At 52.2% G+C, this 64,992-nt stretch overlaps 1 protein-coding gene, 1 long non-coding RNA gene and 1 other non-coding gene across 4 annotated transcripts; 1 reads left to right on the top strand and 2 right to left on the bottom strand.

The window, feature by feature from the left end:
• Positions 1 to 4,315: 4,315 nt before the first annotated feature.
• On the bottom strand, positions 4,316 to 4,504 carry LOC114235078 (U2 spliceosomal RNA). The gene has a single exon (XR_003621256.2). It is a non-coding gene; the product is annotated as a U2 spliceosomal RNA (small nuclear RNA).
• A 7,895-nt stretch (positions 4,505 to 12,399) lies between these two features.
• On the bottom strand, positions 12,400 to 15,061 carry LOC103294881 (acylphosphatase-1-like). Its single transcript, XM_054720716.1, has 2 exons — positions 14,748 to 15,061; positions 12,400 to 12,406 (listed from the first exon to the last, which is right to left on the bottom strand). Exons 1-2 carry the CDS (start codon positions 15,059 to 15,061, stop codon positions 12,400 to 12,402), a joined length of 321 nt encoding a protein of 106 aa, XP_054576691.1.
• Positions 15,062 to 18,363: 3,302 nt separating this feature from the next.
• Positions 18,364 to 38,166, top strand: LOC114234974 (uncharacterized). Of its 2 annotated transcripts, none has more exons than XR_008557006.1 (4): positions 18,364 to 18,536; positions 24,859 to 25,054; positions 27,499 to 27,617; positions 37,700 to 38,166. It is a non-coding gene; the product is annotated as an uncharacterized LOC114234974 (long non-coding RNA). The 2 variants fall into 2 exon arrangements; XR_008557007.1 differs by lacking the exon at positions 18,364 to 18,536 and adding an exon at positions 22,812 to 22,881.
• Positions 38,167 to 64,992: the final 26,826 nt, after the last annotated feature.

The following is a 64,992-nucleotide window of genomic DNA, read 5'->3' as shown; positions in this document are numbered from 1 at the left end:
CTCAATGACTCTAAACTGCCCACCTCTCCATTACCCTTCCCCCCATCCACATAGCCTTTGGCTCCAGTGCCCACCTCGAAATACGCCTTGTAATCTCTTAGGTCAAATTCCCCCATATTGGACTGTGACCAGCTCCTAGGACGGCTGACAAGCCAATGAATGAATAGGCTGCCTTTGGGCCTGGCGTTCCCTTCTCAACAATTAGCTGGGCGGGGGGTGATGGGGTCACATGGTACAGAACGTGGCTGGTCCCCTTCAGTAGGGGCCATGGGGGGGGCAATAATGATGGATATCTTCAGTAAAGGAACAAAGGCCAATTGTTTTCTCCAAACCCCACCCAACCCAGCAGGGCACGTGCCTGGGTCCCTTCCCTTTCATACTCACGGGGACGGGATCTGTGACATTTAACGATTCTGTGCTCCCAACATAAAACGGGAGGAGAGCTGAGTAGCCAGCTGCCACTCAGAAGGATCAGGGCCCACGCCCAGAGCTCAGAAGGGGACATGAGGAGTCATTTGGGGAGACCCTGAGTGATATCACTGCTGCAGACAGGGCCTTCCTCGTAGGCTTGAGACTGTGGTCTTTCAGTGTCTATGCAGAAACCTGCAGAGGTTCAAGGCGTGGTTTAGTTCTGAAAACTGGAGCTGCCCACTGGGGGTCTGGCAGGAAAGGGCTGACTTCTGGAATGCAGTGTAAGAAAGTGGTGACTGACTTGCTGAGTGGGGTTGGGCTGAGAGTCAACGGCCCACCTGTATGTCCTCTTGCTGGCCTCTCCAGGAGTGGGGACCTGTGACATGAGGCAGAAATGATTCCCTACTGTATCCTCACTTTCTACCAACCATCGCCTCCCGCAGAGGGGCCATAGCAGGTCCAGCCCTGGGGCAGCTGAATGGGAACTCCAGGTTGGCTGGTGGAATAGGACCTCTAGTCTTTCTGCTGTAGAACTCACTTGGCTGTTAGGAGATATATATATATATATAAATATATATATATATATATTTATTTATAAATATTTTAAAAATAAATATTTTAATAAATAAATATTTTAAAATATTTATTAACAAATAAATATTTTAAAAATACTCCTTTACATTACATATATATATATATATATATATATATATATATATATATATATATATATATGTAATGTAAAGGAGTATTTTTAAAATATTTTATTGATTTTTTTACAGAGAGGAAGGGAGTGGGATAGAGAGTTAGAAACATCGATCAGCTGCCTCCTGCACACTCCCTACTGGGTATGTGCCTGCAACCAAGGTACATGCCCTTGACCAGAATCGAACATGGGACCCTTGAGTCCGCAGGCCAACGCTCTATCCACTGAGCCAAACTGGTTAGGGTTAGGATATAATTTAAAAAATATATATATTTTTATTGATTTCAGAGGAGAAGGGAGAGAGATAGAAACATGAATGATGACAGAGACTCATTGATCGGCTGCCTCCCGCATGCCCCGTACTGTGGATCAAGCCTGCAACCCGGGCATGTGCCCTGACCTGGAATCAAACCGTGACCTCCTGGTTCATAGGTCAATGCTCAACCACTGAGCCATGGCGGCTGGGCTGTTAGGATAATCTGTATATTTCTAACATGCTTGCAGAACATGACTAGTGTGTGCAGTGGAGAAAGCCTTGGTCTAAGCAACAGGGACATGGGTTCTGGTCCCAGATCTTCTAACTTGCTGTGTGCACTTGGGCAAGTCCCTTCCTCATGCTGGGCCTCCATTTCCCCATCTGTATAACGAGAGGGTTGGATGAGATAAACTGTAAGAATCTGGCTAGCTCTCAAGTAGTCATTGTTGTCACAAAACCACTTATGCTTAGTGAATGTTTCCATGTGTTTTACCTGCCTTCTCTCATTGAAACCTATAATTATTTGACAATCTTTTTCAGAGGAGGAAATGAAGGCTCAGAGATGCTAGTAACATGTCTGGGATCACACAGCCAGGAAATGGTGAGGCTTGTTTGATGCCAGAGCCTTGGCGGGCCCTTCTAGAAAAAGGAGGCTGCAGCCTGGGGGTGTCTCATTCTGGTAAGCGTTGTTAGCTTTCGAGGCTGCTCTCTGGACCCCGCCGCTGTCCTCGCTGCGGATAGTGGGATGGAATCAGTATGTTTAATAAAGCCTGGCAGGTTTTGAATCATCTTACCCTGTCTAAGGTAATGGATAGTCCTCAGCCCTGACCGTCAGACGTCACGCTGTCCCTGGGTTGCATTTATGTCCTTTAAATGCCAAAGCTGGATCAGGTCCTATTTTTTTTTCACGGGGGAGGCCCAGCATCTCAGAAACTGGAGTCAAATCAGAATTTTCCCAGGCAGCACTTTCTTCATGACACCTTCAACATACGAAATGGCTCTTCCACCGCACGCAGGCGCCGGGGATTTTTTCTTAAATTAAGAATTTGATCCATTCCTTCAGCTCCCCTCCAGGGGTTACAGAGAGCAGGGAAAGTGATGCCTTGTGCTAATGTGAGGTGTGGTTTTGCATTTTGAAGGAGAGCTTGACAATCTCCAGGAAAAAAAAGATGTCCCTGAATGACCCTCAGTTCTTGGTGAGAAATGCTTCAGGACTTGTGTAAGTCCTGAAGGGCCCCCTGTCCCCTGGATATCCAAAGTCTGTCTGTCTGGGGGTCAAATGACAAAGTGGAAGGGTGTGTGTGTGTGTGTGTGTGTGTGTGTGTGTGTGTATTGCGGGGGGGGGGGGGCGGGTAGGGGCACTGGGACTGCTCTATTCTGAGCGAGTGCTCTGCAGAGGAAGAGCACTGAACAGGGAGTCTGGAGGTGACCTTGGAGCCCCCTCACTGGGCTGTTGTGAGCTTCCATCAACATGGCTCACCTGGAAAGAAGCCTGGCACAGTGGTACCTGTAGGCCCTTCTGGGCTGGGGACCTGGCACCTGCCTTGGTGAGGGCAACTGTCCCTGGAAGGTAGAGGGAGCAGGTCTTGGGGAGGGAAGATGGTAGGAAGCCTAGTTTGTCTTGGCTCAGGCAAGTTGCTTGGCCTCTCTGTGCCTCACCTGAAAAACGGGGTAGTAACAGTACCTACATCATAGATTGGTGGGAAGATAAAACGAGTGCTAATGAAAGTGTATGGCGCATGGCAAATCTTATTAATTCTTTTCATACACGAGCTTTCTTTCTTTCTTTTTTTTTTTTTTTTTTGTTAATCTTCAACTGAGGATATTTTCCCATTGATTTTTAGGGAGAGTGGAAGAGAGAGGGAAAGACAGTGAGAAATATCAATGTGTGAGAGAGAAACACATCGGTTGGTTGCCTCCTGCATGCGCCCCAACCAGGGCCCGGGCCAGGGAGGAGCCCGCAACCAAAGTACATGCCTTTACCCAGAATCAAATCTGGGACACTTTGGTCTACAGGCTGACACTCTATCCACTGAGCCAAACTGGCTAGGGCTACATGAATTTCTCTTGAAGCTGTGTGTCTGTATAGGTGAGACTTTATTTTAGAGAAGTTTTAGGTTTATGGAAAAATAGATCAGAAAGTACAGAGGGTTCCCATATAGCTGCTCCCACAGTTTTCCCTATCATTACATTTGTGTGAATGAGTAGGGTACATTTATTACAGCTGATGAACCAAAACTGATACACTATCATTAACTAAAGTTCTTCGTGTGCATTAGGGTTCACTCTTGGTGTTGGACAATGTGTGGTTTTTGACAAATGTCATCATTACAGTATCATCCAGAGTAGTTTTATTGTCCTCAAAATCCTCTGTGCACCTCTTATGTGTCCCATCCTCCTCCCCCCTGGTCACCAGCCAACCACTGACTCTGGGTCCTGCCCTTTCCGGAATGTCCTATGCATAGGATCATACAGTATGTAGCCTTTGCAGGTTGGCATCTTCACTTAGTAACATGCATTTAAGGTTCCTCCATGTCTTTTCCTGGCTCGATAGCTCATTTCTCTTTATCACGGAATAGTATTCCATTGTCTGGATGTACCACAGTTTACTTATTCATTCACCTACTGAAGGACATCTTGGGCGCTCCGGGTTTTGGCATTTACTAACTTCATAATGCCTGGGAGGTGTCATGGTTTGAGGGCAGGGACTTTAGAATCAGCCTGAGTGGCTCCAGATTCTGCCACCAGCTGGGTGATCTTGCAAAGTTATTTAATCTCTTTCACTTTCCTTCTCCGAGAAATGGGGATTTGAAAGGCTACACTGCGATGGCTCAAATGGAATAGAAATTTCTCTCAGTAATAGTACAGGTGGGATGGGCTCCAAGTAAACTGCCACTCTGGGTAATTCAGGAACCTGAACACACCATTTCTTTTCTTTTCTTTTTTGGTGCACCCTTCCTGGAGGTACTGCAGTACCAGGTGGATGCGTGGAGTGGAGTGGACGGAGCAAGCTCCTTATTCCATCTCCTAATTCCAAAAATCCACTTAATATATTGTCCTCGACATATCAGATAGTAAACTGATAAGAACAGATACTACACTTGATCGTAGCCAAAAGGCTGAGAAGCGATCAAACCCACCATTTCAACACCAGGCTTCCAGTCACTCAGGGGCTTGATCCCTGCCAGAGGGCAGGAAGTAGAGAGTGAGGAGTTCACTCCCTCCCTTAACCTGGCCTGGAAGTGGCCCTCCTGGCCCTTGCTCACGTGCTATTGGACAGAACTTGGTCACATGACCTTACCTCACTGCAGGGAAGCTGGGAAATGTAGTTTAGTAATGCCCCTGGCTTCAATTCTAAGGAATTGAAGGAAAGGGAGAGTAGAGTTTGGTGGATAGCTGGCAGTCTCTGCCATGTAATAGAACATAATTCACAGGTTTGTGATGAGGATTAAATGAGAGGACTTGTGTAAAATCCATAGATTAGTGCCTGGTGCATTGTTAGTGCTCAATATGTGTTTGTTCTATGATTATTCACTTGGAATTGGAAGGTCAGAGCATTTCTGGGCTGGGGCCTTTGGAATGATCTGGATCAGTGGATTTCACACTGTGTTCAGCTGACCCCTCCTGACCTCTCAGGGACCCCTGGGGGTGGGGAGTTTCAACCAGAGGCACTCCTACCTTAGCCAGTTTACAGACTGGGTTCTAGATAAGATTCCATGGAAGAGAGGGGCCTGCAGCTTAAAAAACAAAAACGTAAGCACCATCGACCTAGGGCAATTCCCTGAAGTAACACAGTGGGTTCTTTCATGTCCCCAGGAGCCTCACCTTGTGTCAGCTTGTCTCTTGGTTGGGGTGGCTCAGGCCTGGGCTCTAGATTCATCTGAGACATCAGCGAAGACACCAGCAGGGATGGTGATAAGGACAGTAGAGACAGAGAGCCCAAGAGTCCCCTGAGACTATAGGCTGAAGTCAACCAACTGCTTTCTGCTTTGAATGGGATGAGGGCTTCTTAGCCTGACTCTGCTGGCCCAGGGTCCGGGTGGACAGGGACAGCCTCTGGGATCAGCAGGGTCAGACACACATTTCCCACCTGTCCTTGGGCAGGACTTTGCTCCCAAGTCCAGGACTTCACATCTGTGCCTGATACATAACATCCTGGCACACTGGCCCCCAGCCCAGGGTCCCAGCCCATCCAGATGGTTTGAAGCCAGCTCTATTGTCCCAAGTATTTGCTCTGTCTCCTGGCCTCAGGGCATCTGTGAACATGATGACCTTGCCTTCTTGTTATGTGTGTGCTATCAGGAGGCTGTGGAGTGGAGTGTTGGGAGTATGGACTTGGTGTCACCAGACTCACATTCAAATCCCAGCTCATCCGCCTGTTGTGTGACCTCTGGCTCACTCATTCATGTGACCTTCAGTGCTACTTCCTCTCCTAGGCCTTCAGTTTCTCATCTGGGAAATGCAGACAATAGTACCTTCTCTGAGGGTTGGCATTAGGATTAAGCAAGATAATGTGCTAAAACCCTAGAATAAGTCCTTAATAAATGGCAGCTATTGCCAATTATTTGTGATCCTAGCCAAGAGAGAAAGTTTAAAATACTAAGCAATGTATTGTAATACAGACTTGCTATAGAAAATCCTGAAGGATATAAAAGTCTCTTCCTCCTGTTGTAATCCGTTCTCCACCCACCTCCATATCTCACTCCAGAGGTTGCACTTCTTAAAATCATCTTTAATGAGCCATAAGCTCCAAGGTTACAGTCAAGAAACCTTGCTATGCTTTGCCTTATAAAGTCCCTCACCTGCTGGCCCTAGCCTACCTTTCCTCTTTCACTTCTTGCCAATCCTGCCCCTTCGTCCCCATCCTCCTTCAAGTTCCAGCTACACTGAACTGCTAATCCAGATGCCCTGTCTTTGCCAGTGCTATTTCCTCTGCTGGAAGTGCCTGTCCTCCCTTACTTCTCATCGAACTCCTACTCACTCTTCAAAACCCAGTCCATGTGTCTCCTCCTCTTTGTGAAACCCTCCTTGATTGCCCATGTTCCTTATGTGTCACATTACCTTGCTGGGAATAATCTGATATAGGCCCCCCCCCGCCCCTGGCCCCGGGCTCCACCAGGGCAGGGAGCTGGGTCTCAATCTCTTCTCTTCCCCAGGGCCCAGCAGGTGATCTGGGGCAGATTTTCTTGTGGTTTACATTTACATTCTAACCAAAACCCTTGCCCCAGGTCCAGCCCCGTGCTTCCAATTTCCCTTTTGTCGAAGGAACCATGGAGCTAAGGCCGGCCCTAGTCTGGTGGTTCTGATGGAGCCAGTGCTCCCTGGAGGAAGGCTGGGTGAGTTTAATGAAGTTAATGGCTGGGGAGGTATAAATGGGTTTGCTCTACAGAACAACCAGAGCGTGGACTCCATCTCTGGGACAAATGGAGAGAGAAAGGCAATGCTGGTATTTCTCCTCCCCTGGCTGTGTCCTGCGGAGACTTGATTGGCCAGGCTTCAGGCTCCTAAGGGCCCCTTACCCATGCACCTCTTAGAATGGGACTGGTGCTCGTGACTCTAGAGTTTAGAAGTAGTTTGAACTGGCCCTGGGACAGTTAAGTTGCCTTCTGTTGTCCTCTTCCCTTCCTGTCATTCTGCTGGTTTTGTACAGCCTGACCCAACTCAAATTTCAAGACTCATTCCAAACACTATCTCCTCCATGAAGAGTTCCTTGATCCTCCCCGTCCCTCTCCAAGCTAGGATGGATTTTCTCTTTTAATTCCCGTGGCACTTTTGGCATTGATTGTCTCATTTTAATATTTATTTAATTTTTAAGTTACCAAGCAAATACCTACTTATTTTAAAAAGTCAAACAAAAAAGGGATTTATTTAAAAAAATCAAGAATTTGCTTCTTCTACTTTTCCTCCCTCTGCAATCCTGCCCCTTTCCCAGTAAACCCTTTTAAGGGTTTGGAGTGTTCTTTTTATAGCTTTCTTCATGGTTGATGCGCGCGCGCGCACACACACACACACACACACACACACACACACACACACACACACTGTGGGAGACAGCTTCTGACATGGCTCCCAATGACCCCACTTTGTGTAGTCTTGCCCTGGTGTATTCCTCCCCTTGCGTGGGAGCTGGACCTAGTTACTTGTTTCTAATGAATAGAATACGACACAATTGATAGGATGTCACTTCCATGAATAAGTCACAAAAGATCGTAACTTTTGCCTTCTTGGTATTCTCTATAACTCTTCTCATGTGTTTGCTCTGACAGAGAGGGTCACCTGGTGAGGAACTGAGGGTGGCCCCTTGTGGGAAGCCACCACTTGCCAATACTGTCAGTGCACCAAGGAACGTGCAAGACTGATGGACCTTGGGTGTTAGCAGGGCTGACGCTAAGCACCGATTGTTCGTGTTGAGATAGTGGTGGTTCAAGGCAATTCCCTTACCTGATAATCCTTTTACTGTTTATCAAATTTTACCTTTGATATGCCTGTATGCATTGCTAAAGGGTGAATGTGTATTCAAGTGAATAAAAAACAAACAGTACTGAGAAGTCGGTGTGCCTTTTTAAGAAAGAGGTCTCCACCTGGCCCCCAATGCCTTCTAAATTCATATTTCTTGTATAGCATTTTCATTTGTGCGTCAGCCCCTCCTCCAGACCCTGAACCCTGCCTTGAAGGTTGTGGCAGCCCCTGGCCAATCACCACTGAGGAGTTGAGGACCTCTGTCCAAAAGCCCTGGAGGAACTTAATCCTTCCAACAACCACATAAGTGAGCTTGGACACAATCCTTCCACAGTCAAACCTTCGGATGACTGCAACCCCAGCAGACACCTTGATTACAGCCCCACAGGAGACCCTGAGCCTGAGGACCCAGCTAAGCAGTACCTGGGTTCCTGACCCACAGAAACTGGGTGTTGTTCCAACCTGCTGGGCTTTGGGGCAATTTGTTACATGGCAATAGATAACTAACACATCTTACATGCTGGCACTTTTATTTCTATAGGATAAATGTATAATAACATTATTAAAGAGCAAACAGGTGTACACATTTTAATTGTTAGCAGATGGAGCTATATTTCTAAAATATTGTAGCAATGCCCTTTCCATCAGCTCATGTTCTCACATCTTCATCAAAACTGATTATTATCAATCTTTTACAATTTTTGCTACTCCAGTAGGTGAAAATGGCATCTCATTATGTTTTTGTTACAGTTTGCATTTCCCTTACTAAAGAAGTTGAGCATTTTTTCTTATATTTATTGTGTATCTGTATTTCATTAGATAAATATTTACTGAACCCCTAATGTGTGCCAGGTGCTGTTATATTATCTATAATAATAAAAGCATAATATGCTAATTAGACTGATGTCCTTCTGGACGTCCTTCCAGATGACCTTCTGGATGAAGCCGCGGTGGTGGGGGCTGAGGCAGAGGTGGCCGCGGCAGCAGCAGGGGGCCGAGCCCCTTGCACAAATTTCATGCATCGGGCCTCTAGTTAAGACATAATAAGACATGGACCTTGCCCTTAAAGAGCACACAGCTTAGTGGGGAAGATGAACGTAAAAAAATAGATGATAAGTGCTGAAATAAACATTTGCATCCAGTATTCTGGAAACACAAACATAAAAGGGACCATAATTCCTGGGGTTGCTTGAGAAGACAGGTGGAGGAGTGAGCATTTGAACAAGATATTGAAGGAGGTGTAGAAGTTTGTCAAATGGAGAGGAGTAGAGCCTGGGCAAAGACCCAGAGGCATGGCCAAGTTGGCGTTCAGCAAGGCTGGAATAGAGGAGGCAGAGTGATGAGGGGATGAGGAGGAATGGGCTGGAGTTGAGAAGGAGCGGGTCAGTTATGGCTGATGGGGAGAGGATTCAGCTGCTAAGCTCAGGCCTTTGGACACTGTCATGCAGGCCACAGGGAGCCCCTGAAGACTTTCCAGCAGAAGAGTGACATGATGGATTGACACGACTTGGGTTTATTTGTGCATTTGCCACATCTCATTGACTAGAGGACATGAGGGTCTGTCTCAGTTTCATCCCTACGTCTCTCCCAGCACACAGCAGCATCCACACAGATTTGTGGACTGAATGAAAAAAAAAGGGGTGGGGGGAGGTTCTGCTTGAACCCATTGGGATGGGACTGGCTAATGTGGCTGAAAACATCCGTGTGGCTGTGAGTTGAGAGCCATAGACTGGGGCATATGGGGCTCAGGAAGGAAGAGCGCAGGTCCTGGTACCAAAAGATGGCCCAGGACCACAAAAGCCTCCCAGGTGTCCAGGACCCACGTGGGTTCCCTGCAGCTGACTCCTGTTGGGAGCGCTCCTGCTGCTTCCCACAGGCACGGGCTTCTCTCCAGGCAGCTCCTGCGAGACGTCCTGGGGCCTCGGCCCCAACAGACAGATGGCTTCCTTCCTTCTTCTATTTTGCCTTGGCGTCTTTTGCTTCCCAACTAGCCATGATGGAGGCTCCTCATTGTATTTTTAATAAGGCTAGATGGTCTCAAGGAGGAAAGAGGATGAGCTGAAAGAGCCCTTCATATTTCTCTTGTGCAACAATCCTCCCCCTGACAAATGTAGTTCTTTTTCTCGTGCATGAACCCCAATCGATTTTCCCTCTGTCAGAATCCCTCAGGCGTTGCGTCTCCTAATGGTAACCGATGAGGACACACTGGGCTCCTGTTGTTAGCGGAGCCGCCAGTGGCGCGGCATGTCTATGACCTACTCGCTGCAGGATTACAACGATTTGCCAACAGTAATAAAGGTACAATCTATTGAATGCCTACTGTGTGCCAGGCACTGTGCCAAGTGCTTTGCATATATAATCTGGTTCAGTCTTCTCACTAGTTCGGTGACATCTGTGTTATTATTATCCCCACTTTACAGGTGATGAAACAGGGGCACAGGGAAGTTAATGACCAGGTCAGTACAACACTGACACTGAGCAGAGGGGCCAGGACCTGCAGCCTCCGTATGGAAGCCCAGCGCCCTGCGGATTCACATCCAGGCTTCAGCCAACTCAAACTCTCCATGTGGGTTCCCATCATCTGCCTTAAAGGAATGTGTCTTCAGACGGCGCCAAGCTGGCCATTGGTGCAGCGTCTCTGCATGAGTCTCTTTTCATGGGCACTGGGGTAGGGCTTGGGTTCCTGCTCTGGTATTTTGTTCAGAGTAAGATGTACAAAAGGGGTTGAGCTCTCCAATCCCCGGGTCAAAGGCAGGATGGGGTTGTAATCTAGAGATGGAGCCGAGCATTAGACACCATAAGGAACCTGGTTGCTGGGGAAGTGGCTGGAGGGGGGATTAGGGTTCGGGGTGATTGAGGGAATCATGACCAGGTGTCTTTCCTGGGCATCTCACGTGAGTTGGGAGAAGCTCAGAGGGTCTTTTCTTCTTCTGTTTCTGATCTAGCTTTTCTCCCCCTTCTCTCCTCCTCTCTCTGCCCTCTTCCTTATCCTCTTCTATCAATATGGAAATAGCGTTATTGTTTTTTCTGAACATAAAAATTCATGCTCTTTGTAAAAATGTTAGTATAAATGTTTGAAGACAAATGTAAAAATGATCCCCATCATCTTTATCCCCCCGCCCCCCAATTCAGAAATAGACCCCATCACATTTGATGTGTAGCCACTCGCTTTTTCTGTTTGTTAGAATGGAGTCAGAGTATACAAACTGAGTTCCCCCGGAGCGTCTCACTATATGATAGACCATGGCCACCTCCCGGCACCATCTGTCGATCTGCCTTGCCATTTCATGTGTTGTGTGGGCTTTCACTTTTGGGTGGACCATTACTTACACAGATCTTGTTGGTTGTGCGTTCCTGAAACACGGATGTGCATGTCTCAAGGAACTGGTTATGGAAGCACCTAACCTCTTCCTACCATGCATCTTTCACTTGTTCGTCTCAGATTTGCCCCTGAACTGAAGACACGAGGGGTTCAAGGTTGACAAAAGAGAGGAGAGGCTCAATGTCCTCACAGACCAGGGGAAGGAACGATGAGAGAGAGAGAGAGCCCATTTTGGGCACCATGCTGGCAGGATGCCGGGACATGGGCAAAGGGGACACTGGGAGGCATTGCTTATGCAGGCAGCAGTGCTCTGGCTGATGGACAGAGCTTTCTTGGGTAACTTGACATTCTAGACGAAAACAAATCCCTGGCCCACGAGAGAATGAGATATCAAACTTCCACTCATCCATCAAATAGGCATCTACATCCATTCATATGTCAGGCTCGGTGCCAGGCACTGGAGATATGGAATCGAATAAATCATGGTCTGTACAAAGTGCCATGAAAAGATTCATGGGAGCAGAGAGAAGGGAAGGACTGCGACCTCTCTGGGCTGTTTGTGAGGAAGGCATTTGAGCCAGATCAGGGTAGGGAGTAGGGAGGAGAGGCGGGCTGGGGTCTCCAGGCTGGGAGACTAGGATATTGGCAGTTAGGTGGAAAGCAGAACGCATGCCTGACATGTAGGTGGGAGTGAGAAGGAGGAGAGTGGTGGATGGGAATTAATTGATTAGAACTGATTAGGACCAGGCCTTGAAAGTTATTTTATTAAAGAAAAAAATCTTTATTGTTGAAAGTATTACTTATGTCCCACTTTTTTTCCCATTGACCCCTTATAGCCTGTCCCCAACCCCCACCCCAGGCCTCCGCCACCCTAGTGTCCGTGTCCCTGGGTTATGCATATCTGCATACAAGTTCTTCGGTTGATCTCTTCCCACCCACTCACCCACCCACCCCTGCCTTCCCTCTGAGATTAGACAGACTGTTCCATGCTTCTATGTCTCTGGATCTATTTTGTTCAGTTTATTTTGTTCATTATATTCCATATATGAGTGAGATCATGTGATACGCGTCTTTCTCTGACTCTTGAAGGGTTTTGAAGGTCAAATGTCATGTTAGGGGATTTATCCTGTAGGCCTTTGGGAGCGATGGAAGCGTTTGGAGCGTGCAAAAGAGCTGATTCAACAAAGATCTCTCTGGCCACTCTCAGGGGAAAAACTGGGGCCCGAGGACCAGGCCCGATGTTCTTCATGGCCTGCGGGAGAGATGGAGAGGGTTCCAACTGAGGCACATGTCTTGGGGGTGCAGACGATGGGGCCTGTGAGGGAGGGTTAAGGAGACAGAGGGCACTGGGTTTGGCACAGAGCAGACATGGGGGCTGGGAAAGGTGAGGGAGGAGGCAAAGGTGAGGGCAGATCTCTGATTGTCCAGGCTGGGAGGCACGAAAGCTGGGAGGTGGCAGGTGAGGGTGAGAACAGGACACAGACATGACAGCAGGGATTGTGCTGTCCTCTCTCTTGTGCTGCCTAAGGCAGTGGGGAGGAGTCAGCAAAAGACCAGTCTTGCTCTGTTTTGCGTTTGGATTCTCAAAGGGTCATAGGCTTACTGTCAAGAGGGCCTTGGAGATGATCCCACCCACCTCCTCATTTTATGGATGAGAAAACTGAGACCCAGAGAGGGAAGGGATGGGCCCAGGGTCACACATGAAGTCACTGGAAAAGCTGGGGCTACATCCAGGCTCTGTGATTCCCAGGACAGGCTGGTCCCACCCTGCCAGGAGCCATGACCAGGTGTGGTAGCAGCTGTGGGCTGTGGAGCCAGACACACCTGGCTGGGAATCGGGGCTCTGCTACTAGCCATCGACCTTGGGCAGGTCCATCAGCCCCTCCGAGCTTCAGTTTCTTATCTTGAATATAGGACTAACAGTCCTTGTAGTGCAGAGTAATCACGAGGATTGAATGAGACATGTGCCTCAACAAACGCTGCTTCTCTACCCTCTGTCTCTCCTCCAAGCTTGGCCTCATCATTTCCAATCTCCCATCTCAGAGCAAATCTTTTCACTCTTAACTGAGGCCTTACAAATTTTCTGAATTGGCCATGATTCAGATTAATGGAAACTTCATACCTTTAGAAAGTTCCTTTCTTTTAAAAAATTTTATTTATTGAGAGAGAGAGAGAGAGAGAGAGAGAGAGAGAGAGAGAGAGAGAGAGAAACAGTGATTTGTTGCCCTACCCATTAATGTATTCATTGGTTGTTTCTTATATGTGCAATCTTGGCATATCGGGACGATACTTTAACCATCTGAGCAACTCAGCTAGGGCTTTGGCAAGTTTCTTAACTTCCCTAAGACTTGGTGTTTTTATCTGTAAAGTGGGGAAAATAACCCCACCTCCCAGGATGCTTTGGGAGTTAAAGGAAGTGATACAGGTAAGGCATCTAGCACTGTGCCCAGCCTGGGGCACATGCTTCATGCCATCTCAGCCATCTCTGAATAGTGATCACCTGGCTCCCAGGAGGCATTGAGAGCCTGTGGATGCCCTCGATGGAGCACCAGAAAGAAGCTGAGCCTGGCATTTCAGAGGCTCCTCGAGGGTGTCTCGAAGCATTTAGAAAAGGCTGATTTAGGTGGAACCATCTCCGCTTTGCTGTATCTCTTTTTAACTTATTTTGCTTTGATTTTTCCATTTGCTACTAAGCATGTATGCGTACCTGCCTCTGTGATCTGTGCATTAAACACGGCTAACTCTTCAGTGTGAGGAGGAGGCTGTGTTCATTCACGTTTTTTCTTTCTTTCTATTAATGAACACGGAGCTTTTGACATGCATTGGGATACTATGTAGTCTATTGTTGTTTTTGGTCTCAATACAATTAGAAAGGACTTTAGAACAGTGAGTCCCCTTGGACAAGGGGGGTGAACCCTCTGGATTCCTGGATTAGAACATTTGAATTTGAATTTAACAGGCATGATCCACATCTACTATTTTGTCTACTCTCAAGGGCAAGCTACCTTTTCACATCGAGAAAAAAAGCCAAGTCCTTAGCTGGTTCCATTCTCAGGGCCTTTGCACGTGCTGTTTCCTCTACCAGAAATGTTCTCCACTCAGCTAATTTTAGAGTTTGCTTCTTTACTTCTTAATACACATTGTTTCTAATATTACAATATTATAAATATTATTATTTTTTATATTTTATTGATTTTTTACAGAGAGGAAGGGAGAGGGATAGAGAGTTAGAAACATTGATGAGAGAGAAACATCGATCAGCTGCCTCCTGCACACCCCCTACTGGGGATGTGCCCGCCACCAAGGTACATGCCCTTGACCGGAATCGAACCTGGGACCTTTCAGTCCACAGGCCGATGCTCTATCCACTGAGCCAAACCAGTTAGGACTATAAATATTATTTTAAGGTTCTAAGGTGTTTTTATTGATTGGAATTGCATGCAGTTGTCATCCTTCCATGAACACATGAAATTACAGTAACATTCAAATATCTGGTCCTGTTAAATTCTAATCTTGAACACAGAACAGTTCTCTCTCTATTAACAGCAGAAAACAAAACCACTGAGTTTATCTTGGAAAATTTAAATTCGGGCCATTGTTGAACAATTTGGAAAGCTGAGCAATCCAGCTTAAAGATGATTTTCTCGTTGTTGATGGATTGTTTTTTTTCTTTTCTGTAGATGTGTGATTTGGGACTTCGTCTGGTCTCAAGTTGTTCCCACATAGGGCGCACCTCGGAGAAGGGACCTGGTAGTTGTCCTGGCACTGTGCCCCGGTCAGCACTCTGCACCCAGCCTGCCACTCCCAGCTGTCTCCCTTCAACCTGAGTGTCCTTGCAGGAAAACACCCCTAGAACCTTCCCCGACACTTCCCAACCCACTGAGAACAGGGTGGCCCCTTCTGCCATGCTCTGATCCTCATCTTCCTCACAGGCCTCCGGGATCCCATGGGTTTTAACCACACCAACAGTTCCCCGAGCCAGGAAAACCACCATGCTTAGAAGCTTAGAGTGGCCAAGCAGTGTTTACAAATGACACATTCTCCCCTCTCTTCTAGGCATACAGGGACCGTGTCTGATTTTACTCACTGTAGCATCCCCCATGCCCTGGCAAGGCCTGGCCCAGAGTAGGTGCTCAATGAATAGTTACTGAATAAATACCAGCCATGGGGACTCAGAGGCTGAGCATCTGGGGCATGATGGGAAAGGCAGACCTGGGAGGGGGCCTGCTGATTTCACAAAAGCATTGCCCACCCACGCCTTGGGTCCTGGAAAGGTGAGGAAGTGGCAGATGGCTCTCACTTGGCCATTGTGACCAAAGCACAGGGCCGCTGTTTCGTTCTGACATAGCAGGACACAGAAAAAGGGGTGGACTGTATGCTTCCTTTCCACCCGCCAATCAGACGTATCACTGCAAGGCTGGGGGGTCTTCGGAGTCCCCACGTGACCCTCACTTTCACACAATATCATCTCACCTTCAGTGAGCGCTGCTCTGGAGTGGGCTCTCTCCTAAGTGCCTGGCCTGAATAATTCATTTACTCCTCACAGCAATCCTGTGAGCAGGGCACAAATCGTATCCCCATTTACAGATGGGGAAACTGAGGCCTGGGCCTGGGAAATAACATGCCTAAGGCCACGCAACTAGACGATGGAAAAGCTGGGATTTGAACCCAGGACGCTTTGGCTCTAGAAGCCCCGGGTACTGGAGTGACCCCACGGCACTAGGACCAGCGTGGGGCAGGCATTGGCCCAAGTCATCCAGCTCCTTTTGGAGAAGCTGGGCTGGAGCTCAAGCCTGCTGACCCCAGGATGGGACTCCCTTCATAGCCTCAGGCAGTGTGGCATAGGGAAAGGGTGTGGGGTGGGAGTCAGTCCACCTGGACTTGAATCCTGCCCCCAAATGACCATTTAGTAGCTGACTCCAGAGTCCGGCTGGGCCCTGTGGCCTGGGAGCCGGAGCACCTGCCTTGACAGCACTGGGCACCGAGGAAGGGGCCACCACCATGTCCCCATGCGTCTGCCCCTTGTCTTTTGAGTCTTACCAGAAAGAACTGGGGGCACAACCCCAGCTCCTGCCCTCAGCCTCGGAGGCTGGGGATCCAGAGTTGACAGAGGCTCATCTGGGTGCCATCGGAATTGCGGCCCCCTGGTCTGGTCTGCCCAGGTCGAAGCACTTCCTTGCCTCTAAGCTTTGAAGCCAGCGGTTGTAGGTGAGGACTTTCTAGAATCACAGAACATCCTCCCCAGCCCTGGCCCCCACTGCCCGTCTCCAGGGCCTTTTGTCCTCAGTGGTTCAAGGCACCTGGCAGCATCTTAGTGTGGAATGAGCACTGGGCTTGGAGTCAGAAGACCTGACCAGCACTTAGACCCTGACGCCTGCTCGCCGGGTGACTTGGGGCGGGTGACTCAGCATCTCTGAGTCCCCGTTCCTCCATCTCTGAAACGGCTTTGCTTTTTAAAGGGTCGCTCTGAGGATTTCATGCAATAAAGTCAGTCAGGGCTCCTCAAACTTTTCTACCAAAGCAGAACCCGACGACGGGCACCCTGGGGGTTGGAGCGTGTAGCTTCAAGCAGCCGGCCACAAGCTCCCAATTTATTTGAAGTCTCACTGTCGCTTAAAAATTTATGTGCAGTTTGCATTCTGCTCCATAATATACGCACGTTGTTTCTTTTAACCCCCAAACAGTGTTTTAAGTTGTTTACCGTTGGGTGATTTTCATGCCGGCAAGTAGGGCCATGCTCGTCACGTGGCTCTGCAGGCTCCCTGGCCCGTGGCCGGGAGCCGCCAAGGGTGGGTGTACCCCAGCTTAAGAAGCATTCATGTAAGAGAAAGTGCTCTGGAAAGAGCAAAGCATGCCACATAAAGGTCAGAGGGTTTTTTTTTTTTTTTTTTTTTTTTTTTTTTTTTAAATATATTTTATTGATTTTCCACAGAGAGGAAGGGAGAGGGACAGAGAGCTAGAAACATCGATGAGAGAGAAACATCGACCAGCTGCCTCCTGCACACCCCTTACCGGGGATGTGCCCGCAAGCAAGGTACATGCCCTCGACCGGAATCGAACCTGGGACCTTTCAGTCTGCAGACCGACGCTCTATCCATTGAGCCAAACCGGTTTCGGCTGTCAGAGGGTTTTAATGTGACTGTTGGCAGTAATGGGAGGAGGAACAGTGAGCAAGACGGATGAAGGAAGGAGAGGAAAGGCAAGGCAGGTGGGGGTGGAGGGTAGAAATGGGGGTGGTGCTCAGGCTGCAGATGCAAGTCCCAGGTGAGCCAGGTTCCAGTCAGGTTACTAGACCAAGCAGGACGGACACCCCCAAAGCCTCTGTGGTCTGTAGGTTCCTGAGAGCTTATACAGAAACTGGGGTGGATTGCGCTCAGCCCCTGGGGCCTGGTCAGCAGGCACAGGGCCTGGACTCTGCCTGCCTGGGCACTGCTGGAGCCTTCTGTCCCCTCCTGCTGGTGACTAGGAATCTTGATGATGTGTGTTTTGCATTCTGCTCCATAATGTGCCTGTTTCTTTTGACACAAAGACAGTGTTTAAAGTTATTAACCTTTGGCTGAGCCGGCGTGGCTCAGGGGCTGAGTGTCAACCTATGAACCAGGAGGTCACAGTTCAATTCCCAGTTAGGGCACATGCCAGGGTTGTGGCCTTGATCCCCAGTGTGGGGTGTGCAGGAGGCAGCTGATCCATGATTCTCTCTCATCATTGATGTTTCTTTCTCTCCCTTCTTTGAAATCAATCAATCAATCAATCAATCAATCAATCAAGTTATTCACCTTTGGGTAATTTTAACACCAATTGAATGGGCCAAGTTGGTTACACAACTCTGCGAGCTCCCTGGCCCGTGGTTTGCAGAGGCGGCGGCTGCTGTCTGCTCGGTCACCACGAGCCATGCACTCATGGGCTGCTTTGGTGTAGGTGGCTTTCCGGCAATGCCCATCCTCCCTGGAGTGCCCTCTTGGCACTGGGCTCTCATATTCCCTTCATGGCTGTGGGGCGGAGTGTGTGAGATCCCTCTGGCAACCACTCCCGGTCTTCATTGCAGACCCTTCATATAAACGCTCACAGGAGAGCCATGGCGATGTTCCAGAATTCTTCAGGTCGCTATGCAAATTAGGCTCCATTGTGACGGGGCTATGGGTGCTCCTTTCTGCTCCTTTTAGTACCTTTTAAAAATGATAAAGCTCCCGGGCAGAAATATGCACACTCCACAATATTACAAAATGTCTGAAAGCAGATATTTCCAAAGAATTCTGGGAGCACAAGCAAACACCTTCCTTTCTCCTGCTTATGTCTGGGGGAAAGCGGATAATGAGTTATCCTTTTCACAATCACTGTTCAGTGGATTTTTGGCCACATTATTCGGAACAAATATAAACAGGGTAAGTTAAAGGCATGGATTATTGCAAAATAAAATTGGGATACATGAAGCTTAAAATTCTTAATTTTAAACGCCTCCTCACAATAGGCCAGAACTTGATCCTCTGTAATTCTTTGCAAACAGCGTTTGCATTTTATTATCGAACGGGTTTTAAAGTGGCATAGGATGAGATTTGGCTCATGTTTTTGCATAAATATAATAAAAGGAGGCTTCCCAGTGAACATAGATTTGGGAAATAGTGTTTACTTTTTCTCTCAATTCAAAAGAGTGTGAACTAAATTTTTTTTTTGTTTCAGTAATTTTTCTTTTAAACACAAAGGCTGTGTATTGTTTCTTTCCACAAAGAGCACAAACCAATCTGGGGACAATTACGGTTTTGTATTTCTCTCTGAGGAGCCCGGTCCCACACTGAGAACTTGCCAGTCAGCAAACAAGGCTCCGTGTTGCCCAGATGGGCTGTGGACTTGGTGGGGAGAGGACCAGGGCTGGGGCTCCAGGCTCAGGACTGGAAGCCAGCTTACCCTGGGGCACGCAGGGCCCAGGAAACCTATGGCGGGTGGGGCGTTGTGAAATAGAGGCCCAGGAGAAGGGGTATAAAGTGGGCAGGCTCAACACTTTTCTTTGAGCTTATCTACCTCCAGAGACCTGCTGAGACCACAGGGAGGGTAAATGCTTATTTCAGATGGGCTCTGAAATCTCAGAGAGGCCATTTGGGGTCTAGAGCAGTCAGGAGACTATAAAGAAATGGCAAAAGTCTGGGGTCAGCCAGGCCTAAGCCAGATATGAATCCTTTCTCTGCCACCCACCGGCTCTTTGACTATGGGCACGTGACTTCACCTCTTTGAGCCTCAGTTTTCTGATCTGCAGGATGGGATAATAATAGGATTTACTTCAAAAGATTGTTGTAAAGATTTACTGGAGATAAAATATAAAGAAGCACTTTGCCCGACGCATGGCTTATTTTATCAGCTGTTGTGATTAATTCAAGCTGAGCTGCAACACCCACAGTCAGGATTTGACAGGTCTGGACTCGGGTCTCAGTCAGCCTTGTGCTAGAATTATTTATGGCTGTCTTGATTATAGTTAAACTAGAGGCCCAGTGCACGAAATTAGTGCACTGGAGGTTGGGGGGGATGTCCCTCAGCCCAGCCTGCTCCTTCTCGCAGTCTGGGACCTCTCGGGGGATGTCTGACTGCTGGCTTAGGCCCAATCCCCCCGATGATTGGGCCTAAGCTGGCAGTCAGACATCCCTCTCACAATCCGGGATCCCTCGCTCCTTACCACCCACCTGCTCACTCCTTACTGCTCGGCTCGCTGCTCCTTAGCAGCAGACTCCTTACCGCTCAGCTCGCTGCTCCTTAGTGCTGCCACACATCATAGCGACCAGTCGTTCTGGTCATTCTGCTTAGGCTTTTTTTTTCTAAAAAATATATTTTTGTTGAATTCAGAGAGGAAGGGAGAGGGAGAGAGAGCAGGAACATCAATGATGAGGGAGAATCATTGATTGGCTGCCTCCTGCACGCCCCCCACTGGGGATCGAGCCCACAACCCAGGCATGTGCCCTTGATTGGAATCGAACCTGGGACCCTTCAGTCTGCAGTCCGATGCTCTATCCACTGAGCTATACCAGCCAAGGTTAGGCTTTTATTATATAGATGCTCCCAGAGGATTGGGGCTGGCTTTGCCTGACTTTGGTACCTTAAATACTCAGTAATTGTGATATGAATTACATTAAATTTAATTCCTCCTTTAAACCGGTTATTTCTGCCCTACTTTGTGTCTTCCCTTTGCCTAGGTTGTTTCTGCCTTGGGGGAAGAGATCCAGGTTCTTGACAATTTCTGTGCTGCTTCTGGCAGTGTTTTCCTTTTGGGATGCTCTTCCTGCAATTTATACTCATAACCACCAGGTGGCAGTAGTGTATCAGACTGCTTTTGGGAGCCAGGTCCCAGTAGAGAGGATTTCCATCCTTGGGAAATGTTGAAAGTGGATTTCTATTAAACCGTCTCAATAAGATGCACCTACTCACCATCCACAACTTTAAGCACGGCGAGCGTCACAGCAACTAATGAGACAAAATACAAAGCGTTTGGTACACTCAGTTATCTTTTCTTTATGAATCCCTAAAGAGTGTGAAATCCGGTGCTCCCGTTCCTTTAGGAAAGGCTATCTCTTCTTCTAACACCCAGGTTTGCTCCACGTGGTGTCACCACTGCCTGTGGCTTCCTTCTGCTCTGCCTTGTTTCCACTCGTTCAGCCACACCCACAGTTCCTGTGCTCCGTGTCAGGCCCCGTGCAGGGTGTGCTGACCTCACAAAGCTCACGCTCTGGGGTGGGGCTGGGCTATGGAGACAGAGCAGGAGGTCACGAACCCAAATGCCTAGAGTGTCAGGGCAGGTGAGGAGGAGAGTGAAGATGGGGTAAGGAGAACAGGGGTTTGGGAGAACAGGGGTGCTGATTGTTGCCAGGTGGGAAGGTGGCTTTGCATTCCAAGATCTTCCTATGCTTAAAGAGAAATGAATATATTGATTTTTAAAATATAAAGTTGTTTACTTTAAATCTCTTACTGGGCCAGATTCGGCTCTTGGGCTGTGAGTCTGAGACTGTGGAAGAGAGGCCACAGGCATAGTGTCCAGGGGATGTGGGAGCCCAGAGGAGGGCGCCCCAACTCTGCCGGGAACATTCACTCATTCACTCAGCAAATGTTGATTGCTTTCCTACTGCGTACAGAGTTCTGTGCTGAGTGCTGGGGACGCGTAGATGGATAGGTGAGTGCAGCCCCCCTTCGTGCAGCCTGGTGGGGGAGGCAAGTACCCGATGCTGCCTGGCACGATTACGGTTTGGTTGTAAATTGTGCTGAGTGATCTGAGGGACAGGTGTGAGGGCAAGGAGAGTCTGATGTAGGCCAGGGAGGGCCTCCCTGAGGAAGTGATGTTCGGTCTGAGAGCTGAAGGATAAATAGGGGTTGATTTTATCCACTAACCAGGCCAGCACTTCTTTCTGCCCCAGGGAACTACATGCCCAACTTGGAGGTCTAACTCGGGCTTCTAACTCAGGCAGGGTCGTGACCTGGAGAAGAGGCGCCTTCCCAGGAAGGAGTCCCACGTGACTGATGGTAGATGCTTTTCCTGCCGTGGAATGTGCCGAACAGGGCGGGAATCACTGGGGATGAGATGCGGGAGGGGAGAGGTTTTTCCTGCTCTGACCTAGGGCATGTGTCATGGGAGCAGTGCCATGGGGCCCAGGCTGGCAGAGGAGAAGCCTGGGGAGGGGCTAGGAGGAGAACCCAGTTCCTTCAGAGATCAGACAGAGGGTCCCATGCCAGTGTTTTGGGAAGGAGACCGGGGCAGAGAATGGAGGCTCAGGCCCCTGGCTCCTGGGGCACAGAGATTCCAGGTTCCATATCTGGTGCCTTAGAGTGAGCGCTGCTCATAGCGGAGCTGAGCTCGGAGGCCTTGGAGGGTGAGGATGCTCAGGGCCCACAGGTGCACCAAGAGGGCTCAGACGTGGGGTGCGGAGTTGCCCCATGTTGGATGTGTGGGGGGAAGGAACCCACTAGACCTGGCTCCACATCCTGCCTCCCCTCCGTGAGCTGTGCAATCTTGGGCAAATTGCTTGAACTCACTTGAAGGATAGACATGGTGTGTTCTGTGGTCTGGAGTGGGGTGGCTACCTGGGAGCATCAGTGTGTGGGCCCAGCACCGTGCCTGGCCCACAGTGGGGGCTCAGCACATCTGAGCTCTGCTGTCAGGAAACTCCTGCCTTCTGCTGTCCTCACACTCACCAGCCCAGAGTTTGTCCCCCTGCCCCAAGCCCTCAAGGTCACAGGAGGCATCTCAAGGTCAATGGTCCCCCTTCATGCTTGCACCTCCTCTCCATCCTCAGCCTCATCTGGCCCTTACTCTGACCACTACTTTTACACACATTTCTTTAAGAGGATAGACTAAACATTCAACAGAAGACACATGCACACACTTTCCAGTGTATCCTCTTCAGAGCTGAGAAAAATAACCCACGCTGTCCGCAGCCTGGGATCTCCGGGGCTGGGCAGTGGCAGGGGCCTTGGCCGCCTCCCGGCTCTGCCGTTCCCTTGCTGCGTGACCTTGGGCGGGATATACATATGAAAGGGAAGCGCTTTACAGATGCCACTGTTTGTCTTTTGTGGACTGTTTTATGATCAGGAGCTTTTCCTTGGCATTTTCCTATTTATTTCTGTCGAAGCGGAGGACGGAGCCCTTTCCACCCATCTGGCTGTCTAATGCATGCAGCACAGTCTCCATCAGTCAGCCAGCAGCGCCCCTGGGGCTTCACCTTCCGCTCGCTCGCTCGGCTGGTGTGAGGCGCCAGGGTGAGAGGAGGAAGGGACGCTCTTGCTGAACTCCTCCCTCAAGGAGGCTCCTGGAGGATGGGCCTCGTTCAGTGGTCGGCAAACTCATTAGTCAGCAGAGCCAAATAGCAACGGTACAACGATTGAAATTTCTTTTGAGAGCCAAATTTTTAAACTTAAACTATATAGGTAGGTACATTGTTATTAACTTAATTAGGGTCCTCCTAAGCTGGCCTTTGCTAAAAACTCAAGGGGCCAAAGAGCCGCATGTGGCTCGCGAGCCGCAGTTTGCCGACCACTGGCCTAGCTCAATGCCGGGTCCTGTGCTTGTCGGCGGTGGGACCTGGGGCCCGCGGCTGCCCGCCCTGCCCCTCACCTTCCTCAGGGAGGTCGTGATGCTGTAGGTGTAAGCCCATGCCCAGCACGTGGGAAGTTCACACTAGAAGTTCAATAGCATTGTTCTCTCTGTTTGTTGCTATTTACAAATGAAATCACGCATGGGAAGCACATATATGTCCTGATACAGAGTAGCTATGTACAATAAGTCATGCCCATAATCATAATCATGCCCATAAATAACCACACAACATGCTTGAGGGTACAGAGTCGGTCCTCAGAGAAGATGTTTTAGAATGTCCAGGGGTTCTGATTGGAAGCCAGAGTCCCAGGGCCTGCTGCGTGCTGAGGGCTGAGGCACAGTAGCATCAATACTGATGATGACGATGACCCGGCTGGCACAGGCCGGCACCTGCCGGACCATCAGTTCACGTTTCCTTCTGTCGCTGCCCTCCAGCATCCGGGGCTCGTTCCTTAGATCAGAAAACCGGAGCCCCACGCTGCTGGGCCCCTTTAGTAGCTCCCGGCATGAAGCTGCCCCCCCTCCCCCATCTGTGCTCCCTTCAGCCTGGCTCCTCTGAACGGGGTTCTGGCCCCAGCCTTGCCAGTGACCTCTCTGGGCTATTCTCAGAGCCTCCTTGCTCCTCCCACCCCCTGGCCATCCTTAGGTGGATGTGGTTTTGTGGTCTCTGGCTTCCTCCCAGAGCTGAGTGCCCCTTCTCAGATAGTCCCCACCCTGAGGCCCAGACTCTGTGCCCAGGATCTAGGCTGGGAGAGGGCACCTCTGGCCTCTGTGTCCCCCTCCACCCCTCTCCCCCAACCCCTGGCTCAGGGTGAATCCCCAGCCTCCCAGGGAGCTCCCCGGTGTCGGGACAACCTGGCAGGAATTATGAGGACCTCAGGGCCTGTGCTCAGGGCCCCCAGCAGTCTTCCCTGGAGGTCTGGGGAGGCTGGTTGTGCCATTAAACCCCGCTCTGCCCTCTTCAGGTACACACATGAATGCTCACACACTCATCATACACACATACGTTCTCCATGTGCACAAACATTCAAACATACACACACACACACACACACACACACACACACATACACACAGGTCTTTACCCAGACACACCCACTTACACCCAGGCCCTTAGGCAGGCCCTCACACAGGCACCCCCTCCCCCAGCCTTCTCATGCAGATGCATCCCTCAGGTCCTCATGCTCATAGACCTAGTGTGTACACACACAGGCACACACAGGCACACACCTATTGTTGCACACTTATGCAGACTCCAGGTACCCTGGATACCTGCTCCCCCACTCCTGGCACTCATCTGCCCTCACACGTTGCAGCTATTATACCCTCTCCTGCCTTCACTCACAGACACGCGTTCACACACTCACACAGGCACACACACAGGCACCCCATGCCCACCCAAGCACAGACGCATGAAGACACTTCCCATACACCCGTGTGGCACCCCCACTCACCCCGGGGCCCACACACTGCGGCAGACCCCTCCTGAACCTGGCTCTGGGCTCCTGAGTCCCCGTAAGTGCAAAGACCTGGGGACTCAGACTCGCGCTGCCCGCCCTCATTCGGGCGCTCACCAGCAGCTTCCACTAACATCCTTTCGTGATGGAGCGCTTCCTCTGGGCCTCTTCTGCTTGTAACAGATTAAAGGCGCGCAGGCATTTGTCACGGGGAAGTGTACCCGGCTGTGCTGGGAAATGGACTTTTCGATGAGCGCGGGAGCCTGAACTGTCGCAGAGGGGAGAGCCGGTGTTATTGCAGCCTGCCGGGCCGCGGTGGCCGTCACCTGTGTTATCGGCGGTGGCAGGCATCACCTCCCACTGAAAGCATCCCATTACGGTAAGTAATGGCTTCATCACAGCCAGTTTGTAATGGAGATGACCTCTCCGCACCCCGCTGGCCTCCCCCACGGAGGGCACCTCTCCACACTGTGGCTACGAGCGCTCTGTTCTGCACGCCTGCGGAAGGGCCACGGGCCAACTGGGATGGGAATCAGACAGCTCTGCTGAGGCCGCAGCTGGGGACCAAGGGCAAGGTCAGGGAGGGGAGGAAAGGCACCGAGCCGCTGGCTGACCCTCGGGTACCGGTGGGGAAACTGAGACCTGGAGAAGACGGCCTTGTCTTGACCTTGTCTGACCCCTGCCTTTCCCCAGAACCTACCATTTAAAGCAGAAGAGTAGTGACATAGAGCTTCCGTTTCCTGGGGGCCAGGGCCTGGCTTGGCACTCCCATGCTTCATCTCACTCCAGCCCTGGAAGGTAGAGAGTATCATTGTCCCCACTTTACAGATGAGGAAAGAACACGGGACAAGCCCCAGGTCTCGGGGCAAGTAAATGGCAGAACTGGGGCTGTGCGCCTGTCACCAGCATTCTTGGCCATGACGTCCAGAGATTTCCACCAGCCTTTGGGTGGCCTCATGCCTCTCGGGGTCCTCACCCATCCTCCTTTCTAAGGTGGGAGCTGAGTCTTCCTCCCCGCGTGTTCACGTGCCAGGAAATCTTCCGTCTTCTGCCTGAAGGCTGTGTGTGCCAGATGTTTGACTGCTCACCCACAGCCAGCCATGGTGGGAGCCTGAAGGTCACGCCAGCCTCAGCCCAAGGTCAGGAGGGCCCTGGCAAGCACAGGACGACTGTCTTTGCCACTGCCCGGACTGTGTGTCCCTGAGGCTGACTTGGGGGGATCCTGAGACTCAGGTTCCTGAGCGCCATCTCCTTGTCTCCTCCAGGTCCTGCTCAAGCCACTTGGCCAATTGCCCAGCAGGGCCTAGGACAGAGCACCTGGAGCCTCAAGTGGGAGAATGAAAGGACTCTTCCTTGCCTTTGCTTGTGTCTTCAGGGCCACATTTAGTGCCTGGGGAAGAGGTTGGAGCTTAGGAAGACTTGGGGTTGGGTTCTGGTTCCACCACTTGCCAGCAGTATGACCCTGGACAAGTCTCGCCCCTCCCGGAGTCTCTGTTTCCCCACCTGTGCAGTGCCTAACCCTACCCTTAGAGGTGCGAGGCTTAAGTAATGTGTGTGTGGAGTATCCCACAGCGAGCCTGCTACTTTGTAGGGACTGACGAAGACATGAAGTACCTCCAGGAAAGCTTCCTGGAGAGAGACCGAGCAGTGGCTGAGTCGGGCCCCGAGAGTGTGATCTAAGAAGTGTGGTCTCGCTAACCCACCACAGGATGTGATACAGTGGCAATGAACATTGTTGAGATCTTACTGTGTGGCAGGTACTGGTGGCTCCCATGGACTTCTTATTTAATTATCCCCAAATTCTAGGCCATCTATATACATAAAAGCTTAAGCGACCAAATGACCCAACAACAGGTCGACCGGTTGCTATGATGCACACTGACCACCAGGGGGCAGACACTCAATGCAGGAGCTGCCCCCTGGTGGTCATTGCACTCCCATAGCCAACCTCCCCTGGTCCCTCCCCCGCGGCCAGCCGGCCCCAATGGCCTGGATCGGGCCAGCGGGCCAACCTTCTGCGGTCCCTACCCCAGCAGGCCAACCTCCTGTGGCCCTGATCGCCCTGACCCCTGGCCAGGCCGAGGGACCCCACCCGTGCACAAATTCGTGCACTGGGCCTCTAGTAATTAATATATTGTTTCCACTTTACAGCGGAGGCAAATGAGGTTAGGGGCCTTGTCAGTGTCACACAGCTAGAAAATGTGCTCCTGGATCCAAACCTGGGCCATCTGGCTGAGCGTCTGTGCCTTCACGTCTGTGTTCTATTGCGTTGGGGACATTTGGAAATCCCCAAAGTCTGTTCTCTCTGCCTTTGGAATACAATGTGGACACCTCCCCATTGCCTTTAAGCGCCAGTGTCCTCAGTTCAGGGCAGGGGCAGGGGACAGCAGGCAGCTGGGGGCAGGCAAGGGCTGACCTTGAGCCATGTTCAGAAAGGCTCTGGGGCTGCGGAGGGGAGGGGACATGAGTGGGAGGCCGTGACTCTGAGGAGCTAGCTGAGGAGGCAGCAAAAGAGCCAGGCTGGGAGAGCCCAGAAACAGGCCTGTGGAGGGTGCACGTTTTGGCAGACTGACCTCGGTCAGAGTGAGTGTCTGCAAGGCTACCAGAGACAAGGCTGCTGCCATGGGACGGGAGGGAAGCAGCCACCGAGTTTCATTGACTTCGCAACATCGATTCAAGGGATATTTATGAAGTGCCTACTGTGTACCAGGCACTGGGCTGAGCAGCCAGTGAGTTTCACTTGCTTAGCAGCATTTCTTCAGGAACTATTTATTAAGTGCCCACTATGTCCCGACTGACGCGATTCCTTCTTTCCGGGCGCAGAGCCAATGCAGCGCAGAGAGATGCCAGCTCATCACGCTCAGAAGGGGTCGCTGAGGATGTGCTCTGTGCCAGAGACCGAGGCACCCCGTCCTGCCATCCTCCTAACAATTCACGAAGAGGTACCGGGGTGATGCCCATTTTTTTTTTTCAAATGAGGATGCTAAGTCTCAGAGACCTTAAGTGACTTGCCTGAGGTTGCACAGCTGGTAAGTGATGGTGCTGAGCTGTGAGCCCAGACCTGCTGAAAGCCTGTGACTTTAACACCCTCCAGTGCAGTTCTGCTCTCTCGTCTGCTCACCTCCCTGTGAATCTGGGGCCACACGAAGAAGTGGAGTTGGGGTGGGGGCTGCCCTGTCCTTTCCACCTGGAGGGCTGCTTCCTTCTCTCCTCTCACAGCTCCCCCCCTCACCCCCGCCCCCATGCCTGGGCCTTGCCTTCTCTGCAGTTGGGGAGAGCTTATTCTCATGCTAATTGCAAAACTAATTGTTCTTATTGCAAAATCCATTATATAGTATATTTATATTGCAGATAATGAGCTGTTTGGATTAAATAGCTCACTAAAAGTCAATAAAAAGAAATTTGCTTCACTGTTCCTCCCCTCATTTTTCACCAGCACCATTAACACAGCCGTCCTTCTCCCGAAGGCTGAATTCATTAACAGGCCTGGAGCAGCAAGGGGTGGCGCTGTGTGGGTCTCCCCTTCCCCTTTGGAGAGGCTTTGGGAGGAGAAGGCTGGGAGACCAGACGCAGGTCCTTGGCCCAGTTTTAGTGATGCAGGGCTGACTAGCCAACGAAAGGCATCTTCCTTTCTAGCAGAACCAGAGAGCATGGTTTCTCTGGGGCTTGATGTGCTGGGGGTGAGGGTGGGGCCGGGGAATGAGCTGATGGCAGAGGGGAGGGGCGGGGGGAGGTAGCCAAAGACCTTAATCCAGGCTCTGCAGGGTGAAGGTAGGACCCAGGGGCCGAGGAGACAGCCCAGGTCATGATCTGGGGGAGCGAGTACCAGGTTTAGAGTCAAGGGTCTGGATGCCCAGGCTCTGGCCCCTGCCAGCACCACATCTCTGGTGGCTTCCAGGATTTTCCTGGTTTACCTGTTTTTCTGGCCTTGGTTCTGAACCTGCAGGTGGCTTGTTTAAGCCGAGCCCTACCGGGAGGAGGACTGGTCTGTGAAATTCAGGGGTTACTAGCTCAGGCCCTTCTGCAATCACTGTGTTTCATAAAGTGTGGGTTTCTTAGGAAGGGCTGGAGTCAAGGCTCGAACCCAGATCCATGCACTCAACATTCTGTGGCCCTGCTCCCAGCAATCAAAGTGTGGGCTGAGAGGAAGGGCCTGTTTTTATTTCTTTTCCTAGGAGCCAACCTCACATTTGGTCTGATGAAATGGCCCGATCTGAGTTGAGTTAGCATGGCTGGGGGCTGCTAGCTCCCTCAGACCCACAGCAATTAACCTCTTCTCCTTATTCATTTATTCATTCAGGCAGTCAATAAATATGTATTGCGTTAGGCCTTGACGATGACTTTGAATAAACACACACGAAGCCTTTATTCTCATGGAACTTACTGTCTAATGGGACTGCAGGGACAGGTATTAGTCACATAGCCACGCAGGTGAGTGGTGAGTTAAAACCAAGGCAAGTGCTTCCAAGGAAAGGAGAGCAATTGTAAGAAAGTAACTCAAGGAATGCCTCGCCTGGATGGTGGGGCCAGAGAGGACCTCCTGGAGGGTGCAACACAGGAGCCAAGCTCTGTAGGGTAAATGTGCTAGCCCAGTGGTCAGCAAACTCATTAGTCAACAGAGCCAAATATCAACAGTACAACGATTGAAATTTCTTTTGAGAGCCAAATTTTTTAAACTTAAACTTCTTCTAACACCACTTCTTCAAAATAGACTCGCCCAGGCCGTGGTATTTTATGGAAGAGCCACACTCAAGGGGCCAAAGAGCCGCATGTGGCTCGCGAGCAGCAGTTTGCCGACCACGGTGCTAGACAAAGAAGGGGAGGGGGCGGTCAGACAAAGGCCTTTCCCAGGGAGGGGGCAAAGGGCAGCAGTGGGACAGTGAAACAGCCAGTGGGATGAGGCTTTGGGATGGTGGGTTGAGCCTTGTATGTCAAGAAGCTAAGTTGTTAATCTTTCCTGTAGGTGCAATGTGAAGCCGCTGAGGGGTTTATAGCAGTGGGGTGACATGACTTGTGCTTTGAAAAGTTCACGCTGGCTGCCAGCCACAGAGGTGACATGAAAGGCTTGAGCTGCAGAGAAGGGAGGTGGAGCCAGTAGAGAGAGGAGAGAAAGAGAGAAGAGAGAGAGAGAGAGAGAGAGAGAGAGAGAGAGAGAAGCAGGATAGAAGATCGAACCTTGGAAAGGATGAGGGAGAGGCAATTTGCCCAAAGAAAATCAAAGTTGTATGAGCAAGAGAGGAGAGATGCGGACTATCTTCCCATTCAGTGTGGTGCTGAGGGTTCAGACCTTAATTTGGGGGGCTGGTGTGGGACCTGGATTCAGCACCACGGAGAGCTCCCCAAGCCATTCTTGAGGGCGTTGAGACCTAGGTTGGCATCCCCAGAGGTACCCAGCTCAGTGCTTGCAGGGCTAATAAAGTCACTGCAGAGACATCTCCTGGGAGCATGGCACACAAAGAGATGCCAGGTCACCACTGCACGACTGCCCAGGACCTGTGGGAGGGAGGAGCTCTGCCATCAGCTGGCCTAGAATGGGGGCTTCAGACCTACTGCCACACCCTCCAGTGACAGAGCAAACAGGCTAATAGCAAAGAGAAGGCAACCTGAGCAGGTCCCGCTGCAGGCGGCTGAAATGGCTGTAATCTACAGCGGTCTTTACTTAACAACTTCAAAGGGAGATGGAGAGACGGAGAGGCAGCCGGCTGTTGGAGAAACTTGAGTGTGACTGAGATCAAAGGCAACAGATGGGGTGCCACATGCCCCTTTCTGCACCCCAAGATCCACAGAGACGCCAGAGTGGAATGGCTCTCCAAGGAGGCCATAGAGACTCCAGGAGGCTGGGCCCAGCAGAATGGGCACCGGAAGCCCCTTGCAGCCCAGCACTGCCCAGCCCCTTCCAGGGTGGTCTAAGTCAGCGATCACCAACTTTTCAGACCTCACGGACCACCAGTGGTCCACAGACCAACGGTTGTTGGCTGCTGGTCTAAGGAGCTCAGGGTTCTTGCATTCTGATGTCTCCAACCCTCCCTCCACCACAGATGAGGAAATAGTGACCTCTTGAGGCCCCGTGGCACCCTCTGTGTGGCTTTGTGTGTGCCCTAGGCTCTCGTCCAGGTCGTCAGCAAGACCTGAGGCTGGCATGTGGTGTGTCCGTGGGGAACTAACAGACACAGTCAGGAAGGGCTGGTTCTTCCTGCTGCATCTCTGGAGTTGCCTAAGCGTTTGAGATCACCATGCTTGGGAGCGGGGCGTGGACAAGCTGGCCTTCTTGTGGCCAGCTCTTTTTCATAAGTCTCAGTGGGGACCCAGAGGCCATTGCTAGTTGACTCGTAGCCAGCAGTGTCCTGCTCCTGATTTGAGTGACCTCTCTGCCCTTGAATTTGGTTCTCTCTGAACATCTGGGTCTCCGTGGATGGCCGGCTCCATGGCAGCAGTTGCCTGGCAGAGGTACTGCCCATTCTTTTGGATGTAGCTCCGAGCCATCAGGAATAAGTGTTTGCTTGTTGAACAAATGAGTGGATGAATAATGACGGACATCCTTAGTGGGCTGTGACTGGTGCAAGGAAGGAGTGGCTGCCACTGGGAGTAGGCAGAGACCTGGGGGCCTAGGTTCCTGGGCTTTGGGGAAGGTGGGGCATTTATGGGGTTTACTAGTAGTTCTCAATAACCAGGAGTCACAATGGAGCTTGGAGAAGGGCCAGGGCTGTTTTCCTGGCAGCACAAGGTAAAAGCTCAGCATTTCCGCAGATGACCAGGGTAAAGAGAGTGGGGGTCCCTGTGGGTTAAGAGGGTCTCGGAGGGGGACAAGGGCATGGTTGAGGATCTCAAGTGCTACTGAGGCAGAGACACCCAAGGATGACCCCCCCAGACTTCAAGGAACACAGCATACTCGCATGGCTGGTGGGCCCGGAGACTGGAGGAGTGCGTGCATGCGTGTGTGTGTGTGTGTGTGTGTGTGTGTGTGTGTGCGCGCGCGCTCCCCTAGGTGGTAGGAAAGCTGCGAATTAAGAAATGGTGCAGAGTGTGTGTCTGCATTTGTGTGTTCGAGGGCTCTCGTGATGTGTACACTTGGGTGAAGTGCCTCTGAGTGTGTTTGTGTCGTTGTGTATGAGGGTTGTGAGTGTGTTTGCCCCTGTTGCATGGTCCAAGGGCAGCATGAGTTGTGCTGCTTCAGGGAAGAGGGGGGTCCGTGTAGGGCAGGAGTGTGTGTACGTGAGTGTGCCGAGTGGCAGGAATGACAAATGATTAATCTATAGGAATCTATATTCTATTCTTCCATGCGTCCACTCCGCCCTTCTCACGCTCCCATGCATCACCTCCGGAAATCCATCACCCAACTCCCCGCCAAGGACAGGCTGCGAGCAGCGAGTGCTTGCCTTATTGATGGACTTGTCCATGCTTTTTATACATTTGGACATACAGAGAAGGAGAGCCTCATCGTTCATTCTCTCATTCATTCATTCATTCATTCATTCAATCATTGGCCCAGCAAGTAGTTCTCGAGTGCCTACTGTGTGCCAGGAATGGCCCTGGGTGCTCAGGGTAGATGACAAATAAGGGAAATGTAGTCCTTACTTTCTTTAAGTTATGGGCCAATGGGGGTTTAAGCTAGCATGCTGGCCATCTCAGTGGGATGGGATGCAGGAGGTACAGGGGGCTTTGGAAGAATAGAAGGGGTGGGTGGAAAATATTAACCTGGGTGGGAGTCACAGAAGCTCCTGAAGGAGGTGACAGCTCAGGGGAGCCCTAAAGGGTGATAGAACCAAATGAGAGGGAGAGGAGTGGGTGCACCAGGCAGAGGGAACCGAATGTACAAAGGGCTGCAGCTGTGGTTTGGACGGCTAGGGCTGGAGTGCGAAGAAGGAAGTGGCACGAGATGAAGGCACAGAGCTGGGCAGGGATGGGGAGGAGCCTTGAGTGCCCTGTGAAAGAGGCTGATTTCGCCCTGAGGGCAATGGGGAGCCACTGAAGAGTTTAGGTGGGGGAATGTGAGGTTGTGTTTATAAGGCAATCTCTGGTTGGTGGGAGGAAGTCTAGGTTAGAGAGAGGGAGGCCAGCCAGGAGGCTGCTGTAAGGAGTTCCAGGAAGGTGTGGCGGTGGCATGGTTTAGGGCAGTGGTGGGGATGGAAAGATGTGGGCTAAGTCCAGCGATATTTTGGAGGTGGAAGCAAGCACTTGGTGATAGACTGGATCTTGGGGTGAGAGAGTGGCAAGCATGGCCCTAGTTTCCGGGCAAGGTATTCCACTCCTCTCAGCCTCAGTTTCCCCATCTCTAAAGTGGGATTATAATTCCTGCTTCAGAGGGTTGGTGTGAGGCTGTGTGACGCGGTCTCCATTTCTGACCACCACTGGCGGTCCCCTCTGCAATGGTCCATCTATTCTTCCTCTCCCACTGACCCAACGAGCCAGCTCCTGATCTGCTCTTTCCGAGGAGATTTTGGGTGGATCCACCCCCCCCACGGTGGGTGTTCCTCAACCTGCAGCCCAGGCAGCCCTGGGACTGTGATGCCTGTCCCAGAAGCCTGCTGCTCCGACCCTCTGAGGTCACTCAGGCCAGCCCCCTGTTCACAGCCGGACAGCCGGCACTCAGCGAGGACGGGACAGGACCATCCACCCTTGCAGGTGTCCAAGTGGCCACAGACACATCCTCAGGCAGCCTGACTTTCTGCAAGTCACCACATCCCACCCTCTGCCTTCAGGCCCAAGTACTTCCTTTCAGCTGGAGACTCTGTTCTTAGAGATGACCAGGGAGACCAGCCAAGACAGCAGGTTCTGGACTCTTCTGGGAGAAGGGGGCTGGCCAGCACCCCTCCCCGCAACCCCTGCTCAGAGGCTCCAGAGGCTGCTAATTTTCCAACTGGCCCTTGTGGGATGTGAGGAGACATTCAGAGATGAACTTTTACTCAGATTCCCCCGCCCCACAGCCTAACAATTTCTGATCATGAAGACCTTGCTTCAATTGATCGCTTCTCTACATTTGAATTATGTTCTGTTTTGCAAAACAACAGACATTTTAAGACACAGGCAGAGTAGACACATCACAACCAAACAATTTTTTTCCTTCTCCTCCCTCTCCCTTCAAGTGTGCAAGCTGTGAGGTCTGCGGTACAAGGCCTCTCCTGGGGGGTGTGGCGGCGAGAGGATCTGTGCCTGGGGGCCGGGCTGTGCGGGGAGGCGAGGTGCAGGGCTCCTGGCCGGCTTTTCTGCCCGGTCTCTGATGCATTGCTGCGTGTGCGGAGGAAATGAGACCGTGGACAAAAGAGGGTCAGGCTTCTCTCCGGAAGAGCCAACAAGTGCCAAGGAGAAGGCCCGGCACAGAGTACGTTCAGATTAAGGGACAGCGAGCCCAGCACGATGGGGGAGACGGCTTGTGTGTGCTTCTGGAGCGTTCAATCACAATTTGTCATTATCCACTCCTTTTCCCTTGGGTTTTCTCTCTCACACATATTTTATTCTGATCTGACAGCTAAATGAGGAATCACACTGCCTACGTTATCTGTTTTGTTCAGGAATTAATCCGATCGTCAAACACAGGCTGCCAAGTGGTTAGTGTGAGAGAGCCTGGCGGTGTTGATCCCGGACAGCCCCGGGGGCACGGACGGGCCCTTTCCAGCCGGCCAGCCTGGGATGGGGGGGGGGGAGGGGGGGGGGCGGGCCGCAGGAGGCACGCTCTGGAGGGCTCTTGGCCAGAAGAACTCTCCAGCCTGGTTCTGCCCGGTCCCGTGTCAAGTGCATGGGGTCATTAGATATGAAGTCAGTCACTGGAGCTCAGGCTGTCCCTCCCTTTGCCTCTGGACCCCTGGCCTCTGTGAAGGGGCTGGTTCAGCTGACAGTGTCCTCCCGGGAAATCCATGGAATAGCTGGTCCTGCATTACCACCTCAGCGAGTCTCTGGGAGCCGGTCAAACTTCCGCCCAGAATGAGAGGAAAGCCTAGGGCCTTTGGAGGGCATCTGGTCTTTCAAAGTGGCCCAAGTTTCTTCTCTGACTCCCTCCTCCTTCCCTTATTCCTCCCTTCTCCTCTTATTTCACCTTGTGCCCTGTCCTTTCTCCCTCCCTCTTTTTTTTTTAAAAAAATATTTTTATTGATTTCAGAGAGGAAGGGAGAGGAAGAGAGAGACAGAAACATCAATGATGAGAGGTAATCATTGATCGGCTGCCTCCTGCATGTTTGACCGAGCCCTCAACCCAGGCATGTGCCCTTGACCAGAATCGAACCTGGGACCCTTCGGTCCGCAGGCTGATGCTCTATCCACTGAGCCAAACCAGCCAGGGCTCTCCCTCCCTCTTTTCTCGGCCCTCAGTGTTTGTTCTCCATGACAGTGACAAACAAGATCCAATGGTGAGTCAGTCAGGCCTTGTCTCTACAAACAAATGACTGCAAATGGGGTGCGTTCTGGGTGGGAGAGGCACAGGGCCACCCCAGACCGAAGGCCCAGCTGCACGAGGCCCGCGACAGACGGCAGGGCTCTGGGATGGAGAGAGCCGGGCGGAGGCACGCTGTGTGCAGGCACACCTCCGACCAGCCTCGCTCGTAGGACTGAGTACAGAGCAGGCAGAGGTGTGCACAGGTGTGTTAGGCCAGAGTCCATGAAGGGATAGAGGAGAGAGGAGGTGGCTGGGAGCTGAGTCGGTAACCCCACTCACGGCCCCCAGATTCCTCCGTAGCTGGCAAATTCCTGCCCATAACCACTGCTCCCCAAATATTCTCGTCTCTAGATGTCACCTTTAGTGGCCCCCGGCTTGAGCAGAGGAGAGGACTGCGACACGAAGGAGGGAGGCAGGGTGCCGCGAACTGCGGTGTGCATAGACCCACAGTGTGCATCCTGGCCCCAAGCCAGGGCTGCTGTCTCCTCTTTGTGGGACCGCTGAGCCCCAGTTTCCACCGGGTTGAAAGCGGATGGTCAGAGCAGGCTGTGTCTCCTAGCGATGCGATGAGGGTGAGACGAGATGCCGTGTAGCTGGGGCCTGACGCACCTGCCCATTCCTGACCCGCCTGCTCTGCTGTGACCGGCGGCAGAGAAACTCATCCAGGCCCAGAGTGTCCTTGTCCTCGTCCTTCTCTGGCCAGCACGGTGACCTACAGGTGCACGTGACCTCTCCTTCCCTCCAGCTTGGCGAGGTGGGGATGCTGGTGAAGAAGCAGATGGCAGCTGGGGCCGAGTGTGACAGTGATTACGCCGTGAAAGGGTGATAATTTATTCTGCTCAGCCCTGACTCGGAGTTGGAAGGAGACATGTAGTCTGGAAGGCAAGGCTGAGGGCGACCTCCCCTCTCTGACCTCTAACAGGCAGCTGGCCCTGGTTCTCCTGGCCCTTAGCGGGAAGGGGTGGAAAGCAGGCCTGGAAGGACCCCAGGGAGCTTCCCTGCACAGGGACCTCCAGCAGGAATTGGGGGGAGGGGCGGGCTGCAGGGCTGGCCCCGGAGAGAGGAAGCTGGGGCACGGCAGGATGACCGGCACAGGCAGAAGGGACGGCCGCCCAGGAGTGGCCGTCTCAGTTTCTCTGACTTGGCCGGGCCTTTCCCTCATTAATCTACTCATCTTCCATGTGAGTGTTGGATGCCGTCTAAGCGGTGGGGAGAAAGATGTAAAACTAATCCCCACTCTAATAAAAACGGCCTCCCGATTAAATATGTATGAACACATATTGATTTGGGGATTAAACAGAAAAGAAAATTGAGCCTGTAATTGAGCCGGGGAACATGTACGGGGTGAGACGTGGGAGACACTTCTCCAAACACACCTGCCGGGCCTGGGCCTGGGCTGCCACGGCCGGGGAGCCGGGGAGCCGGGGCCAGAGGCGGGGAGCCATCCAGCGGCACCGCGGGGCTCCCAGGAGGGGCTAGGCCAGCCTCTATCCACTTTGGGAGGAGTCTCTGCTCTCTTCCTGAGTTGGGGAAATTCCAGGGGAGGGGTTGCTGTGTGGATAGATGTGTAAGCAGGAGGCTTTCGCTGGCGGGCAGCTGAAGGTTGCAGACATCCTTCTGGCCCTGAGGGAGAATGGCTTATTGTGCAACTGCTACGGGAAGGTTCTGAGAAAAGGGGAGAATGAGCTGGAATTCCGCCCACAGCCTTCTGACTCCGAGTCCAAGGTTGCGTGTGGTGCAGGCCAGGGCCGGGCAGTCTGATCACATGGAGCAGAATCATGGGACGTGCTTCCTCCAAGCTCGCAAGGCTGCGGCTTTGAGTCCAGCCTCACTCGCTGACACGTCATCTCTCTTCTCCTGGGATGCCTCCAGGCCTGGGGAGCTCAGTAACTTTCAAGGGGAGCTGAGAGCTCTCAGAAGGGACCAAAGCCTGCCTTCCTATCACGTCCACCGCAGGTTCCATTCCTTCTCACTGGGACAGAGAGGGAGCCAGGGGAGAAGGAACTGGTGATGGCTGAGCGCCTCCTGTGCCCCCGGCACTGTGCTGGGCGGTCTCCTGTGACGACCTTTCAGTTTCCCAAGGACACTGTGACATCGATCTGATTCTTTCCACTCGACAGCCTAGGAAACAGACTCGAAGTAATTTGCTAATCATCCCCATCATTATCATAATGGGAACCATTTATTAAACACCTACTATATGTCAGGCGGTTTATACACATGCCAGTCCTCACCACAGCCCTGAAATGTAGCTGCATTTCCTGGGCCACGCAGCGAGCAGACCAAGGCGCAGCGGCTAGGACGTGGCTGGTGCTGGCACAGCCAGCCACAGCCTGCCGACCCTGGCCATTTCTGGCTCGGTCCCAGAAGTGTGGCCTCCCAGTTTCTTGCTGTTAGCTCCTCAGGATGCCCCAACCCCAGCCCCAGCCCCATGCGGCCGACCAGATGCCCCCTATGTCCTTGAGCCTGACACCTGCGGGGACCCCTTCCCCCTTCCACAGCCCACATCCCCCCTCTGCTCCTGGCTGCTGCTCCCTCCCCGCCTGCCCTGACATCCTTCAGGTTCGCCTTTTCCCCACAGCTCTGGGCCCCCACTTCCTCAAGGGGCACGCACTCTACAGTTTCCAGAGCAATTTCACATTTGTCATCTCGCTCAAGGTCCCGATGCCCTGATATCCCACATGACGGATGGAGAACTTGAGGCACTTGTCTACGTGAGGCACTTCACCGCCGACCACAGAGCTAGCGAGGGACGTGGCTGGCTACCTCTGCCCGGTGATGTCGCACCTGTCCCAAGAACAGGTGCCTTTTCAGGCTCGGCCAGGACACAGGAGGCTGCGTGGTGGAGTGGACCGAGTAGATGGACCTGGGCTCAAGCCCCCGTGCTTCCTCCAGCTGGCTGTGTGACCCAGGAAATCACACACTCGCTCTGAGTCATAATTTTTTTCAGGCTTAGCTTGACCCCATCTCTGGGGCTGGAGCCAGCACCCATCAGGGCATACCTCCGAGGGGTGCCCCCGGGGCTCAGGGTTTGCCCACATGGCTAATTGTCAGAGGCACTGCCAGGGCAGCTGCCCCTCGGCGAGGCCCTGGGAGAGAGGAGGGAGGGAGGCATTGGCTGTGGAGTGGAAGGACAGGGGTGTCCCCGTGCCCCGTGGCCGTGCGCTGCTCACTAAGACCCGTGGGGACCGCTGAGAGCCCCCGGGGCCCCAGCGGCAGCTGCCTCCATCCTTGCTTATTAAAGCAATGACTTAATTTTAATAGGAGTCGGAAGAGTCCTTCAGGAAGCTGCTGCCACCACTCCATCCCTGATTAAAAGAATGAATCAGGCAGGATCCAGCTCCCACCTAGCAGGGCTGGGAGTGGGAGCATCAGGCCGTGCTCTCCGGAGACCCCAGCGTCTGCGGAGGGAACCCAGGCGGTGGGAGGACTAGTAGGTGACCCCCCTCAGAGGTCTGGTCCTGCCTCCTGGCTCCGTGCTGACCTGCCGCAGGAGCCCTCCTTCCCTCGCGCCCTCCCTTCCTGCAGGGTTTCCTGCGTGTGAGCCAGCGAGAACCGGGCTGCCAGGGAGCCTCGGATGCATCCCACGGGGCTCGGTCCCAGAGCACAGAGCAGATCAGGGGTGGGAAGCACAGAGCCGAGGTCGGGGAAGAAACAGAAAAGCCAGCACAGCTTTGTCGCACTTATCCCCGCCTGAAATATTCTTATTTCTCTGGTTGTCTGGAGGGTTGGCTTTCTACTCTCCCAGAGTGCCAGCTCCCCAGGGGAGGGGCCTCTCAGCTCGGGCACTGTGGCATCCCCAGCGCGGAGCACGGTGCCTGGCGCAGGGCAGGCCCTCCCTAACGCCATTGGATGGGAGAATTGGGAGAGGTGAGAATCTGCCTTAGGCTTGAGGCTCAGCCCAGCTGCCCTGTTGCTCAGGGCTCCTTGGGTCACCTTGGTTCTCCTTGGGTTCAGGCTCGGGGTGGGCACCCCAGGGTGGGGAGGGTGTGTGTGGATTCTGCCAGATTAGAGCCTGACGTTAGCCTCAGCAGGCTTCCTGGCTACGGGACCCCTGAGGGATTGGGTCTGGTGGGTGCGTGGGTGGGAGTCCAAAGCTCCACTTCCCACGTCCTGGGTGCTGAGCTCCTGCCCCCACTTTGAAAGGACAGTGGAGAATGGATGCCTGACTGTTGGGAGGCTCCAGCGTGGTGGGAGGGTCATGGCACGGACCAGGTGGCCTTCCTTTGTTTCCTTCCCAGCCACGAAGCCAGAGACTGACAGATGAAGAGAGAGAGCCGGATGGACACGGGGACGGTTCTTCCGTTTGGATCCGACGGCCCAGTTCCATCGCATCGGTGGTCCCTGGTGTCCTGGGCCGGCCCGGGGGCAGTGCTGGGAGGAGCCCTCAGCAAGGTGGGTCCTGTCGCTCAGTGCATCTGGGTACTCTGTTATTCGCTCAGTTCATCCATTTGTTTGCTTATCAACTATTCATTGAACACCTACTATGCGCTAAGCCCTGGAGATAACCATGAACACGGCCCGGGCCTGCCTGTCTGCACGTTGCCCACGTTTCCAGGGCCTTCAGTCCTGACACAGCGAGGTACTTGCTGAAACCTAACCTCCCTGAACAGTGGGCCCCGCCTGGGCGTCTTTCCACATTGCGGAGCCATAGCCGCTCCACGTGGAAACCCAACGGGCAGTGTCCGTGTTGCTCAGCGACCCCACCACCCACCGCGATGCTTGTACTCCCCGTGCACCCTCCCATGTGCTCTGGGTGCCCTCCCAGATGCACCTCTCACCCCTGCTCCACCGTGGCCGGGAGCGTCCCGCAGGACCGGGACGTGCACATTCTTCACACTATCCAGTCCACCAGGATAAAGGGGCTCAGGTCACTGAGACCTGGATCTCCCCAACTTACAGGACAATGACGTCTGTGGTTGCTGGTGGCAGTGGAAGGGGACAGGGGAAAGGCCAGTAGCTGGCTCAGAGAAGGCAGGCGGCAAAGCCCAAATGCTCTTGGAGCAGGAGGAGACGTTGCAAAGTGGCTGCAGCTCCTTGCAAATGAAGTATGAAATGCAGAGCATATGCTGCGAGCCGTTCGTGCCCAGGAGCTTGGCTTGGCTGCCCAGTCTCTCCTGGCTGTTTGCTGCGGCCCGGTGCTCCCGGCCCCACCACTCTGGAGCCCTCTGAGGCTGGGCTCCAGGCCCCTCGGCAGACCATGGCAACCCCACAGCCCCTCTCTCCTCCCAAGAGATGGTGCTGCACACAGTAGGTGCTCAACCCCTGGGGCAGGCTGATTGCTCCCGCCTGCCTGGTCCCCGGAAGCCTGAACAGGAGGAGTGAGAGTTGTAAGGTGTTGGGGAGATCATCAAGCCCAACGTTGGCATTGCCCAGATGGGGGAGGTGAGCATGGAGTGCGAGGTGAGCTCATCCCAGGCCACATGGGAAGCAAGTGCAGAGCCAGGCTGGACCCCAAGTCTCTTCACCTCCAGCCCAGGCTCATAATGACACTGAGGCGTGAAGGGCTTCATTTCCCCTGGGTGCCTCCCACACCTTTATTTCTAATTGTATGGTTTGGGGCAAGCCCCATGACTTCTCTGAGCCTCTGTTTTCTCATCTGTAAAATGGGGACAGATGTGCTGAGCTGACAGAGTTAGTTCTCAGCAAATAGTAACTTATTTATCTTCACCCCTGAGAAATCTCCAAGGTCCAACCACACACTTCCAGCAGTTCCTCAAGATCAATATGTTAAAGGGGAAAAGTCATACACTCGTTTGAGCCTGTGCATCCATGAGTGAGACTACCATACTCCTTAGCACCAGGGGTGGAGACCCCAGAGTCCTTTGTTCTGACACCCCCTTCTCCTGCTACATTTGAGCAGGCACCTTCCCTTGTCTCCCCATTTCTCCTCCTCTCCCTACCCTGCAACCTCTGGCCTGTTGGTCTGAATTAGTCAATATATATTTTTTAATTTCAAGTGATAAAACTCCAACTCACACGGGCTTATGCATATAAAGCATTTTATTGGTTCATGGCAACTCCTTGCTTCCGTTGCTCAGGACAGGATTCTTGGCATCATCTTTGACTCCTCTCTTCCTTATGCCCCACATTCGATCCCTTAGCAAATGCTGTTGGCTCCATCTTCGGAATACATCCGGAACCCATGTTCTTCCCACTCCATTGCCACTCTCCTAGTTCAAGGCTCCATCACTCTCAGCCACTTAAGGGCTTGCCCTACCCCTGCCCTCGACCCCTGCAGTTGTCTCCGCAGAGCACCTGGCGTGGCTCCCTCAGAGCTGAAGTCTGTTCACATCATTCCTGTGCTCATAACCCTCCACGGGCTCGCTGCTTCCCTGATCTTGGCATCCACTGCCCCCTCTCTCCCATCACATACCAGCCTCAGGGCACCCGCAGTTACCCCTCCTGAGGCATGGAATGCTGTGCCTTTAAGTATTTGTGTAGCTCCCTCCAGGCTCTGCTCACAGGTCACCTCCTCAAAGAGGGCTCCTGAATTTCAGATCTAAACTTAGTGCACGCTGTTCTGTTTTTCTCGTCGCATTCATCACCACCGTTCCTTTACTAGAGTGGAGCCTTCATGTGAGCAGGCATGCTCTCAGCGTCTGGCACGTAGTAGGTGCTCAATAAAAACGTCTGAATGAATGGGTGAGCAAATGTTGGGTATTGTGCTAGGTGCTGGGAATGCAAGGATAAACAAAGCAGAGTGGTCCCAGACCTTTATAGCTTGCTACCCCAGGGAGAGGATAGGTATTAAATAATAACACAAAGGTGATTTAATTACTTTTGAGAAATGTGCTACAGAGAAACAGCACAGGCTGATAGGTCAGTGAATTAGCCAAGTACTCCAAAGCAGAGGAGAGGGTGTAGGGAGAAGGTATATCTGGGAGGGCTTCCTTGGGGAGGTGGTATTTTGGGTGGGGATTGAAGGATGGGGAATTATCCCAGTGAACAGTGATGGGGAAAGCATTTCAGGGTGAAGGAAGAGAGAGTTTAAAATCTCAGATTGGGGGGAGGGGTGGAAATCAGTGCTTTCATGGAGCAATAGGAAGCCAGGGTTGTCAGAGTAGACTGGGAGGGAAAGGAGTGTAGGGAGGAAAAGCTCAGGATGCGAGCAAGGCTATGGGCTCCCTGAGGACAGGAATCCCTGCTCCTGCTCCATATGCCTCCAGCCCACGCTCGGTCCCGACACATCGCTGGTAATGAGGTGCAGTGCAAACAGCACTTGACAAGGAGTCCGATAGACCGGGAGTCTAACTCTTACTTGCTGTGTGTCCTTGTGCAAGTCCCACTGCTTCTCTGAGCCCATATGCCCCTCATCTGCTGATATAGGGACCAATGACAGCGCGGCTCCCCTCCAGGAACCGCCCGATAGCCTGTGGGGCCCATGCAGCTAGACAGGCGACCAGCTGTGAGAGGGTGAGGCTGGTTACGGAGGCGGCCATTGCAGCTGCAACCCTGGGATCTGAGGCTCCTGGAGGCCCTTGAACTCAGGAAACGTCCTTTCCCAGCCATCTGCTAGGACAGGAGCCACAATCCTTTCCCAGGGCTGGGCCCCCCCATCGCACACAGAATCAAAAAGAACAAAACACCTGGCTGGTGTGGCTCAGTGGTTGAACATTGACCTATGAACCAGAAGGTCACGGTTCAATTCCTGGTCAGGGCACACGCCCGGGTTGCGGGCTCACTCCCCAGTAGGGGCTGTGCAGGAGGCCGCCGATCAATGATTCTTTCTCATCATTGATGTTTCTATCTCTCTCTTTTCCTCTCTGAAATCAATTTAAAAATTATTTATAAAAAGAACAAAACACCCTTCAGCTCAAGTCACCTGGGGTTCTTCTCGTTCTCCGTGACGTAGACAGTCAGGGAACGGTGTCACACCTGGCCCCTTCCCGTCCTCCCCAGAGGGATCCGCCCAGGGGCGCAGCCTGTCTCGGACACGGTTTGCGTCTCCTGCCGAAAGCGCGACGCTTGCAGTGAAATGAGATGTTTGCCTCTTGCAAGGCTTGATCATAAAGGATGGCGATGACAGGCTCGAAGCAATAGGTCACGTTGATATTTTCGCATTAGTTTTCTATTCTTATTACATTTTGATGGATGGAGAGCGTGGGGGTTTCATCGTAATCTCATTCCTGTCTTAAACTGCTAATTCATGCCTGAGTTCCCGCTTCCATTTTGTTTCTACAGATGCAGCCAAGGGCCGATGGACCGAGATTTACTACGCGGCCGCAAGAAGCGCACGCCGGCAGGGACACGTTAGCTGGGGAGCAGCGGTTTGAAGAGAACAGTCTCATCAAGTCATTTTGTTATGAAAGTGCCCTGTCGCCCGGAGGCTGGGCTCCCGGTACAGACTAGTAGTAACGACGTGACAATAAGACAGTCTCTTACCTTCATAGGGCGCTTTTCGTTTTCCAAAATGATCCAGCCCAATGTTTTGTGTTTTTTATTTTTAATCCTCGCAGCAGCCCTGTGTGACTGGGAGGGTATGATTACTCCTATTTTACAGATGAGGCAACTGACACTCAGAGGAGGGACGTGACTTGGACCGGAGCCTCTCAACCTTGAATGACAGCCGCGCGGCCAGGCGGTCAGAGCCTGCACGTCCCCCAGCTCCCAGGTGACTTTGATGGCAGAGGTCTGCTGACACGTGTCGATGTGCATGTGTTGTTTTGGGCCTTTTCACGGATTCTGCGGCTTCCTTTTAACTGCCCTCCCCCCGACTCTGCACTTTGGCAGATGAAACCTCCCACTCACTCTTCCCCAGGATCCTAGGGCTTTCACAGGCTTCCCTCTCCCCGACGTCTCCCGGCATACCTCATTTTGTCTCACCCCCCTCCACCCCTTTGGTTTTTCTTTTCCCCAGGGGTGAGCCGGTGGGTGCCTCATCTCAGCCCCGCTGAGGAACCCCCACTGGCCCCGGACTCCCCTGCAGCCCCTCTGCTCAGCCCCCAAGAGCACCCAGAAGGGCCTCCTGCCCCACGCCTTAGCATTTGGGGCTGTGCGTGCCTGGGTGCCTGCAGGCTGGGGCTGGGGCTGGGGCTGGATCCCATGGTTGCAGGAAACCGAGGAGCTGTGTGGCCATGGAAGAAGCCCTTTAAATTAGGGAACCAGATAGAGACACCGATGCAGGCATCCTGGGGCCTGCAGGGCTTTCTGTGCCAGCACCTCCTATGGTTACAAAGTGCCTTGGCAGCCCAGTTGGCTCAGTGGTTGAGCATTGACTTCTGAACCTGGAGGTCAGGGTTTGACTCCCAGTCAGGGCACATGCCTGGGTTGCAGGCTCGATCCCCAGTGTGGGGTGTGCAGGAGGCAGCCAATCAGTGATTCTCTCTCATCACTGATTTTTCTCCCTCTCCCTTCCTCTCTTAAATCAATAATAATAATAATAATAATAATAATAAATAATAATAATAATAAACAAAGTGCATTGGCAGCCATGTACATCAGGTCCCCGCAACTACCCCAGGAGGTCCCTCTGGGGACAGATGAAGAAACTGAGGACCCCCAAGTCTCTATGACCTTGCCCAAGGTCACAAGCCACTCTGGGTGGGGCCTGAACTCAAAGCCAACCACAAGTCCAATGCTATCAGTAGATACACCCGGGCAGCTCTTTCTGGGGGCATTTTGCCTTTTCCTACATTTTGGACCAGTAGTGGAAGTCACACTGCACAACCCTCTCTGGCCGCTTCCTGCCAGCCTGCGGCATGCAGTCTGAGTTCTGCAAATGTTGGCTGAATGCGTGGATGGCTGGGCACGAGGCATGTGTGGCACGAAACCCTCAGATGCCGCAGCTCCCTGCCTCTCTTGCGGTCTGCTCCCACCTTCTCACTTCCTTTCTGTAGCTTTCCTTCGCCTGCTGTGCTGTTTCTCTTTTTCTTCCCCCTCGTCTCTTTCTCTCTCTTCGGAGAATAAAAATTACTGGACTTGGCATTATCTGCTGGTTTCCATGGGAATAAAATCTGTTTCCGATAATGGCCCTTCCCTGGCTGTGGTTAGTTTTGGTAATTTTAGCAACACTGTTGCACAAGCCACCTGCATTTCAATACCGTGCAAGCTGGATTCGACTGCCGCTTTCAGGTTGAATAGAAGTAAGGAAAAGTGCTTGCTTTAAGATTTCTAGGCCGGATAAATGCTCGAGAAGAAAAGCAAAAGTTATGTAAACCCCGCAGGCTTGAACGTGTGTGTGGCGTGTGACTCGAGTGTGGCCATGTCACTGACCTGCCTAAAACCTTTCTTACACACGACCTGGGCACTGTGGGTGGGTCCGGACCCTCCTGCAGTGTTGGGGCCTCCAGTAGGCTGGCCCCCACTCACTTATTCTGCTCACCTCCGGCCTCTCATTTGCTGAGGCTCTGGCCATAAAACACTGTCTCTTGCCTTTGAGTCTTTGCCTATATTGTTCCATCTGACTATAATGCCTTTCCCACCTTGACAGCCTGGTGAGCTCCTATTCAGACTTCAAGAGTCCATCCAAGCATGCCCATATCCCTTTCTCAAGGTCTTCCTTTTTCTGCCCCCCCCCCGCCCCCGTAACTTAGAGTCATTTATTATACAAACACTAAGGGCCCAGTGCACGAATTCGTGCACCTTGAAAGGAACTGTGGGCTGTGAGGCTGCGGTGGGCACAGGGGCAGTTCTTGGCCCATCCTCCACGCCCCCACTCGGCCCCTCCCACCGTGGCCCCCAGTCCCCTGTCTGCCGGAAGCCCCACTCCCGCCGCCGCTACTCCCATGTGCTGACAACGCTGGCCCTGCTCGCACCCACTGATGGCACGTAGCAATTGGGGCTGGTGTCAGCAGCAGGTGCAAGCGGGGCCATCACCGGCAGCAGGTGCGAGAGGCGACTGCCAGCCCCGATTGCCCCTCAGGAGCAGAGGGAGTTGGAGAAGCCCTCAGGGGTGATTGGGGCCGGCAGCTGCTGCTTGCACCTGCTGATGGTGCCAAGCGATTGGGACTGGTGCCAGCAGCGGGTGCAAGCACTGGGCAGGACTATGGCTCATGGGAGCAAAAAATTTTCAGTAACTACCAGAGGCTCGCCCCAATGACAATGACCAGTGCCCCGCCTTAGTGTGGCGCTCCCGCTCACCTGCTCTAACATCCCGCTGCAGCCTATGACCACTATGTTCTGTGCTGTGCCGCCTGCTGCTGACTCCCGCCATGTTCCGCACGCGCCCCCTGGTGGTCAGCGCACGTCATAGCAGCTGGTTGTTTGGTTGTTCAGTAGTTCGTTCTATTTGCATATTAGGGTTATATATATATATATATATATATATAGCCTAGAGGCCTGGTGCACGAAATTCGTGCACGGGTGTGTGTGTGTCTCTCAGCCCAGCCTGTACCCTTTCCAATCTGGGACCCCTTGGGGGATGTCCAGCTGCCACTTTAGGACATCCCTCTCACAATCAGGACTGCTGGCTCCTAAGTGCTAGCCTGCCTGCCTGCCTGATTACCCCTAACCCCTTCTACCTGCCAGCCTGATCGCCCCCTAACTGCTCCCCTGCCGGCCTGATTGTCCCCAACTGCCCTCCCCTGCTGGCCTGATTGCCCCCAACTGACCTGCCCTGCAGGCCTGGTCACCTCCAACTGCCCTCCCCTGCTGACCTGATCTTACCCCAACTGCCCTTTCCTGCAGGTCTGATCTGGCCCCCAACTGTCCTCCCCTGCTGGCCTGGTTGCCCCTAACTGCCCTCCCCTGCTGGCCTGGTCGCCCCCAGCTGCCCTCCCCTGCAGGCCTGGTCACACCCAACTGCCCTCCCCTGCAGGCCCGGTCACTCCCAACTGCCCTCCCTGCTGGCCTGATCGCCCGCAACTGCCCTCCCCTGCCAGCCTGATTGCCCACAACTGCCCTCCCCTGCCGGCCATCTTGTGGTGACCATCTTGTGGTGGCCATCTTGTGAAGCCCATCTTGTGGCGGCCATCTTGTGATGACATCGTGTGAGGGCATCGCGTGACACCACCTAGGCTTTTATTATATAGGATAGCCCATCATATTGGCATTTCTGTGCCCTAGCGAGCTCTTTGAGAATAGGGATGTGGGTTGGGTTCATCTGTGTGGCCCTAGGGCTTGGCACAAAGCATGTACTCAGTGAACAAAGATGTATACATGGTAATAGCTGCCACGAATGGTTCACTTTCTCTACGTGCCAGGCCCTTGGCTAAACACAAAGTGCATCTCTTCATTGCTCCTCACTCACCCTATGAAGTAGGCACTGTTACTCTCCCTGTTTCACAGATGGGCAAACTGAGGCTCAAAGAGGTCAAGATGCTCACCCCAGATGACCAGGTTGGAAAATGGAATGGATATGAGTTCAGCAAATGAGCAGATGGATGGATTCAGGGAGAGAGTTTGAGTGACTGGCACTGAGCTCAGGGCCTCCTTTTGAATTGTAGGAAGATTGTCGTGGAAATCCTAGGGGAGGTGTGTGGGCTTCGGCTGCAGGCAGAAGTGGCTCTTGTTTTCATTTGGCACAGTGGGGAGGAGGGAACGGTGGGAGGGCCGGAAGGAGGGAGGATGGGGAGCACAGATGCGAGGGAGATGCACACCCAGATTTTGCTGACCCTGTGAGCTTCTGGGGAAGAGCGTCAGGAAGACCTGAGGAAGGACGCCCAGAGCCTCCAGCAGCCCAGCCTGAGAGTGGGTTTGCATCCCAGCCCTGATCCGGCCTTGACTCCTCTGGAGAAGGCCTGGGCCCCACGAAGGATTTAAGACTGGAGAGCATCTTCAGGCTGCTGGGGAAGGTGAGAAGACAGAGGCAGGGCGAGGCAGGGCGAGGCAGGGCGAGGCAGGGCGAGGCAGGGCGAGGCAGGGCGAGGGCCGCTCGGCTTGTGTGCGCTGACAGCCATTGTTGCCCACCGCCGCACTGCCCTCTGATTCGTGTGCAAGCCCAGCCCGGCCCCCCCAGGACCAGCTCTGCAGCGGCTGTGCTTGAAGTGGAAACAGTTCTAAGGAAGCACTTAGTTGGGCCTGAGCCCACGAGGCGTGCAGTGGGGGCACTCAGAACGCTGGGCTTCTTAAGCAAGTTGCTGCCTTCCCCACTAACCCCCTCTAATCCTGTGGGATTGTGGCTGGAGTTCGCTGCAAAGCACAGAGCCCAGGGCAGGCAGAGCCCGAGGCTTGTTCCCCCGCCTCCCTGTTCAGGATGGTGCTTGTGGGGCCTTTTCGCAGATCAAGGCCTGGGGGAGGCTGAGGGCAGCGGAGGTGACTCCTGCACAGCCTCTGGCTTCTCAAGGGCCAGAGTTGAGCCAGACGCTCTCCCTAACCTCTCTTACCACAGAAACGGGGCCTCCAGCATAGTTATGTGAAGCAACCTGATGTTCCTTCCTCATTTGCCTTTGTGTAAAATTGGGTAAACTACCTTCTAAGGCTCTAGAAAGAGGGATGACAGGAGATGGCTATCTATAAAAATAAAAGCGTATTATGCTAATTAGACCAGACAGCCAAACGACCTTCCAGACGACCTTCCAGACAAAGCCAGGGCTGCGACTGCAGAGGCAAGCCGCCACGGCTGCGAGGGCCAAGCCCCTTGCATGTATTTCATGCATCGGGCCTCTAGTTACTAGTAACACCCAACACTTACATAGCACTTACTGTATGAGCGAAGTCCATTCCAATATTATTCCCATTTTACAGGTTAGAAAGCTAAGGCACAGAGAGGTTATGTAATTTGACCAAGGTCTCACCCTCACGGAGTGGACCCAGGATTTGAATCCAGGTACAACCAAGTGAGGAATGATGGATAGAAACGTGGCTGGGCCCTTGAGGAACATTCCCGCCTTCCTGCATTCAATCACTGAACGCTTGTGAGCACCTTCCATGGGCCAGCCTGGGCTCCAGGGCGATGATGGGAGGGTAGGGTCCCAGGTGAGGAGAGGCTGGCCCAGCCTTCAAGGATGCCCACTGGGCTCTCGTGCCTTTCGGAGCAGTCTGATGGGGCTGGGAGCACAGCTGGGTTTGGGGATCCGGGTTTGACTCCCAGCTCAGCCACTTCCTAGTTGCATGGTCTTAAGCAAGAGACTTGGATGCCTCTGAGATTGGGTCTGCTTCTGCCAAATGGGAAACATCTACTTCACATCTGCCGTCCTGCAGGCCGACCTCTGTACCCAAGCGATGGTAAATGGCTTAGTGCTTTACAAATGCGCCGATCTCCCCAGAGGAGAGGGGTTGGAGAAAATACCTATTCTGGCAGGAATAGCCCCCGTGTCATCAGTGTGGGAACCTTGACCGGGGACCTCTCAGAGGCTCACTCCCTGTTCCAGACGCTGTTCCTCTTCCTCCATCAGGCCTTCTTCCTGGCTGTGCATTGGGAATGGCCTCTCTGCTTTGCACACAGGATGTCAATAGCTATCGATCCGAGACCTGAACTTGGAGAGAGGGCAGTTATTGAAATGGCCTTTGGCAGGCACAGCCAGTCCGGGGCTTTTCAGATTCAATTGAGATCCATTTTTAACTCTGGCATCAAGAAGGACCGCATTACATTATTCCTCAATACTCTCATTTTGCAGAAGGTAACACTGAGGGACTTGGAAGGCCTGCCCAGCTGGTGGTAGGTTTGGAAAGTCTGACTGGCAACATGGGACACATCTCAGGTCTTGCTCAAGATTTTGCCTCAAGCTGGGATCTTTCCTGGGGAGGAGATGACTCCAACCAGGACAGACCTCTATTGCCCCAGGGATCCAGAGGTGCCAGAGGCTGCCCCCATGATTCCCGAGGCCCCTCTCCTCTGACCTGTGCCTTCCTTCCATTGGTCCATGATCCCCCATGGGAAATGCTCTGAAATGGTCTGCTGACCCCCTTCCCAAAGTGGCACCTCCACACCACACAGGTGAGAGCTGGAAGGGCATTCTAGGACAAGACGGGAAACTGAGGCCCAAAGAGGGGAAGGGGCTTTGCCCGAGGTCACTCTCCCAGCATTCTCAGCGAGGCCACGTCTCTTGCTGATTTCTAAGCTGATCCTTTTGAAAGGACCGCTGCACCCTAAATCCTCTTCCCATCAGGTAACAACTGTCTTGTTTAAACGGTCTCTAGGATTAGTCAAACAATCAGAGATCACAGCCAAGAGCCGCCCTGTTCTCTCATTACACGGTGCCCGTAATTAATATTTATAAACGAGAGGGTGCTTGTCTTTCTGTGCTGAAGAGGAATTCAGTGTTTCCAGTTGGTGGCTGCAAATACACAGCCTCTTGTCACCCATCGTGAAAGCCGGGCTGGACTACTTCAGCAGCTGCACTTGTAATGGGAGCTGGCAGAGAACAGAGCTGGGGCGGGGAGGCAGTGCCCAGAACCTGGGCGGGGGTGCTGGGGGTGAGGGGAGGGGATAGAGGCTGGGAAAGAGGGACAGAGATACAGAGTGCTAGAGTCACAGAGACACAGAGACACAGAGAAAGGAAAATAAAAAAACATGAGCAAGAGAGAAAGACCGCATAACCCCAGAGGGGAGGGGATTCCCCAGGAGACTCGGCGGGATAGTGGGGAGGGAAGAGAAGTGAGAAGGGGGAAGACTGGGAGAGAGACAGACAGGAAGAGACAGAAAGGTTCAGAGGTGGAGAAAAAAAATAGAGAAATAAAAGAGGCAGAGAAAAGAAGAAAGCAGGAGGACAGGAGAGAGAGAGAAAGACTAGAGGCCCATGGAGAGCAAGAAGATGAAAACAGAACATCCAGAGAGAGACAGAGGGCAAAGTGACGCGGAGAGAGAGGCCCGTAGACAGCTGAGGGACTGGCAGGAAGGCAGAGGCGGCCAGAGACCTGGGCCATCTGCCGTTGAGGAGGTGGCACGTCTAGTAAGTTGCCCCTGTCCCACAAGCACAGATCTGGCCTATGGTAGGTGTCCCCTGCAAGGGGTGCCCTGGGCATGGTGTTGAATGAATTAGGAAAGGGAGTCAATTCCAGCCTCCAAACCCTAGCCTGTGCTCTCCCACCTGTGACCAGCAGGGGGCAGTGGAAAGAGCACTCACCAGGGAATCAGGAAATGTGGTTCCTGACTGGGCTGCAGAAATGTTGACTAGGGCAAGTCTATTTACTTCCTCTTGCCTCAGTTTCCCCAAATGCTAGATGAGGATTGGTTCCAAACGGTCTCTCAGGTTCCCTCCAGGCCCAGGATTCCATGACTTCAGATCCCAACCCCTCCCGTCCCTCGCCCTACCCAGCTGAGCCCTTCATGCTCCAAACCCAGCCCCGCCACCCTCCCTGGGCTCCCGGGGCTGTGGGGTCTGCATCCTGGCAAGGACCACGCTCCCTCCCGGGGCTGCCATTGCCCTCTGATTTGCACATCAGAACCCAGGGAGGGATTTTACCGTTCATGCCCCCAGGCCTTAGTGAGGCAGCTGGAAGAGAGGCAGCAGCGGCAAAGAGGCAGCCTTGGAAGTGGGGCTCTCGGGAGCCATGAACTTGGCCCTGGGAAAGTGGCGGCCGCATGGTTATTCATGAGGGCCGAGGCGAAGGCGGCGGGCTCTTCAGGAAGGGTAAAGAGGGCAGGACTGGGCACCTGGGAGCCGCCATAGTTAAGAAAAACCAGAGACAGTGGAGGGCGATGCTTAAACCTGCCTCGGCAGCACCCTTATTTATTTGTTTTTATTTAAAAAATCCTTTTTGTTGAGAGTATTACATATGTCCCCCTTTTCTCCCATGGACCTCTTCTAGCCCCCCACTCCCCGCCTCAGGCCTTCCCCACCCTATTGCCTGTGTCCATGGGTTATGCATATATACATACGAGTTCTCCCACCCACCCACCCTCCCCTGCCTTCCCTCTGAGGTTCCAAAGTCTGTTCTATGCTTCTATGTCTCTGGATCTATTTTGTTCATCAGTTAGTTTTGTTCATTAGATTCCACATATGAGTGCGATCATGTGATACTTGTCTTTCTCTGACTGGCTGATTTTGCTTTAGCATGATACTTTCCCAGGTCCCTCCATGCTGCCTCAAAAAGGTAAGAGCGTCTTCTTTTTTACTGCTGCATAGTATTCCATGGTGTAAATGTGCTTTTTTATCCACTCATCTAGTGATGGGCACTTGGGCTGTTTCCAGATCTTAGCTATTGTAAATTGTGCTGCTATGAACATAGGGGTGCATATATCCTTTCTGATGGGGGGGGGGTGTTTCTTAGGATATTCCTAGAAGTGAGATCACTGGGTCAAATGGCAGTTCCATATTTAATTTTTTGAGGAAATTCCATACTGTTTTCCATAATGACAGCCCCTTTATTTTGCAGATAGGGAAAAATGCTACAGATCAAACCAACTCCAAAACTCAGTGGCTTAGAACAAGAGTCATTTATGGTCACAGATTTGTGGGTCAGCTGATATGGGCTGAGCTTGGCTGGAGGTGGCTCTGCTTCACTGTCTCTCCCCTTCCTCCTCCTCCTGAGACCAGCGGGCTACCGGGCATGTCCTTTTCGCACTGTTACAGGTGGAAGAGAGCAAGCGGAAATGCACAGGTGTCTTGAGGCCCAGGATTGGAGCCAGCAGACCCCACTTCCCCTTATTCTACTGGCAGAAGCAGGTCACATGGCCAAGCTCAAACGAAGAGGTGGGGAAAGACACCCTCCCCCCAACCCCCCATAGCAATGGGACTGCAGAGCTCCTGGGGAGAGCATGGATATAGGAAGAGGCAAGGAGTCGAGGCCAATGAGGTAATCTATCAAAAGCACCTACTGTGTGCCAGGCCCTGTGCCCAGAGCCTGGGATTCACAGTAGACGGGACAGTCCAAGTGATTGTCCTCACAGACCTTACGATGAACATGTGAACAAATGAATAAACAGTAAAGCCACAGATCATGAGATTACAATTAAGGAAATCCCAGGGGTGTGATGGGGAGAAACTGAGGCATCCGCTTTGATATGATGGTCTGCGACAGCCTCTCTGGGGAGGTGACGTGTGGTTGGAACCTAAGGGTAAGGATAAAGACCAAGGCAACAGCGGGTGTGACTCCACATGCAGTGCTCTCTCCACGCTGCCCTGTGCCCCTTGGGGAAGGGAGCTCCAGGGATTCTTAGGGTGAGCCTTTTTCTCCATTATCATGGCCACCGCCCCCATCACCCCTGTCTGGATGAATAACAGTGCTACACCCCGACCCCACTGGGCTCCCACCTCCCCTTCCAATTGATGCTTCCCCCATCACAGAGCCCCCTTGTAAACCATGAATCTGACTGTGTCAGGCCCTCGCTCAGAGCCCGTTAAGGGCCCCCGAGAGCCTACATGATGCAGCCCAAGCCGCTGAGCCACGCATTCTAGGCTCTACAACCAGCCCAGCCCTCTCAGCTTTATCTCCTGCCGCCCCTTCTCCCTTCTCTCCTGCCAGATCACAATGGTTTACAACACCTTCCCTGTACTCTCTTGCCCCTGTGACTTCTGCCTGTATTGCCCGTCGTTCTTGTCTGTTCTGCTTTTCCTTCAAGACCCAACTCAAATACTGACCCCTACGGAGTCCTCCCTGATGCCCTGCAGGAGTCAGTCGCTCTGTCCCGGGCGATGCTACAGTGCCCTGCACGACCTCTACCAGCTCTCGCCACACCGTGTTGAGGCTGTCTGCGGGAAGTGCTGGTGGCAGCAGGGGGCCCGGGCCTCCGGCCTCTGAGGTCAGTGCCCTTTCTATCCTATTGGCTGCCTCCGGGATGGGGGACCCGGGATGGCCTTGGATGCTCTGTTCCCAATATGGTAGTCTATGCCTGGAACTGCACTGCGAGCTCTCCACGGGCTGGGGCTGCGTCTTCACCATCTCCGTGTCCCTCTGGCTCGAGGAGGGCCCCACAGCGCGGCGGAGCCCAGGCAGGGTGGCTGGGCTGGATCTGGCCAGCCGATGTTTGGGGAGACTGCCTGAAGGCACTGCCATGTTCTGAAGTCCCACCGTGAGCAGCCCAGAGGAAACCCCTCCGCCTTTCTCCAGCTGCAGGGAAATCCATCCTGTGCCTCTACGCTCTGGTCCAGGTGGTGGACAGGGTGTGTGTCAGGTGCCCAGGGGTCGGGGGGAACCAAAGGGGCTGGCCAGGCCCCCACTCAGGTACTGAGCTCCCCTTGCCTTCCAATCTGAGGAGCAGGGTTTCAGGCCATGGCCATGGGCCGGAGAGAAGCCGAGTGTCTGCCAGCTTCAGGGTCAAAACGTCCAGCGAGAAGCACCGTGCCCCGCGCAGAGTGGGGCTCCATAATCCGCCGAATGAACCGTAGGAAGGTCTCGGAATCCTGAGCCTCAGAGCTTGCTTGTCAACTGTAACAGAATCACCTGGGAGCTAGTGAAACCAAAGCCCGGCTCCACTTTGGACAACTCAGTCAGAGTCTGGGACTGGGGCTCAAGCAGGCCATTTTTCAAAAAGTCCTAGCATAATGCTCTCCAGATCCACCCATGCTGCTGCAAATGGTACAAGTTCCTTCTTTTTTTATAGCAGTGTAGTATTCCACTGTGTAGATGTACACAGTTTTTTAATCCACTCATCTGCTGATGGGCACTTAGGCTGTTTCCAAATCTTAGCTATGGTAAATTGTGCTGATACCCGGGGGGGTGAGGGCATGAGTGGGGGACTGGGGGCACAAACGGGGGGAAGGGGGGTAAGGACACATATGTAATACCTTAATCGATAAAAAAAAACACACCCAAAAGTCCTATATGAATTGAGGTGCCCTAGTGGCTGTGACAAACAACCCTTTACATCTTAATGGTGTAATGCGGGGAAGGATTGCTGCTTAAGTACAGTCCATTCTGCGTGGGGGTGGTTATGCTCCACACAGTCATCCGGGACCCAGCTGAGGGCGGCTCCGTCATCATCGGCTCGTGGCTTCCAAGGCGACCTGGGCTTCAGCATCTCGCCAGCAGATGGAGGACTGCTTGGGAGGATTCCTATGGGCCAGCTGTAGAAGCCATGTGCATGACTCCCACCCGTATTCCATGGGCTGAGCTCTGGCAATGGCCACATCGCGATGCGGGGAAAATCGGGAAAACTTGTCCTTGGCAGGAAGGCTACTTCCTAGCCACATAGGAGGGAATCATAAATCTTGCTGCGCAGCTGGCCTCGCTGTCACAGCCTCCTGGGTGATTCTAACGTGCAGCAGGGTTGAGAACCACTGGCCCAGAGCTTCACGGTTTGATTAGAATATTGTCCCCACATCCCACCCGATCTCTAGTGCACGGAGCCACAGATGGACCTCCTCCTGGTTTCCATGCCTTCCAACACCATGATGTCTCTCCCAGCCCGGCCAGGATGGTGGGGACCACAGAGAGTCTCAGGACGCAGCCTTCCTCCCCCAGGACACAAGGAAGCCGTGGAAGATGCGGCTGTAACCGATGGAACCAGGTCCTCCGGGACCATAAAGCAGGCCTGGGAGGCTTGGCCTCCACTCTGCAGTCATCCAAGGTTTGGAAGCAGGCAGGTGGCAGGATGAGAATGAGGTTTAGGAGGGCTAGTCTGGTGGAAGGGGGTGTGCGGAGCCTGGAGGAGGTGGGGCTGCTGGTCTATTGGGTTCAGATCGGGCTCTCCTTACGGTTCTGGCTGGTCCGGGCTCCCAGTGCCCAGAAGGAAGAGGCGGTGCCTACGTCCGACCGGCCTCACCTCCTACGCCCCTGTCAGGAGCTCATGCTTCCACCCTTCCTGATTGGCCACCCCAAGACTATTCAGAGGAATATATTGTTGTCTCAGAAGCAATTCTGTAAAAGAAATTTCTAATGTATTGTGCCATGAGAGAGGTGTTGTAAGAACTATGTATAGTCCCCCAAGGGATACCTTTGTGGGGGAAACGCTCCTCTGTATACGGTATACAAGGTCTGATTGTTTGTAAAGGAAAATCAGTTATAGTTAAATTTATTCACCTGTTCACCCGGCCCACAGTCCTGGAGCTCAGGGCCCATGCTGGGTATCACGGACGCGATTGTGAACAGGACAGGCGTGGAAGGCCCCGCCCCCCCGGAGCTCGTGGCCTTTCTCCCCTTTGCTGAGATCAGAAATGTGTCCACGTGCAGGTGGGTCTGCCCGTTCCGAACGCTCCATCACTGAGCCCCATTTAGGCCTTTTCAAATCCGAGCCACACACTGGCATCCTTTGATAGAGACCTAATCTGCACACGGACGGACACAAAGGTACCTTTGTAGCGTGTGGAGTAAACAAAACAATTTCCTCTGGAGAAAGCGTCTGTGAGGTATTCAGGCTCGGAAATTGGTGCCCAAAGATGGGGGGAGTCACCGGACGAGCTTCTGCGCCGGCGATGATTTGTTCGTGTCAGATTTAGTAGTCATTGCAGTTTTTAAAAAAATAGTGTTTATTGTGTTTCTGATGATAAAAGTAGTATATGCTCACTATAGAACACTGAGAAATAACCCGCAGTAACATTTTGTTCTTTTTCCTCCCAGTTTTTCTTTTAGTGCTTACATTTAAAGAGCCACTATTAAAACATTACATTATAAGCATCTCCTCGTTTTATTAACATTTACCATAAGCATCTTTTTAAATGACTACCTAGTGTTGGAATATATGCTTGGATCATAATTTACTGAACTAATTCTCTATGTGAAGCCCTTAGGTTGTTTCTTGGTATTATGAGCGATGCTCTGAATACATCTTCACGCGCGAAGTTTTGTCCGCTTCTCGGATGACTCCCTGGGTATGGACTCCTTTAGAAATGAAGGCGCCCAATTAAAAAATGGGCAAGCGATCTGAAGAGGGCACTTCACAGGAAAAGATATGCAGATGGCCATCAGCTCGTGAAAAGCTGTTCAATATCATCACTCATCATAGAAATGCACATTAAAACCACAATGAGACTCCACTATATACCAGGTGGGTAAAATATGAAAGACCGACAGTACCCAGTGTTGGCACAGATATGAAGCAACTGGCCCAGTTGAAAATGCCACCACCGGTTTGGACAATGGTGTCCCCTGAAGTTAAACACACACCTACACTGTGTCCCAGAAATTTCACGTCTAGGCGTATATACTCGAGAAATACGAAGACATCTACAAGAAGAGTCATAGCAGCTCTATTAACCACAGCCCCAAACTGGAAAGAATCTAAATAGCTATCAATAGTTAAATGGATAAATGGTGGTACTTTCATAAAATACAATATTATACAGCAATGAAAAAGAACAAACTATGGGTACGCACCACCGTATGGGTGGATCTCACAGGTATTATGTTGAGTGACAAATGTGATCTCGTTGGTATGGAGTTTAAGGGTAGGCAAAATGAATCAGTGCTTACTAAAGCAGAGTGGAGGTTACTTCTGGGGGAGAAACAAATCGGAAAGGTGCGTGATGGAAGCCTATGAGGTGCTAGAAATGCTCCTTAGCTTGATCTTGGTGGACATTACATGGGTGCAGAGAAAAGTAAGAAAAAAAGTATAAAGCCGTATAATGAAGACAATTATACTTTATGCCCGACTGTGTGTAGGTTATCTTTCAAAAGATTAGGATAGGTTTTTCTATGACATCAGAAGGCATCACTGCCAGGAATTCAGAAATGCTCGAACCCAGCTTTCCCAGGCACGGCACCTTCCTTCGAGGACTTAGAGAAGCAATGCACCAGGAACGACAGCAGGACCAGAATCAAGTACCCCTGTCCTCATCGCCGTGGAGTGCCCGAAGTCCCCGCATCAGAGCTGGAGTGCGAGGCGGAGGGGGTGCCCGGTCGTCAGGATCTCTAGAGAAGCACACATCCCTATGTGAAGAAATTGACGACGAGGAAGTGGGAATTGGCTCACATGATGATGGAGGCCGAGAGTCCCATGCTCTGCCATCTGCAGGCCAGAGACCAGGCCAGAGACCAGGGGAGCTGGTGGTGCGACTCAGTCTGAGTCCAAAGGGCAGAAGCAGATCAATGTCCCAGCTCAAGCAAGCGGGCAGGAAGGAGCAGGCTCCTCCTCCACCTGCTGTCCTAATTCAGGCCCTCAACGGACTGGGTGGCACCAAACCATCCCACCCCGGTGTCTGGATGATAAACCCTCACAGCAAAGACATTGCCCCGGGGTCTTGTGTCTGCCTCCCTGAAGGCCCAGGCTCCCAGAAGCATGTTTTCCTCCCAAACCTTTTCTTATCTGACCCACAGCCGAGGTGCCATGGTGGTTGTGATGGGCGTTTCTTCGACTACCAGTGAGGTGGAGCCTTACTTCCTAGGTTTATTGGCCACTTGTCCTTCCATTTCTGTCAACGTGCTGTTTCTGTTCTTGACTGATTTCTGGGTGTTTCCCGGTGGTTTTCTCTGGCCTCAGGAGCATCCCCGGGGGGTGTTGCCTCTGTGAGCACGGCCCCTCGTGTGTGCCTGGATGTCTTGCCGGTGGTGGTAGCACTTGGGTTTTTTTTGTCTCTCGGTACTTTCCCGGGAAGCTGTGTCAGCCCTGCAATTAGCTCTCTCAATCAGGAAAGCAGCTCATCCTGAGATTAGGCACAACTCAGCGGCTGATTGCCGGGAATTTGGGAGAGAGCTGGCGGGCAATAATCTCCCGCTTTCTCGCTTTCTCGGCGTCGCTTTCCCTTTTTCCATTTTAAATAACGGCTTGATTGTAAAGAGGGCTGATTCACTACTTGAGGTGTTTTTTTTTCTGCAGCTTTGTGGGGAGGTTCAGAGAAAAGAACTACCTCCTCCTTCCCCCCTCTCCTCACCGAGTTCCAGATCCCTTCTGTTCCTGTTGTTCCCTGGAAAGGCAGGAAGAGGGACAGGAATGCAGCCGGGCCCTCCCACACTGCCCAGGACAGAGCAGCCGGCTGGGGCTGGCCTCCCTCACTCTGACGCTTGCCCAGAGAACCCACTTCCTAATTGCAAATCTCTTGATAATGCCCTTCCCCACCCAGCTCCAGTACCTTACATCTCTCACTGTGAAAAAGTGCTTCCTGCTCTGGCCTGTGTGACTCAGTTTACTGAGCGTTGTCCCATGCATGGAGAGGTCACCTGTTCGATTCCTGGTCAAGTGCACACGTCTGGGTTGCAGGCTCTATCTCCAGTAAGGGGTGTGCAGCCGATCAATGTTTCTCTCCCTCTCTCTTCCTTTCTAACATCAATGAAAGCATATTTTTAAAAAATGCTTCCTATTTCTAACTCCAATCCCTCTTACTGCATTTCATTTTGTTTGGTCCTGAAGAGTAATTTATTCCCTATCTTTTCCGATGTCCTCCTCTGCAATACTGGCCAGCCTTTCTTCTCTCCTACCATCCCTCCCTCCCTTCCTTCTCTTCTCTTTTGCAACTTTTCCAACTAATATTTATTTGAGAACCTATCATGTGTCATGCATTGTTCTAGGCATGGAGGCTCAACATTGAAGAAACCAGATACCGTCCTGCCTTCAAGAAGCTTACATTCTACTTGGGGGACAAGGCAACAACAATAACAAAAATATGCACAAACATTTATATGGTAACTAGATGCCTGGTGCACAAAATTCGTGCACTCCGGGGGTGGGGGGAGTCCCTCAGCCCAGCCTGCACCCTCTCACAGTTCGGAAGCCCTTGGGGGATGTCCAACTGATGGCTTAGGCCCACTGCCTATGGGGAGCAGGCCTAAGCCAGCAGTCGGACATCCTTAGTGCTGCCGCAGAGGCGGGAGAAGCTCCTGCGACCACCGCTGTGCTCACTAGCCATGAGCCCAGCTTCTGGCTGAGCGGTGCTCCCCCTATGGGAGCACACTGACCACCAGGGGGCAGTTTCTGCATTGAGCATCTGCCCTGTGGTAGTCAGTGCGCGTCATAGTGACCGGATGTTCCACTGTTTGGTCAATTTGCATATTAGCCTTTTATTATATAGGATGGCAGGTACAATATAATCAATTCAATGACGAAAGGCAGAACAAGAAGGTAAATAGCCACAAAGGATATGGTTTTGTGGTAGGCAGCGATGGCCTCTCTGAGGAGGTCACTCTTGACAGAGAGCTGAATGAGGTGAGGGTAAGGGTCGTGTGGACAGCTGTGGGGGAGACTGTTGCAGATGGGGGAGCAGCAAGTGCGAAGGCCCTGGGGCCAGGGTATCCTGGTGTGTTATGTGGGAACATCTCATGCGAAGGGCAGAGCTTTGGCCATGAGGCCGGAGAAGGGCAAGAATCAGAACATGCAGGGCCCAGCAGGCCCCGATGAAGACTTGTTTTTTTAAATATTTTTATTCTAAATAGTATGGAAAACTACCCACAGTTTTTGAGCAGAGGCGTGCCATGATCTGACTTCAGTTTTTAAGGCCTCATCTGGCTGCTCGCTGCTGATTAAACTGTAGAGGGGCAAGAGTAAAAGCTGGGACATAACCCAAATAACCCTTTTCTCTCAGTGAAATAACCTCCTCCCTCCAGCTGACAGCAGGGAGCAAATTCAGCCGGAAGTGTCACAGGCAGCTCAGCAACTGTTCAGGGAGGCAGCGCCCGGAAGCCACCAACGTGTAATTCGTCTTTTACAAAGAGAGGTGTTCAAAGGACAGATTTTAAAATTTAGCCCAGTGCTTTTTTTTTTTTTTTCCTTTTTAATATAATCATCTACTGATTTTCCCTCTCTTTCAGATGTTTTGTTGATCAAATTCTATTCTTGACATTCGGGGGCCTTCTATGTTTTCCCAAATGCCGCTTAATAATGCCACAGAGCAATTAAGACTAATTTGTTGGCAGAAATAATGGGAAGTTGTTCAGTTCTACAAAAGAACAAACATCGGTGCTCTTATATATTTTTTTTATCCTTATAATTGAGGCCATTATTATTGCTAGAAGCATGTGTCAGGCTGGAAGAAGCAGGAGGGAAGATGAGAAACATCTGGGAAGGGAAAAGAGGGCCTCTGAGAAGTCAGAACATTTGGGGTCAAACTTCCAGAGTCCAGATTTCACCTGCAGCAGCTGCTCATTGTGTGACCTTGGACAAGTGACTTAAACACCATGAAGCTTTGGTTTCCTCATCTGTAAGTTGGGTATATTAATCCTATTTACATCATTGGATCACTGAGAAGTAAATGAGATAAGATATTTAAATTATTGCTGGAGAGATGGAGTATAGTATTATGTAGAATTAAGTTTGGTTGTGACAAACTCAAAAGAACAGTGGTTTAAACGAATGGATGTTTATTTTTCTGTCACCAAAAGTCTGATGTAGGCAATGCAAAGCTGGTGCCAACTCTACTGCATCGAGTCCTCAGGTACACAGGCTCTTTTTAGCTCCCTGATTTAAAATGCTGGCCAAAGTCCATCCATCATACTGCTGTCAGGCAGCAGGATGAAGAAGGGAGACAAAGAAGGGGTCAAAGGACACGTGCTGGCTGCCTTTAAGGAAGGCTCCCAAATGCAATCACATGACACTTCTACTTATATCTCATTAGCTAGAACTTAGTCACATGGTCATATCTAGCTGCAAGGGATGCTGGAACATGTAGTTTTTATTCTATTCTGGGAGGACTTTTGTCCAGCTAAAAATGGGGATTCTAACACAAGGGAAAAAAGGGAGACTGGATATTAGGAGATAAGTGGGGGCCTCTTCCATAGATTTTGTTTCTCTTTCTCTTTCTTTCTTCCGTAGCCAGTCAACCATCAAAGCCCTGTTGGCTCTACATCCTAAATTTCTCTTTAATCCACCCTGTCCACCAGTCTCCATGGAAAGAGCCCTAATTCAGACTTCCTCATTGCTCACTAGGACCATTGCAAAGTCTCCTCATTGCCTCTCTTCTTAACTGTGGTCCCCACTCTTTACTAATGAGTTGTCCATGACTGAGATTTAATGGAGTCCCCCACTGCCTATAAGATAAAGTCCAACCCTCTGAGCTCAGCCTTCAAGGCCCTTCAAGCTGGTCCCCAGTTTCTTATTGCTTTGCTCAATACCCGCTCCTGGCAGCCAAAGCAGAATATTTTGCTTTTAGCTGAATGAGCCATATCTGTTGCCTTTGAACCTGCTCTTTTCTCTATGTTCTGCTTGGAAAACTCCTATTCATGCTTTAAAACCCACATAAAATGTTCCCTCTCCATGAAGTTGTTAGGCGTGTGCCCCTCATTTGACGGTTTACCTTCATATCCATTCTTTGCTCTTCCACTTCTCTCCTCTATCGTGGGGAGGTGGGGGATGGCTGACTCCTGCAGGTGAGCTGTCTTCCGGCTGGGCTTGGCCGGTAAGAGGCACTGACAGGATATTGGAGGATGGGAGGGAGAAGCTGGAGCATTTCTCACCTTGTCTCTGCTTAGGGCAGCATCTCTGACAGCAGCTACTTCTCCTGCCAGACAGTGGACCCCTCTGAGCTTCCAGGTTCTGCTGGGCAGCCTTCCCTGGGGTCTACCTCCCTGCAGAGCAACTCTGGTTTCTGGGATCTAGTAAAATCATCTCCTCTCAATGATCTTAATTGCTAGCGGTTTCCTGCTGCTGCTAATTTGACCTCTCAACTCTTCCATCACCTGTGTAACCAACCCCTTGCGTTAAATTCCCATTGAGTGAAACACCTAGAATGGTTTCTGGTTTTTTGTTTTTGTTTTTGTTTTTTTTAACTAGACCCTAACTGATTCAGGTGCCCGGCACAGCACTTGGCATAGAGCAGTGGTCGGCAAACTCATTAGTCAACAGAGCCAAATAGCAACAGTACAACAATTGAAATTTCTTTTGAGAGCCAAATTTTTTAAACTTAAACTTCTTCTAACGCCACTTCTTCAAAATAGACTCGCCCAGGCCGTGGTATTTTGTGGCAGAGCCACACTCAAGGGGCCAAAGAGCTGCATGTGGCTCGTGAGCCGCAGTTTGCCGACCACAGGCATAGAGCATGCATTCGATAAATATCTGTTGAATGAATAATGAAAGGATCTTCCCCCACTTCCTCTAACCAGGGGCTTCCCCCACGCCTAGGCCATTGATTTATTAAAGCATGCATTGCGCTTGTTTGTTGATTCATCTGTCAGCCCCGTGAGACATGGCTGGGAGCTGGGGATATAGACGTGAGATTCCAGACAATGTGACTCTTGCAAGTGTTTTTCCACTTTCTGCGGCTGGGAGCTGGGAAGGAAAGGAGGGGAAAATAGAATGGAGAGGGGTTGAGGGTGCTCTCTGGGTCTCCCCGCCTCTCTTACTTTAAACACAGAGCTTTGCTTCTGGGTGCAGGCAAGGATTTATGAGTGTGTTTAGTCAGTAACACTAGGGGACCTTTGGCAAGAAATGTTCCCTGTCACGCTCTGACAGCTTACACAGGGAGGCAGCTGAAAACATCAGGAAGGAGATTTTTCTCGAGCTGGTAGAGGCTCCAGCCCAACCTCTGCCACCCCTTTAAATGCCACCTGGAAACGCTTGGGGAGGAAGGAGGCTCCTGCCTGGGTGGTGGACGGTGCTGTGTCAGAGAGGGAGCATTAGGCAGCCAGAGGGAGAGGGAGCCCGGTGATGAGTGTGCTCAGATTTTAGTTTGGGCTTCACTGAAGACGGAGCAAGGCAATGAGGTTTAAATTGCAGTTGCAGGATTTCGATTAGACATTGGGAGGAAGTGTTACCACATCCTTGATGGTGATGGGAAGGTAGACTCAGGGGCAGAACCCCATTGTCTCCGCTCAGTTCCCGTTCTCTCCACTCCAGGCAAGCTGATCTCCATGTTGTCCCTTGAACACGCCCCAGGGCCTTTGCACTCACTTAGTGTCTTCTTTGAGTTGCCTGCCCTCCCCCCTCATTACTGGGTCCTTCTCATTCAGATCTCAGTTCACGTGTTACCTCCTCAGGGAGGCCTCCCTGACCACTGATGGCTGCACACCATCAGTCACTCTCAAACCACTGCCTGGCTTTATTTCTTTATTGCATTTATCACTATCTATAACAATGGTCTTTCTTTATTTCCATGCCTGTTCATTTTCCACCCGAGCCTGCTTCACAAAGGCAGGAATCGTTTCTATTGTTTTTCCCATTCACACCTGACACCCAGGATGTGCCTGGCATATAGGTGGCATTCACTAATGATTTTTCCAATGAGCGAGTAAGTTAGTTAAAATGCCTAAGAAGACTAGTTCTTGTGGCCCAGAAGTGACCGGGGTGTGGTTAGCTGAGGTCAGCCTGGGAGATCTTGCAGGGGGAGGGGAGAGATGGGCATGATGCTGGACTCTGGATTGTAGGCTGATCCAAGGATTAAATGACATAACGTCTGCCAAGCACTTAGCACAGGGCCTGGTGCATTATCAAGAGCTCAGTGAGCGCTGGCAGCTGTCAGGTTCAGATGCACTCCCAGCTGCTGCGTGTGGAGACCCTCCCAAGTGCTGGGCGAGTGTCTGGGCTCTCCAGGCTGACGATGGCTGGGTCCCAGGCCTGGTTGCCTGAGCTGGCCTTCCAGAGGAGGCTGCTGGGCTGGAGGCCAGGGGACAGCTTGCTCCCTGGGGCCGGGAAGGACTGCCTGTCCCATCCCTGGGCCTCGGCGGACCTTGTAGACAGACATATAATACAGTTGCCGAGAGTGGACTCAGGAGCCAGCTGCCTGAATTTGAATCCCGGCTCTCCTGTTTACTGGCCTGGCTCATTACCTAACCTCCTTGTACCTCAGTTTTCCCAGGTGACAAGAAAGCAAACAGGCAAGAAGGTCGCCTGCCTGGGCACCTCTGCAAACACAACTTCTTGACCGTCAATCAGCCCATGAGTCGGGGACAAGCTCAGTTCCTTCCAAGGTTGTTGTCACTTTGTTCTGCTTCAGTCACAAGGATGTCCTGAGGAGACTGAATGGGAGAGTATGGCTGACTCCCACAAACTCTCCCCACGCCTGGACCCCTGGACCGGAGTAACAGCTCCAGCCACCATCCCTCTCCTGGCAGGGCTAGCCGCACTGCCCAGAGTGAGGGCTCTTCAGACTGAGAGACTCTCCGAAAGCAAGCTGGCCTGGAGGGCCCTTAGAGGCATCCCATTCTACAGATGGGAAAACTGAGTTCCCCAAAGAACTCCCAGTTGGTTACAACGTACCAGGGATATGGATTAGTTTCTGGGAGAGAGAAAAGCTGGAGAGGACTCACGGTGGAAGGGGGATAGGAAAGGGGCCTGGGACCCTATAGCACAGGATCAAGTGAAGGAACATGCAGTTCCGCCCGGAGAAGGC

The sequence above is a fragment of the Eptesicus fuscus genome, chromosome 9, assembly GCF_027574615.1.
Source record: "Eptesicus fuscus isolate TK198812 chromosome 9, DD_ASM_mEF_20220401, whole genome shotgun sequence".
Taxonomy (NCBI): domain Eukaryota; kingdom Metazoa; phylum Chordata; class Mammalia; order Chiroptera; family Vespertilionidae; genus Eptesicus; species Eptesicus fuscus.
The sequence above is the reverse complement of the archived record's forward strand: the minus strand, read 5'-3'. Positions and strand labels throughout refer to the sequence as shown.

Bases quoted from the DNA above. Each gene is read 5' to 3' on its own strand.
- LOC103294881 (XM_054720716.1), bottom strand. From the start codon at position 15,061: ATGGCAGAAGGGGCCACCCTGTTCTCAGTGGGTTGGGAAGTGTCGGGG.